This window comes from Ovis canadensis, chromosome 1, assembly GCF_042477335.2.
Source record: "Ovis canadensis isolate MfBH-ARS-UI-01 breed Bighorn chromosome 1, ARS-UI_OviCan_v2, whole genome shotgun sequence".
Classification (NCBI taxonomy): Eukaryota; Metazoa; Chordata; class Mammalia; order Artiodactyla; family Bovidae; genus Ovis; species Ovis canadensis.
Genome location: NC_091245.1, coordinates 104,836,569 through 104,896,920, shown reverse-complemented (window position 1 = coordinate 104,896,920; position 60,352 = coordinate 104,836,569). Strand labels below are relative to the sequence as shown.

General features: G+C 49.4%; 5 protein-coding genes across 16 annotated transcripts; 3 read left to right on the top strand and 2 right to left on the bottom strand.

The window, feature by feature from the left end:
- Positions 1-17,827: 17,827 nt before the first annotated feature.
- Positions 17,828-27,106, bottom strand: CHTOP (chromatin target of PRMT1). Of its 2 annotated transcripts, none has more exons than XM_069542697.1 (6): positions 26,780-27,106; positions 25,566-25,647; positions 23,961-24,114; positions 21,275-21,458; positions 20,315-20,452; positions 17,828-18,668 (listed from the first exon to the last, which is right to left on the bottom strand). In XM_069542697.1, the coding sequence occupies exons 2-6, from the start codon at positions 25,628-25,630 to the stop codon at positions 18,463-18,465; spliced, it is 747 nt and encodes a 248-aa protein (XP_069398798.1). In that variant the 5' UTR covers positions 25,631-25,647; positions 26,780-27,106; the 3' UTR covers positions 17,828-18,462. The 2 variants fall into 2 exon arrangements, with proteins under 2 accessions (XP_069398798.1, XP_069398794.1); XM_069542693.1 differs by having other exon boundaries at positions 21,275-21,461; positions 26,780-27,104.
- A 1,179-nt stretch (positions 27,107-28,285) lies between these two features.
- On the bottom strand, positions 28,286-33,318 carry S100A1 (S100 calcium binding protein A1). Of its 2 annotated transcripts, none has more exons than XM_069574828.1 (4): positions 32,783-33,318; positions 31,809-31,867; positions 29,770-29,922; positions 28,286-28,595 (listed from the first exon to the last, which is right to left on the bottom strand). In XM_069574828.1, the coding sequence occupies exons 3-4, from the start codon at positions 29,908-29,910 to the stop codon at positions 28,452-28,454; spliced, it is 285 nt and encodes a 94-aa protein (XP_069430929.1). In that variant the 5' UTR covers positions 29,911-29,922; positions 31,809-31,867; positions 32,783-33,318; the 3' UTR covers positions 28,286-28,451. The 2 variants fall into 2 exon arrangements, with proteins under 2 accessions (XP_069430929.1, XP_069430940.1); XM_069574839.1 differs by having other exon boundaries at positions 32,211-33,207.
- Positions 32,884-39,877, top strand: S100A13 (S100 calcium binding protein A13). Of its 3 annotated transcripts, XM_069574874.1 has the most exons (4): positions 33,035-33,124; positions 33,702-33,899; positions 34,057-34,250; positions 39,653-39,877. In XM_069574874.1, exons 3-4 carry the CDS (start codon positions 34,098-34,100, stop codon positions 39,794-39,796), a joined length of 297 nt encoding a protein of 98 aa, XP_069430975.1. In that variant the 5' UTR covers positions 33,035-33,124; positions 33,702-33,899; positions 34,057-34,097; the 3' UTR covers positions 39,797-39,877. The 3 variants fall into 3 exon arrangements, with proteins under 3 accessions (XP_069430964.1, XP_069430975.1, XP_069430955.1); XM_069574863.1 differs by lacking the exon at positions 33,702-33,899 and having other exon boundaries at positions 32,884-33,124; XM_069574854.1 differs by lacking the exon at positions 33,035-33,124 and having other exon boundaries at positions 33,220-33,899.
- A 2,294-nt stretch (positions 39,878-42,171) lies between these two features.
- Positions 42,172-44,978, top strand: S100A14 (S100 calcium binding protein A14). Of its 2 annotated transcripts, none has more exons than XM_069574801.1 (4): positions 42,172-42,922; positions 43,295-43,402; positions 43,841-43,987; positions 44,210-44,978. In XM_069574801.1, the coding sequence occupies exons 2-4, from the start codon at positions 43,373-43,375 to the stop codon at positions 44,345-44,347; spliced, it is 315 nt and encodes a 104-aa protein (XP_069430902.1). In that variant the 5' UTR covers positions 42,172-42,922; positions 43,295-43,372; the 3' UTR covers positions 44,348-44,978. The 2 variants fall into 2 exon arrangements, with proteins under 2 accessions (XP_069430902.1, XP_069430913.1); XM_069574812.1 differs by having other exon boundaries at positions 42,714-42,880.
- A 420-nt stretch (positions 44,979-45,398) lies between these two features.
- On the top strand, positions 45,399-52,538 carry S100A16 (S100 calcium binding protein A16). Of its 7 annotated transcripts, none has more exons than XM_069574762.1 (3): positions 45,399-45,814; positions 51,333-51,510; positions 51,800-52,538. In XM_069574762.1, the coding sequence occupies exons 2-3, from the start codon at positions 51,358-51,360 to the stop codon at positions 51,956-51,958; spliced, it is 312 nt and encodes a 103-aa protein (XP_069430863.1). In that variant the 5' UTR covers positions 45,399-45,814; positions 51,333-51,357; the 3' UTR covers positions 51,959-52,538. The 7 variants fall into 7 exon arrangements, with proteins under 7 accessions (XP_069430863.1, XP_069430839.1, XP_069430868.1 ...); XM_069574738.1 differs by having other exon boundaries at positions 45,804-46,186; XM_069574767.1 differs by lacking the exon at positions 45,399-45,814 and adding an exon at positions 45,989-46,182.
- The last annotated feature ends 7,814 nt before the right edge of the window (positions 52,539-60,352 follow it).

The following is a 60,352-nucleotide window of genomic DNA, read 5'->3' as shown; positions in this document are numbered from 1 at the left end:
GGATTCTCCAGGCAAGAACACTGGAGTGGGTTGCCATTTCCTTCTCCAACGCATGAAAGTGAAAAGTGAAAGTGAAGTTGCTCAGTCATGTCCGACTCTTAGCGACCCCATGGACTGCAGCCTACCAGGCTCCTCCGTCCATGGGATTTTCCAGGCAAGAGTGCTGGAGTGGGGTGCCATTGCCTTCTCCGTTACAATTCCTAGATGGGTTTGAATAAAATTTTCCAGTTCTTTCTTAGATTGACTGTTGATTAATTTTTTTCATTGACAACTTCGTCCTCAGGAATAAAGGTGTTTAAATCGTTGTGGGAGAGTGGTGGTCAGCAGGTGGTCAGCAGCTGCAAACCTGAGACGGCAACTTTTAAAACCTAGTACACTTTTTGTTGTTTTCTGTGTTTATTTCTCTGTGTTGTTCCCTCTAGTGATTAGAGGTAAAACTCTCAGGAGAGGCTGGGGTCTTATTTTGGGAGTAAGCAGCAACGAGGTGGGTAGCTAGGGCAACAACAGCCGGCTTTCAGTAAAGGAAGCCCAGGGGAAAAAGCAGCATGAGTGCTGAAGAGGAGAGGAAAAAGGTCAAGTCCTTGGGTCCTGCGCTGGAGACAGAGAACAGGGGCTGGCCTTGGCTGGAAACGAGATGGATGGCCCATGTCTAGACAGGAAGCCCCCAAGTTAGGCCACAGTCCTTTCAGATATGTCTTCAAAGTAATGGCGCCAGATTGAGAAAACAGAACAAAAAACTCTGGGACACTAGGTAAATTAGAATTTCAGATAAACAACAAATAAATTTTGTAATATAACTATCTTATCTAGTAATTCTACTTCAAAGGCTGGTTCTCTGAGGAAAATCACTCTGTGTTTTGTTTTCATGCTTTCTTTTTCACTCCTTATCACCTTGAGTTAGCTTTTTTTTTTTTTTTTTTTTTTAGTTAGCTGTTATATCTCATGAGGACATTGTATCAACCTCCTGACTGACTGATCTTCTTGCTTCTAGTCTCTCTACCTTCCAGGTCAGCCTGCACTCTAAAATATCAGTCAGATCACATAATAACCCTGCTCAGAGAAAACAAATGCTGAAAGGGACTTTAGAATCCATGTTTTCTTGATTCCTTGGACAGCTCTGTGAAGGAGACTGGGCAAGGATCTTCCAGAAACCCTGACGTTTGATAACAGGTTGAAAGCTGGTGCTGGTTCAATTATTCATCCTCTAAACACTTATCAAATTCCAGGGATAGTGGCACTCAGTTCTCACCTCAAACCGCACTCCTCCCCACCTGTGCCCGAGTCACATAGCGGTGATCTCCTAGTCCTCGGCTTTCCCCCAGAGGCTGAAGGAAACGTGAGTCATAAAAACTCCCTGTTTCTTCTGTTCCTGAGCTCCCAGCCCCTTGTTGTTGTTGTTCAGTTGCTTAGTCATGTCTGATTCCTTGTGACCCCATGGACTACAGCACACCAGGCTTCCTGTCCTTCACCATCTCCCGGAGCTTGCTCAGATTGATGTCCATTGAGTCAGTGATGCCATCCAACCATCTTATCCTTTGTTGTCCCCTTCTCCTCCTGCCTTCAATCTTTCCCAGCATCAGGGTCTTTTCCAATGAGTCAGCCCGTTGCATCAGGTGGCCAAAGTATTGGAGCGTCAACCTCAGCATCCATCCTTCCAATGAATATTCAGGGTTGATTTCCTTTAGGATTGACTTGAATCCTAAAGAACTGACTTTCCTTTAGGATTGGTTTGAACTTGCATCTGCGGACAGTGCTTAGGTTGCCTTGTCCCCTTCTTGCTGGATAGCTTCAGATGGTTCTGGGGGTACGTCCATAAGAAATCTCTGCACCAGGCTATGCTGAGTGCTGCTGTGGCTCAGGCAGTACAGCCGTTATCAAATCCAAGTTTGTGTGCCTCATGAACAGTGAGGCTGAAACTTCACAAGTTTGGGAGCAGAGAAAGGTTTATTGCAGGGCCATGCAAGAAGAACGGGATGGCTCATTCTCAAAAGACCTGAACTCCACAAAGGGTCTCAGGGAAGAGTTTTTAAGGAGAAGGTGGGTGAGGGGAGCTGCAGGTTGTGCACAGTTCTCTGCTTGGTTGATCATGAGGCAATAGGGTAGTGTCTCAGGGATTAACATAGCAGTCATCATGCTTTAGTTGGTCTGGCGACTACAGTCTCATAGTCATCAAGTAATTAATTTTTTCCATTTGGTGGGAATCTTGGCATCTGTAAAACAGCTCAGGAAATTTCCATCAGATACTTTTATCTAGGCATTTTAGGGGGAAACTTAAGATTCTGTGATTATCATATGGCTGATTTACTGTTTAAGTTCTTACCAGTTCTCCTGGCCCAGCTCCTGTATTTTGTCCTTACAAGTTCACATCTTTTCACTCAATTCTTCTTCTTTTTTTTAATGTTTAGAGTTGTTGTACTATTTATTTATTTACTTTGGCCATGCTACATGGATTGCAAGATCTTAGTTCCCTCACCAGGGACTGAACTTGTGCCCTTGGCATTAAAAGCACAGAGTCCTAAGGAATTGCCTGCCAGGGAATTCCTTCACTCAATTCTTGAGCCAGGATTTTGGGACCCAGGGGAGGCCTGGGAGACGACAACTTTTACAAGGAAGAGGCAGGCAGAGGAAGTAGGGGGCGGGGTCTGTCAAGAGTAGGTCCTACAGGGTCTTGTTTTATTGTTCATTACAGTGTCCTCTTCCTGGCAAGGTCAGGCTTCAGTAGCTGTGGAATCTGAGCTATAGAACCCAGGACACCTGCATGTAAATCAAATGTTTTTCTATCATAGGCATTGTTGTATGCTAGTTTTAAAAATCAATCCAGTTGTTGGGTGTGTGGTCAGGTACCTTCCCAGGTCATTCACCTTCCCAGGTCATTCAGTAGGTAAAGAGTCCGCCTGCAATGCAGTAGACTTGTGTTCAATCCCTGAGTCAGGAAGATCCCCAGGAGGAGAGCATGGCAACCCATTCCAGCATTCTTGCCTGGAGAATCCCATGGAGAGAGGAGCCTGGCAGGATACAATCCACAGGGATGCAAAGAATCACACGTGACTGAAGCGACTGAGCACAAGCATGGGCTCTAGAGCTCAGGCTCAGCAGCTGTCATCTGCATGGGCTTAGTTGCCCTGCAGCTTGTGGGATCTTCTTGGACCAGGGATCGAACCTGTGTCTCCTGCACTGGCAGGTGGATTCTTTACTGCTGAGCTACCAGGGAAGCCCTAGCAGTTTTCTAGGTATGGGAAGAAGCGAGAGTCTGGGCTTATTGAAATAATTCCTTTGAGGGACTTCCCGGCAGCCCAGTGGTTAAGACTCTGTGCTTCCACTGCAGAGAGCGTGGGTTTCATTTCTGGTTGGGGAACTAAGACACCACAGGGCAGGAGGGCAGTCAAAAAACAGAAGAAGGTGGAAACTATTCCCATGCTCCTTAGTTATCAAAGGATAGGGCCAATATCTTGTTTTTCTCCATCCCGAATCCCCTCACGGTGCATCCTTGGGGCAGCTGCAGTGGCTGAGAGCTCGATGGCTAGCCTCAACATCACTTGCTTACTGAAAAGGCAGGGCATTCTGGGTCCACAGCAGGTTAACTGCTGTCCTACAAATGCCACCAGCAACCCCCACCCAAATCTTTCCACTTTAGACACCAGCCTCTAGGCTAGCTCAGGTTTACCTGTACTTTTGCCAGACTGGTTCTAAGTCAGAGATTCCCATGACCCCCCTCCTGGCAAAACTCAGATTTGGCTGCTTGCCACTCAAAAGCCAACACTGGAGACAAGTGATGGTAGGAATGGAAAGCTTGCTTTATTTTGGTGGCTGGCAACATGGGGAGATGGTGAACTCACATCCAAAAACTAACTCGGAGGATTCTGCTTTGACCATGTTTTTAAAGGGAGAATCATTTGGGGAGGGGTTCGGAGTCTTCATTCTGCTGCATGCGGACTTTCTTCTAATTGCTTGGTGGTGGTGGTGCGGTGTTCCTAGAATCTTGTGCTCAGCTTGAAGTCCCCATTCTCCACTTGAGTGGGGGCCTTAGTTCCTGCTGAAGAACTCAAATGTATTTTGTTGGAAAGAATGTGAAGCTTCCATGTCCTCTCCAGGCATGACATTCTCCTCAAATCTCCATATGCTCATCAGCTGTAAACTCTTAGAACCAAGAGAGCTTTTGGTTTTTAGGAAATTTTCAGTACATACACATGAATCATCGGCCTTTGGTGATTCATAGGCAACCTCCAGCCCTTCTCCCCTCCGTGGAGGCTGGGGAGTGGGACTGAAAGTCCCATCCCTCTAATTACCAGGTTGGTTCTCCTGGTAACCAACCACTATCCTTTCGCTGTTGTTCAGTCGCTCAGTTGTATCTGACTCTCTTCTACCTCATGGACTGCAGCACATCTGGCTTCCCTGTCTGGTCCAAACCACTTCATTAACAAAACTCAGTCTGCAGCCCGTCTCCTGTCCCCAGAGGTCTGGGGAAAGAAATCAAAGTTCCAAGGCTTTAATGATTTGCCTGATTGCCCTGGCAACCAGCCCCAGTCCACTCCCTTGGATTACCTGGAGCTTTCAAAAAGCCACCTTATTAACATAAAAAAAAGACATCTTTATTCGTCTTTGTTGTTGTGTCTCAGTTGTGTCTCAGTCCCTCAGTTGTGTCCAGCTTCCCTGTCCTTCACCATCTCTTGGAGCTTGCTCAAACTCACGTCCATCAAGCCAGTGCTGCCATCCAGGCATCTCATCCTCTGTCCTCCCCTTCTCCTCCTGCCTGCAACCTTTCCCAGCATCAGGATCTCTTCTAATGAGTTGGCTCTTCTCATCAGATGGCCAAAGTATTGGAGCCTCAGCTTCAGCATCAGTCCTTCCAATGAATATTCAGGACTGGTTTGATCTCCTTGCAGTCCAAGGGACCCTCAAGAGTCTTCTCCAACACCACAGTTCAAAAGCACCAATTCTTCAGTGCTCAGCCTTCTTTATGGTCCAACTCTCACATCCATACATGACTACTGGAAAAACCATAGCTTTGACTAGATGGGCCTTTGTCAGCAAAGTGATGTCTCTGCTTTTTAATATGTGGACTAGGTTGGTCATAGCTTTTCTTCCAAGGAATAAGCGTCTTTTAATTTTTCATGGCTGCAATCACCATCTGCAGTGATTTTGGAGCCCAAGAAAATATAGTCTCTCACTGTTTCCATTGTTTCCCCATCTATTGGCCATGAAGTGATGGGACCAGATGCCATGATCTTCGTTTTCTGAATGTTGAGTTTTAAGCCAGCTTTTTCACTCTCCTCTTTCACTTTCATCAAGAGGTTCTTTAGTTCTTCTTTCCTTTCTGCCATAATGGTGGTATCATCTGCATATCTGAGGTTATTGATATTTCTCCTGGCAATTTTGATTCCAGCTTGTGCTTCATCCAGCCCAGCATTTTGTATGATGTACTCTGCATATATAAACAGGGTGACAATATATAGCCTTGATGTACTCCTTTCCCAATTTGGAACCAGTCCATGGTTCCATGTCCAGTTCTAACTGTTGCTTCTTGACCTGCATACAGGTTTCTCAGGAGGCAGGTAAGGTGGTCTGGTATTCCCATCTCTTTAAGAATTTTCCACTATTTGTTGTGATCCACACAGTCAGAAGCTTTAGCATAGTCACAGGAAATTCTAAGGACTTTAGGACCTTGTGGCAGGAGCTGGACTGATGACCAAACATATAATATGTCTTGTGTAAGTCCCATCATAGCACTCTTGTTTAGTTGCTAAGTCATGTCCGACTCTTGCAGGACCAAATGGACAAGAACTGGACATGAAACAATGGACTAGTTCAAAACTGGGAAAGGACTATGACAAAGCTTTTCATACTGTTCATGAGATTCTCGAGAATAGCTATGACAAACCTAGATAGCATATTAAAAAGCAGAGACATCACTTTGCTGACAAAGGTCCATCTAGTCAAAGCTATGGTTTTTTCCAGTGCTCATGTATGGTTGTGAGAGTTGGACCATAAAGAAGGCTGAACACTGAAGAATTGGTGCTTTTGAACTGTGGTGTTGGAGAAGACTCTTGAGAGTCCTTTGGACTGCAAGGAGATCCAACCAATCAATCCTAAAGGAAATCAGTTCTGAATATTCATTGGAAGGACTGATGCTGAAGCTGAGGCTCCAATACTTCGGCTACCTGATGAGAAGAACCAGCTCATTAGAAGAGACCCTGAAAAAAAAAAAAAAAAAAGAAGAGAACCTGATGCTGGGAAAGATTGAAGGAGGGAGGAGAAGGGGAGGACAGAGGATGAGATAGTTGGATGGCATCATTGACTCTTCACTTGCTCATGAGTCTGAGCAAGCTCCAGAAGTTGGTGATGGACATGGAAGCCTGGCATGCTGCAGTCCATGGGGTCGAAATGAGTAGGACAGGACTGAGTGGCCTAATCTTACCCCCACTACCTGCATCCAAGCTTGCTCTGCTTGCTGGTAAATCTGAGAGACTAGGGGTTAAGACAAGGAAGGGACTTTATCTGGGGAACTGACTGAGAAGATGGGAGGCTAGCGCCTCAAAATAACCATCTTGTCGAGGTCTGGATGCCAGGATCTTTTGTAGACTTAGAGGGAAAGAAGCAAAGAGGAAGGAAAGTCAAAGGCAGAAGAGAGAGGGAGAGGCAAGTAAACATCTCCAAGGGCATGACCAGTTTTTGGAAGGGGTGTGTTAATCTCTTCTATTCATAGGTGGGCAAGGTCAGATTAAGAAGAGGTGGCAAGAATACACAGAAGAACTATATAAAAAAGATCATGACCCAGATAACCACGATCACTCTAGGTGATCACTCACCTAGAGCCAGACATCCTGGAATGTGAAGTCAAGTGGGCCTTAGGAAGCATCACTATGAGCAAAGCTAGTGGAGGTGATGGAATTCCAATTGAGCTATTTCAAATCCTAAAAGAGGATGCTGTTAAAGTGCTGCACTCAATATGTCAGCAAATTTGGAAAACTCAGCAGTGTCCACAGGACTGGAAAAGGTGTTTTCTTTCCAATCCCAAAGAAAGGCAATGCCAAAGAATGTTCAAGCTACCACACAATTGTACTCATCTCACACGCTAGGAAAGTAATGCTCAAAATTCTCCAAGCCAGGCTTCAATGGTACACGAACCGTGAACATCCAGATGTTCAAGCTGGTTTTAGAAAAGGCAGAGGAACCAGAGATCAAATTGCCAACATTGGTTGGATCATTGAAAAACAAGAGTTCCAGAAAAACATCCACTTCTGCTTTACTGGCTATGCCAAAGTCTTTGGTGGATCACAACAAACTGTGAGAAATTCTTCAAGAGATGGGAATACCGAAGGAGGGAACAGACAGAGCTGGACTCCGTCTTAGGCCAGGCTGCGAACATTAGGCTACACACATGGCCACCCTCCCAGTGGACTCTGAACTTTGTGCCCAGTGTCTATAGAAATGGCATGCCAATGGAAAACCAGACCCCTGGACAAAAGAGCCTCAGGACTTGGACTTGGACTCTCTGTTGCCTAAGAGAATATGCTAGTTGTTTCTGTAACAGAACAAAGGGGTAAATTCCATTATGTTTAAGACCACAGGCCTATTGATAAATACCCATTGTTTATCTAGTCTTGTGACACATGAATCATGAGTTAACTTTGATCATATCTCTCTTTTACCTTGTCCAGACTAGTTTCAATGAATTTGGGGAGGTGGGTTTGAACAAGTACACTTAGGCTGTATAAGGTTTTCCCAAAAACTGGTCGGGGTCCTTGGCTAAGAGGAGACTCTGCCTTGGGCCCGGAAGGTGTAATAAACTGCACTCCACAATCTGCATTGTCCTTCTGAGTGAGTTTGTTTCCCAGAACGTGTGGCTACAACATTTGGTGCATTGGCCGGGAAACTCCTCACTTTGAGGAGACAAGTCCCATTTGGGATTACTCCGAGGCCTTGCCAGTTGAATCTTCTAGAGGGGGGAAGGCGCCTCGCCCTTCTGGAAGGATTCTGCTTCTCAATGCCTGGGCCTTTCATGTTAGCAGGTAGTGGATGGCAGCAGGGGAACTGAGCGCTCAGGTGAGGAGGAACCCACCCGGCAGGGTGGAAGAGGGGGCCTGATCACCCCCCTGAGAAGGACTAGAAGGGGCACAGACCCACAGGAGCCTGGAATAGGCAGGCGGCGATTGCATGGTACACAGGTCGACACGAGTATGCTAGGGCTTAGGAAGGGAATTTGTGAAGGTCATTTAGGAGGTGTGTCCATGCCATCTCAGGGAAAATTATTACCAGCGATCGCCAGGGGATTTTTAGGATGGGAAACTGGTCCTTGTATGCTCACATTCTGCCCGCCCCCAGGAAGTGTCCTGTCTGCTGTGAAATTCTTGACCCGTTGGAATTGTCAGGCTAGAAGCGGGGATACATAAGTGAGTATGAACTGGCTTTTCCGGAGACAGCCTGGGACGTGGGATATTTAACCCATCTATGTTTTCATCCGCACCGGATCAAGCCCACCAAGGCAGAACGGACTTTAAGGGAGAAACAGTCTTGGACCACGTGGTGTTCTGGTGCGGCCTTGCGGACCAGCGGGCGAAGACATGCGGATCCCCCTTCTCCCTCTGGGATCTGGCAGGATTTGGACAAGGATGACCTGCCCCTCCCCCATACTGGATGACGGTGCGCCCACTGGCCCAGTGCTCCACCAGGACCGGAGGCTGCCTTAATGCCCGATCCAGGACCAAGTGAAGTTCCTGCGCAGCCGCTGCTCCTCCGCCAGCTCTCCCGGAGTTCGTAGAGCCGCCACCTCGGCGGGCTCCGATCCCAGTGGCAGAAGCCTCTGGCCAACACTTCCAGGATCCGGGTCCAGCCGAACTGCCCAAGCTATCCCCGCCTCTCCCGGTGAGTACTGACAGGAAGAGGAGGGAGACCTTGGAATTAAGCAGAGACTGCGCTCTGCCAGAGAGCCGGAGGGAACGAAAGAGAACAGACAGATTTGCAATGCTAGCTGCTGCTCTGGGAAAGTCTATCTCGGGCCCTCTGGAAAACCTCCTATGCCTCAGGGACAGGACAGTCCTTCAGCTGGTCCCAACGGAGGCCCCGGGCCAAACCAGTGTGCCCAGTGCCTGGCCACTGGAAGAATGAATGCCCTAAGGCAAGGAAGGAAGAGGAAGCTCTGGCAGTGGTGGGGCTCGATGACTTGGAAATTAAATAGGGCTGCGGGGGCGGGGGTGGAGTGGCGGTCAGAGATATCAGGTCCCCGAGAGCCCATGGTAACCTTAAAAGTGGAGGACCAAAACATTGACTTCATGGTGGATACAGGAGCAGAACTGTTGGTAGCAACAAAACCTGTGGCACCACTGTCCAAAGAGACTCCTGCTGTAACTGGAGTATCGGGAGAAGAGATGATTAAATTGTTTTGCCAGCCCAGAAAATGTCAGATGGGGGGGCACCAAGTGATTCATGAATTCCTCTACATTCCTGAGTGCCCAGTACCCCTGTTGGGAAGAGACTTGCTCTCCAAACTAGAAGCACAAGTGACTTTCTCCCCTGAGGAGAGGCCCACCTTCCGGATGGGCACTATGACTTATTTGCTCTCTCTCAATACCCCCTCAAGATGAGTGGAGGTTGCATGAGCCTCCCAAGGAAGAACTGGGTGGGCTGGAAGAGCATGAGAGAGAGCTAACTCAATTATTCCCTGAGGTCTGGGCAGAAGACAACCCCCTCTCCCCCAAGGCTGGCTAAACATCAAGCCCCAGAACTCAAGAGAACTCAAGAGAACTCAAACCAGGCACCATCCCGGTTAGAAAGCGCCAGTACCCGCTACCGATAGAGGCCTGGGCCAGCATACTGCCCCACATCAATAGATTGAAACAAGCAGGCATTCTAGTGGAGTGCCAGTCGGCTTGGAATACGCCGATCCTGCCAGTCAAAAAGGAAGAAGGACAGGACTATAGGCCTGTACAGGATCTCAGGCTAGTCACCTAGGCTACTGTGACTTTACACCCCACTGTTCCCAACCCTTATACCTTACTTAGCCTCCTCCCGCCGAGGACTAAAGTTTATACTCGCCTAGGTCTCAAAGATGCCTTCTGCGTACGCCGCCTCGCCCCAGCGTCACAGCCCATCTTTGCCTTTGAATGGGAAGATCCAGTCAGGGGCACCAAGCAACAGCTCATCTGGACTCCCCCTCAGGGGTTTAAGAACTCCCCAGCCATCTTTGGGGAAGCCCTGGCTTCTGACCTGAACTCATTCCATCCGGAAGAGTATGGATGTTGGCTCCTACTTTACGGGGATGACCTGCTGCTGGCCGCCGAGACCAAGGGAAAATGCTGGAAAGGGACAAAAGCACTGCTCCAGCTGCTGATGGAAGCAGGCCACCGGGTGTCGAAGAAGAAGGCACAGACCTGCAAGGAGGAGGCAAGGTAGCTGGGGTTTGTTTTAAAGGACACAAGGCTCCAGATCCTAGTTGGGTCCTATATACTGATGGCACTAGCCTGATAAAACAAAGACAACGGCATTGCCAAGTGGCAAATTATTGGTACCAGAGGAGCTGGCACACACTCTAGTAAGCCAACATGCCGCCTGCTCATAGGTTAATGCTGCCTCTCGGGTATTCAGACAAAAACCTCCGGGTATTCAGCTGAAAGGCACGCTGCCCTTTGAACACCTGGGAGTGGACTTCACTGAAATGAAACCTCACTGACACTACCGTTACCTGCTGGTCATGGTATGTACGTTCTCGGGATGGGTAGAAGCTTTTCCTACTTGGACTGAAAGAGCATCAGAAGCGGCCCAGTGCCTGCTTAGGGAAATAGTTCCCTGATTTGGATTTCCTACCAGCATTGGATCAGACAATGGCCTGGCTTTTGTAGCTGATTTAGTACAACAAGTAAACAAAACTATAAACATCAAATGGAAATTGCACACTGCATATAGGCCCAGAGTTCTGAGATGGTGGAATGAACCAAGTGGACACTTAAAGAGACACTCTCCAAGTGGATCACAGAGACTGACTGCTCCTGGGTGGACTTGATCTGACAGCTCTGCTCAGACTCAGGATGACCCCACAGTCCCAAGGCTATTCTCCATAGGAAATTGTGTATGGGAGGCCCCCTCTCATAATAAAACAGGTGTCAACAAATTTGCCTCAGGTAAGGGGGGATGGGATTTTGCAGCAGATGGAGTTGGGTAAGGTAATAAATCGGGTAACTAAGTTTGTACAAGAAAGGGTTCTGTTCCCCCTCGGGGAACAGATTCGTGAGTTTACGCTTGGTGACCAAGTATGGGTCAAAGATTGGAAACTTGATTTACTAGCCCCTCGGTGGAAAGGCCCTTATACTGTTATTCTAAATACCCCTACTGCAGTTAAAGTTGCAGGTACTGCCCCTTGGATCCATCATATGAGGTTGAAGAGAGCATACCACGCAGACCTAGAAAACGCTGAGTGGACTGCACAGAGGGACCCCGCTGATCCTCGAGAGACTAAGACCATCCTTAAGAAGAAAGAAAAGAAGATCCCAGACGAGCCCCTTGAGGATGAAGCCGCATAATCAACTCCTGCTGCTTGGTCTCATCAACATGCACATTCCTACACACACGGACTTCACAATACCTCCAGCCCTTGGGTATGTGGGGCTCTGCCTCTGTCTGTGACAGATGGACTTCCCTGGTGGCTGCCACTGCTCCACCAAGGAGATTTTAAACCACTCTGCTCCCTTCTGGGACACAATCATAATCTCTCCCTGCTGTCTGGGTGTAAGCCAGACCTACAGTCAACAGACTCGGGTCATAGGGTTACATTTGATATAAATGCCAGTGTAACAAAAGCCTAACCTACAACAAGCCCCGGTAAATCTACCTTATTTACATGCTAGGTGGACAAATCCATGTTTCAGTGGTATGAGTATATTGCTGCCTTATTCCTACCCTCTATAGGGACAACGGGTATTATGATTAAAGTAGAGGCCTTGACTAATTTCACAAAACAGGCCCTCCTAGATAGAACAAAAGCCATCCAAGCCTTAAATGAAGAGCAAATCCAAATGAGAAAAGCGGGAATTCATAATAGAATGGCTTTGGACATACTCACAGCGGCTCAAGGAGAGACCTGTGCTGTAATTAAGGTTGAATGTTGTGTATGCATTCCTGACTTATCTGGAAATGTACCAACTGCTTTAAATGACATGAAAAACCAGGTGAAGCAATGTCAAATGAACACATTCCTTTCTGGACTTCGGTCTTATCTTGGGTGAAAGGCGATCGGTAGAAAACTATATTTACCACTGTTATAGTTGCCTTGATAGTTCTGCTTTGTGGACCCTGAATTTTACAGTGTATTATGAACTTTGTAACCTGAAGGTTGATGTCATTCTCCCAAATCGGCGGTCGGAGAGCCAGGGTGCAATATATCCCTATGAGTGATGCTCATAGTATCAGTTAAGAGAATCAAGAGGGGGGAATGAAGGAGGAAACAGAGCTGGACTCTGTCTTAGGCCAGGCTTCGAACATTAGGCTACACACATGGTCACCCTCCCAGTGGACTCTGAACGTGGTGCCCGGTGTCTGTAGAAATGGCATGCCAATGGAAAACCAGACCCCCGGACAGAAGAGCCTCAGGACTTGGACTTGGACTCTCTGTTGCCTAAAAGAATATGCTAATTATCTCTGTAACAGAACAAAGTGGTAAATTCCATTATGTTTATTGGGATATGACCACAGGCCTATTGATAATACCCACTGTTTATCTAGTCTTGTGACACATGAATCATGAGTTAACTTTGATCATATCTCTCTTTTACCTTGTCTAGACTAGTTTCAAGGAATTTGGTGAGGTGGGTTTGAGCAAATACACTTAGGCTGTATAAGGTTTTCCCAAAAACTGGTCGGGGTCCTTGGCTAAGAGGAGACTCTGCCTTGGGCCTGGAAGGTGTAATAAACTGTACTCCACTATCTGCATTGTCCTTCTGAGTGAGTTTGTTTCCCGGAATGCGTGGCTACAACACAGCCATGAAATTAAAAGACGCTTGCTCCTTGGAAGAAAAGCTATGACCAACCTAGACAGCATATTAAAAAGCAGAGACATCACTTTGCTGACAAAGGTCCATCTAGTCAAAGCTATGGTTTTTCCAGTAGTCATGTATGGATGTGAGATTGGGACTATACTTGAGAGTCCCTTGGACAGCAAGGAGATCCAATCAGTCAATCCTAAAGGAAATCAGTGCTGAATATCCATTGGAAGGACTGATGCTGAACCTGAAACTCCAATACTTTGGACACTTGTTGTGAAGAACTGACTCATTGGAAAAGACCTTGATGATGGGACAAGGTTGAAGGCAGGAGAAGGGGATGACAGAGGATGAGATGGTTAGATGGCATCACTGACTCAATGGACATGAGTTTGAGCAAGCTCTGGGAGTTGGTGATGGACAGGGAGAACTGTCATGCTCCAGTCCACGGAGTCGCAAGGAATTGGACATGACTGAGTGACTGAACTGAAGGTCAAATTCTCTCTCTAGGAGCTGAACAAAGGCCCTTTAGTACACTCAGGCAGAGGGGCAGGGTCCTTTGAGGCAAGATATTACGTATGATTGTAACAGCAAAAGCAATGAAAAGCAGGTCAAAAAGCACTTCCCAGCTTGGAGTCAGAATTGGCTTTCTCTCTGCAGCAACCCCCATCACACCACGTTTCAAAGAATCAATTCTGACTCTCTGTTGGAACTATTTCTTTGACTTGCTTTTTGTTTCTGTTGTTGTAGTCATATACAGTGTCATGCCTCAGAGGATCCTGCTCCTCTGCCTGTTAAAAGTGCCTTTGTTCAGCTCATAGAGAGAGAATCTGACCCTGCTTACCTGTGAATGGCTAAAGAAAGAAAAGATTAACACACGCTTCTAAAGCCTGGGCCCTTCTAGATGTTTTGCAAGGTTGAAGACCTGTCTTACTTTACTTCCTCAGTGCTTCTGCCTCTCTGTTCTGCCTTTTGACTTTAGCTCCTCACAACCTCCATCTTTGGTTCTATAAAAGCCTGGCATCCAGACCCTGACAAGACGGTCATTTTGAGACATTAATCTACCGCTTTCTTGGTCAGCCGACTTTCTGACTGAAGTAATAATATTCCTTGCCTCAACACCTTGTCTCTTGGATTCGTTGGCCTGTTGTGTGGCAAGCAGAGTGAGTTTGGACTTGGTAACACATAGATGTGTTTAAATCTTAAACTGATAATCACCTTACACTGAAAGGTAAAGAAATCAAACCAAGACTAACGGGAATCAAGAGAATCCTTTAAAGAGGTTTCATGGTGCCATAGATACCCCAGGTCTACTGGTCTGCTCACACAGTAAGAGGCCCTGTCTCGTGGTTGGTGGTAGATTGCTGCCACCGTCACAGGTCCCAGAGCCATCCTGGGCCTCAGACTCTACCCTTGGTGGGTGGGTGGGCATCATCCTGCCTGGGTGAGTCACTAGAATGGATATGGTGAGGTCAGAAAGCCCACTTAGGCAAGAGTGTAGGGCATCCAGCGGCCCCTGGAACTCCTCTCCCCTTGGTGCTACCAGCTAAAATTTAGAAGCAGAACATGAGTTTGGAGATTTGGAGATTTCTTAATTAAGAGGTTGGAGGTGTTGCCTGGAGAAGGTCCAGGATTAGAAAGATGATATACCCCTACTGTGACATCTGTGTCTATATGTGAGTGTTGGGGGGTGGGGAAGGAGAGGGAGCAGGAGGTGAGCTCTTAAAGGTCTCTAGGGAACTGGAAGATTGGATGCCCTTGGCCTTCTCCACATTGCCTGGGGAATCAGTGGGAGAGGTAGTGGGAGGCCTGGGGTTGCAGTGGGATGGACAGGAGAGGGGACACAGAGGCCAGGCCAGGCCAGACAAGGTCTCCTCCCAGGTCCCAGCCTCTCTGGGCCCGTTGCCTCCTTCTAGGAGCCTCCCACCAGGCCTGCCCCACTTACAGTGCTGGTCTGGGTGCTGTTCACTGCTGATGGGTGAGTATTGTTGCCAAAAGCTCAGCCTCTCTGTACACTGGTGCCAGTGAATCAAATCAGTGTCTCGGGTGAAGGGGAAAAGGATAGCTTTATTGCTTTGTGGGGCCAAGGGGGCCAGTGTCTTCTGTGTGTCTCCCCTCCAGAGAACTTGATGAGGGGTTTAATAACTGGGTCAAAGGTAAGGTCTCTGACAAGATCAGAGTGTGGGTAGGGCTTGTATTCCTAGGTGACTGGTCTACTAATCTTGAGCTTTTCTGGTCCCTTTAATCTTGTGTGTGCTCGGTCAGGCTGTCTCTTTTGTGACCCCATGGACTGTAGCCTGCTAGGCTCTATCCATTGGATTATCCTGGCAAGGATACTGGAGCGGGTTACCCTGTCCTCCTCCAGATCTTCCCGACCCAGGGATTGAACTCGCGTCTCCTGCATTGGCAGGTGGATCCTTTACCACTGAGCCACCTGGGAAGCCCCTCTCCCCTCAACTTTAATTATGACTCAGGTATTTCTTGGCTGTTCCTCCCTTCATTAACAACTGTTCGAATATGCCCTCTGGAACGCAAGGGAGGTCATGGAGTCTTGCCTATGAAATGGGCAGAAATGCCTCCATGCCTGGGAGCCCCACAGGCTGCTGCTCAGTTTCAGTACACCCGATGAGGCTCCAAGGGGCCTGGGGATGGGAGAAAGGGGCTGCCACTTGGGCTCATGGGGGCTGGAGCCCTGTCCTCTGCCAGCCCCTCTTGCCTGGACGCTTAGTTCTTTCCCGGGTGTGAGGCCAAGGGGAGTGGGTACCTGTTGTGAAGGTTGGCTTGGGCAGCAGCGCTTCCACTGGCTTTAGATCAGGCATGGGGTCACACGAGGGAACTAGGGAGACGGCAAGAGCACTCCAGGGAGAGGAGTATGTCTCATTCCTTCTCCTCTTGAGGTTGCTCAGGTCACCCCTGACTCCTCTTTTGTGACAGAACCCCAGACATCAGATGGCTAGATAACTGCTGAGGATGTGGCTTGTCCAGGTTCAGGGCAGCTTTCTTTTTTTTGACTAACTCATCAGTTTCCTAGACTCCGTGGTCTTCCTCCCTTTAGCCTATTTCCATATTCCACCATTCTGTGTAAATCACCCCATGGCACTCTCCTGCCTAAATTCAATGACTTCCCATCACCCAAATCACAAAGCCAAAGGTATTTAGCAAGGCAATTAGGCTCCAGGCTACTCAGTCTGGTCAGTTGTGTCTCCCTTCCTACAGTGAAGGACTGCTGAATGCCTTCCCCGGCATACATCTGAGACCTCTGCACCTTTTTTATTGTTCTCTCCTTCAAGTATTCTTCCCCCTTCTCTGTAAAACTTTCTGACTTTAATGATCCATCCTCAGTCTCTTCTCTGTACTCCCAATGCCTAACAAACGATGTGGTCGTGTCTGTAAGTCCTTGGCAGATGGTGGGTGAATGAGTTAAAAGGCTGACCCAGGAGCTAGGCTGACTCTTTATCACTCTCTACTCCACCTGCTGCTAAGTCGCTTCAGTCGTGTACACCTCTGTGCGACCCCATAGACTAGGCACTCATTAAGACCGAGTTTGGCAGAAGCAGGAATAGGTCTCAAGATTTGGAACTGCAGTGAGCACAGGAGGGATTGCAGGGCCCATGATTGGGAGGGCAGTCCCTTTACTCACACTGGGAATTCTTTCAAGGGGTAGGAGAAAAAAGGGGGAGTGGTTAGAGGAATATAGAGGAAGGAGAGGGAAGGGCTTAAGCTCCAGGGGTCACCTCATTGCCCAGCTTCACTGGGACCCACAAAGCAACCCCTTACCGCCAGGATGCCTCAGTGCCTCTTTCACCCCTTTTCTTACAGATCTCAGTGGCTTAGAGGATGGTCCCAGATACCAACTTAAAAATATCCGGAAGAACACATTCATGTTAGTCATCTTCTGCTAAGTTCAAAGTATTTGGGAAGGACAGTGGTGAGGGATCTGAGACTGGATCACATCAAACTGTGTGCTTGAAGAGGGTAAAGGGACCCACTCACCCTACAGCTCCCGCCCTTTCTCCCAAACATGTCCAGCAAGCCCTGGATGTGAAGATCTTAAGGGGTAGCCTGCCCACTGCCAATCAGTACCTCTGCAACAAAACAGTCTTGGGGGTCTACTGGAATCAGAGTTCTAAATAGCTCAATGGTAACTGGTTTGATTGGAGGTGGTTAGGTTCTTCTTTTCCCTTAAACAGCACTGGGGAAAAGGGAAACCAGTCCTGGGAGTACGTAATGCCTCTGAGCTTGCTGTGCACCAAATGAGTTAGTACTTTACTAAGTACGGTTAATCTTGCCTTGGGGATTATTCAAAAGAGGGAAAATTGTTCACTTTCTGTCCCAAACTCTCACCCTCCCCACCCTGAATTTTAATACAACTATGAAGGACTCACAACTCTACAGGTGTATCTTAAAATACTGTTATAGTGGCCATAGCATTTGAAATAGCCCAACAAATAAAGAGAAAGTCCTGGATGGGTTTGAGAGAACAATTTCTTGTTGTAACGAACCCGAAACAAAAGATTCTACTGAAACTGAACAGTTGACAGACTATGGCTGAACTTTAACCTTTATGGGGAGTAAGAAGAGGGTCAACAAATGGAGAAGCCCAAGATTGGTCTGGGGTAAACAGAAGGATAACAGCACTTTAGCAAGGTTATCTTCTGACCCCTCCCACCAGGTATCTGTCATCAATTTTCAGCCCTTTCCATTCTGAGGCATCTGGCAAACCAAAAGGCTTTCTCCTCTTTTGTAGGATGTTAAGCCAACCCCGAAACATCCCTTAGAGCATGATGCAAAACCAAGAGGGAAAGTTTATAAATCTCATTCCCAGGTAGAAAGCGCACATATCCAAACCAGCACGATGGTTAAGTGGTACAAGTGTACACGGTAATAACTTTAATTAAATCAGAGCTGCTAGCACGTGTAACGTGTTTGGTAGCCCTGTAGCTATGTCAGTGTTCCCAATTTACTAAAACATCAATGTGGCAGAATGCATTTATGAGCTCCAGATTTTCTGAACACTTTAAAGAGGCTATTAAAAATGTTAAACAGAATTCTATCTCAGAAACTTAGACATTAAGGTGGAACACTGGTGGGCTCTTTCTGGGACTTTTTCACGGGGGCACCAAAATGAACAGAGGAAATGTTAGACTGTCAAAGCATATGACAGATGAGGGGAGGCAGATGGGGGAAGAGGGTGTACTAGCCACAAGGCCAACACATTCATGTTCAAAGAAAAGCCTGGGTGAAGGAAACCCCTCCCCCCACCAAGTAACAAAACCAAAGCAAACCCCAGTCAGAGGGGAAAAAAAGGTTTCATACAACATAGTATCAAAAAGTAAAAGGAACACAACTAAATGCACAAACTGGTGGCAAGTCAGTCCAGAGCCTATTATGATAGGTCCTTTCAATATCAGTCAGCTTTCTTCTCATCTGTTATCTTAAGGTTATTTACAGATGTGTGACTTGAACAAGAGTCTTCCAGGAGGGTGGGCAGGCTTCAATCATTGGTTTCGGGATCTGTCTGAGCCATGTAAGCATCCAACTCAGCATCCAGGTGTCCTTTTGTTTTCGACATGTACGCGTCCAACTGGTTGTCCAGCTGCTCCTTGGTCAGTACAGGGCGAGCAAGGGCACCTCTCCCTCGTCCACGGCCTCGGCCTCTGCCTCCAAAGCCCCCTCTTCCCCGACCTATCATACCCCGACCTGGCCCAAGGGAAAAAGAAGAAAACAGTTACAAGTATGTTTAATGGGTACTATGGTAAATGCCCCTCAGAGCAGCGGGGCCTAGCTGAGAAAGGCTGAAGGGCAGGGCAAAGAGGAGAAATCTGGAAAAACAGGAAACACACTGGGTAGAAAGCAACACATGGAAAGCACACATAATGAATCCCTTATTACATGCTCATCTCTAAATGCTAATTTTAAAAATTCTATCAAAGGGAAAATAACTGATAATTAAAATTTCTTAATCTCTCTCAAAATGGAGAAACTAAAAAAATTTGAGACTCACTATAAGCTTATAATTAAAATGCAAATACATTATAGATAACTCCATTTAGTAAGATAGGGAGAAGTAACAAGGGCACAGAGAAACAGGGATGTGAAGCTAGACAGTTTTCAAATTAAACTTTATTGGCGATCCTTCAGAAAAATTAGCTCATCTCTCCTCAAATTTATCAAACCTAAGGAGCTGGCTGATCCTATGTCAGGAGACTGAGGAGTTATTCTGACATAGGAACAATTAAGGGAGTTGGGAAAAAACACTTGGAGAAGTTCCAGCCATTTCTATCTCCTGATTCTATTCACATTGTAACAATTACGGTTATCTGAGAGGTGGTTTCAATTCACTTAACAAAACATACCCAGCTTTCTGAAAAGCTACTCTAGACTCCTCCCCACAAAATCCTTGTGATGTCTCTCAGAAACCAAGTCAAGATAGTTTGAACAAGCTATTTCATCCTGAAACCCAAACTAGCTTGCACTTCACTCAATCAGCCAAGCAACATATAATGCGAGAGAAGAAAATAAACTCTCAAGTTATCAAATGTCCTTTCTCAACAGTTATTATCCGCTGGCTACTTCAAGGTTATAAATTATGGAAGACCCACCACACACTTTAAAAAAAGGACCAAAGCAAATACGTACAGGGGCTACAAGAATGTATGTATTTTTTTCCTGGATAGGTGTTGATGGGAGTTTTCCACTAAGCTCTAAGCCAGAAAACTCCCATGAGATTTGGTATTAACAGCAGCAACACCATTAAAAATTCTTTTCCAATCTGGGCCATGAAGTCACAAGACAAGTATCACTAAGTCTGAAGGTAAGATTATCAACAAGAGTCAGTTAATTAACTGACACAATACCATCTTGCTTTTTCTACTTTGATGGAAAAATCTCTGGTTTTGCATAGACACAAACCGAGTCAATACCTAGCTCCAAGCCTACCATCTTAACTCTGCTTTACTTTTGTTCACCCCCCTCTTCTCTATTATTAGACTCAAAGCAGGGTTTTGAGCTACGAGGTGGATTGTGTGGTGGTGGGATAGGGACAAAAAAAGATAAAACCCTTAACTGACCATCTTGTCATTTTAATAATACACTTTAAATTTGCAAGAGCCTGAAAGACTGCATATAATCTGGCTCTGTAACACATACCTCACTGTTCTTGGAAAACCCATGACAGACTTTCACACTACCAGCATGTGTATTTAGAAAATAAGCCAGTTTCATAAAACAAACAAGACAAACAAATAAGCCTGCCTATGACTTGAAGCTGTGCAGAAAGGTGGCTCTGAGTTTTGAAGGGAGAGAAATAAGGGGAAGCTAGTCTCTGAAGTTGGTAGCTGACTAACCTCTACTACCGATTCCGCCACGACCCATAGCTCCACGCCCTAGGCCCCCTCTCCCAGGACCTCCACGACCTCGAACACCACCTCTTCTTAAGCCCATTCGGGGAGCTACGGCTCGTCCACCTCGGAGCAGGTTTTGACCTTGGAGAGGAGGCATACAATGTATATGCAGGTAAATCCAAGAGAGACAAAGTAGATGCTAACCAAAGGCAGGCGGTGAGGGTTAAATGAGAGTTAATTCAGTTAATTTTTAGGTTGGGTGGGGCAAGCTGCACACTGAGTATGAACAGATTAAGCTGCTCTTTATTCAATCAATTCAACAAGTCTGACCACAAATCCATTTTTGGAAGAAGTTGGCAGTTAAATCAATTAGTAAGTATATACATTAATAAGTATATATTGAATAATCATAGATAGGTACCTAGCACCATGATAGATTTAAAAATAAATGATATGATTCCTGCTCTTAGTACATTTTTGCAGGGGACAAGAACTATACAGGGAACAGTATAACAGTGCCCAAAATGTTACATATAATTAAGAGCTATGGGTCAACTTGTGCTTTTTTTCCAGGTGTAACAGTGTTTCACTAGAACAGAACCACGAACAGATGATTAGTTAAGATATAGGCCAAAAGACCCATAAATTTCTTAATTTGACTTATTTCTAGAACTTGAATGTGCTCTGAATCAAGCAGCAGCAGGGTGTTTTAAGATGGAATGGAGATGACATGAATTACCTGTTGTTACGCAGGTCATAGCCTCTCACCATTGCACATTATCAGAAAAGGAATGGTATCGATAAAAGACATGCAGCACTATTAAAAATACGTGATTTCAAAAGTTATTAATTTATATTAATACAAATTCAGGCTTAAAGATGTTAAACAAATGTGTCCATAGCAGCCCAAGAGAAAAGGGAAGGGGGTGGGTCCCGAACAATTGTCAGGTACACAGCACTGACCTCGGAGCGACATCCCGCCCCTAAGCAGGGTTCTTGTGGCACGTCCCCCACGAAGTCCTCCTCTGGGCAAGCCTCTCTGGATAATGGGCAGGCCTCTTCCTCCGATTGCTCCCCTGGCCAAGGTCCCTATGGGTCGGCCTAACCGTGCCTGGATGTTACTCTTACCCAGGCGCTGCTTTAAGCTCTTCTGGAAGAAAAGGTGTTAGGGAATTGAGATCAAAAAAGCAATCCAATGGGATTCAGCAACTAAAAGTGCAGAGAAAAAGAAGCGAGATGTCTGTGTGGTGGGAAATAAACCTGCACTTGCTGTCAAGGATCCCAAACCAGAAGCAAGCCTTTGCCTCAGAACACAGTGTAAGAGAAGCAGAGTTTTGATCCGGAGCTTCTAAGAAGCTTGAGTATGGTTCCATGAAATTGGCATCACCACAAATTATCTCACTAGTTTGGCTACAGAAGTCATATACCACTATTTGGAATGTAAGTTTTAATAAGAACACTGTATTTCAAATCGTGGATTCTGCTGATTTTGAACCACCAGTTGACAATGATATGACTTGATTCATACCTGCCCAAGGACTACCACTCTCTTCAAAGGCTTACTCAAACACCATAGGAAGTTCATCACACTCTGGGCAAAATTTAAATTATAAGTTCATTTGAATTCTTGGGACATAAGAACAAGTTTGATTTCTCAGTCAAAGAGGCCAGTGTGTCCATTTTTCCTCTGAGTATCTATCTCCAGACGGTCCACTTTTTACCTTAAGATGTAAATAAACACAAAAAAGTCAAATCTCCTTTCCTTACATATCTTAAACAGTGATAATTCCATGTCTACCTTTGCAAACAGCTCCATTAAGTCAGTATAATGACCTTTAATTTATAATAAACATATAACTCAAATACATCTCCAGAGAAAACCAGCCGAACCTGCATTAGAATTGAGTTGAGCTATAACCATAAAACTGAGGGTCACATGTGAGAACAAGGATATACCATATAGATTTTTCAATAATCTGTCCCTCAAAGAGAAACCATGAAAATGAGATCTCAGACAATTAAATTCCTTCAAAGGAATGGATGACTGTGTTGCCTTGAACACCAAAGCCCTAGCAAGCCTGCTCTTCTAAAAAGACTAAGTCAATATGAATGAAAATACATTAAGTATCCTCAGGCTTCACACACAAGTTACTACAAATGATTGTCTCTGCAACCATATGCTGTGAATTATTATTATTAGCCTAAGATTACAAACTGCTTATCAGAGGGATAGGCTCTGAATGACACGAGGTCAGGACTTCATTCTACAAGTCTGTTGTGTTCGGTCATTCCAAGTATATCCTCTCAAGATCTGTGCTTTAAGGGGAGACTATAGTACTTCAAAGTTCTTCTCTCTTCCCAGTCCTGCCTTGCCACCAAACCCTGTTCTCTAACTTAACAAGAAGCTCAAGTATGTCAGCTGTACCATCCAGTCTCCACTCTAGAGCTGTGCTTGCTATAGGCTAAGGTATCCACTAGCCACACGTGGCTATTAAATTACAAGCAAAAAAAGTAAAATAAAGTAAAAAATTTAAGCCCCCAATCACTCTAGTTATATTTTCAGTGCTCAACAGTCACGTGGCTAATGGCTACTGGAGAGCACAGCTATAGATAGAGCATTTCCATCATCACAGAAAGTTCTACGGGACACCACTGCTCTAGAGGCTACTTTCTGCACAGATTATATTTAAAGCTTGTTAAAATGGTCCTTTGGAATAATATGTCAGACTTGTCTTCAGCAATTTTTAATATTTACTCTTAGAAAACAGTGGTGCTTTTTACTGCTTTCCTGAGTCAGGGATGAATGCAGCCACTCCAAGGCTTATGGTAGCTGAAGCAGAAGGCCTTGTTTATTTTTGGTCAATGAGCCCAATGGTTCAGGGTGGGGGTGGAAGGGTGTTATATTTAACTGCTGATTTTATGCACAGCCATGCAGTGCTTCCAGTTAAAGTCCTTACAGTTGCATGGCACCGCCCTCCAGACGCCCAGCCACAGCTTGGACATATCCTTCCACCGCCACTGTCCGGACTTGCATAAAAAGTCTATGAATAATAAAGAGCAGGTTTTATTTCAGATCTGAATAGGATTATTTCTTAACGGAAATTTGAAAGCGAACCCACTAACTCTTAAATTACTCAGTGCTGTTGTTCTATTTTACTGACAAGACTTTAGGTGCTGTGGAGATGAGGGTCACCCTACTTTTTCCACTGTTTAGCACTGAAAACCTTTGACTGAGAGCCCTTTCAGATTCCCTGTACTAGGGAAGCAAGAATAAAGTCATTTCCCTAATTTGTAAATAATTTAATGGGGAATATAGGACTTAAAGATCATCTAAAACAGAAACTAAAAATTCTTTGTGGAAAAGCCAGTCAATCTATTCTTAAGGGCAAAGGATCAGAAAACAAGAGATTAATACTCATTGGTAACATAGAAACAGGCCACATTGATGGCAAACTCCCTAAAAGAGAAAGACAACAAAAAGTTACTTATTGTTACCTGCCCAAATGGGAATCCTCTGAGCTTCTCTCTACTCCAGAGAAGTTCAGCTTTTGCCCTGAGCCACCTCATAATTACCCATCATGTCCTGACAGCCTCAGAGGACTGCCTGACAGATCAGCTGCTTCTGGAGCATTACGACCCATGCTCTCACCTGCTTAAGTTTTAATGCTGCCTGGACAGAGGGTCTATTCTCCATCTGCTGGGCCAGTCTTCTGTTTCTGGCACTGGCTAGCTGCTGCTGTTGCTGCATCGAAGCCCGAATATTCACTGGCATCGGCTGTTTGTTCTTCAGCATATTAGTAAAGCTTCAAGGTCGAACAAAATGGATGTTTAAATAAAAGCTTTATTACAAAACATTTATTGGCATTTTCATGGCTTGCTAGACCAGGAGCTCCAGATCCCACGAACTTAAAGTGGTACACTTAGATCAGTGCTGATGTGGGTTCAAGACTCCTCTGCTTCCACAAACTTGCAAGAATCAGAAACTCAGAAATGCAGCTAAGTGTAGCACATTCAATCAAAAGTGATAACAAGGGCTCAGGTAACGGCTTTTAGAGGTGGAAAGCATGAAAAACACGCAATAAGCAGATATGATGACAAGAGACAGAAGATGTAGTTTCAAAGACGGACAATGCAAGCCAAAACCTCAGGAGGCCTGAGGGTGCTATTTTACGGGCAAATACACGGAAGGACAAGAGCACCTTCAAAGCCCATGGAAATGATATACCCACATAAATTGTAAGAGCATATCACATTTTCTCATGTATTTGGTCACTTGCTGCTGCTGCTGCTACTAAGTCGCTTCAGTCGTGTCCGACTCTGTGCGACCCCATAGACGGCAGCCCACCAGGCTCCCCTGTCCCTGGGATTCTCCAGGCAAGAACACTGGAGTGGGTTGCCATTTCCACTTAGTAATATGCAAATATGGAGAATCAGAGTAACACACCCTAAGAGATAGAGAGAAGTAAATATGCTTCAGAAAAGACAAACAAACATAAGTAAATCATTCAGTGGTCTAATATCAGCTTAATAAAGTCACTAGTCAAAGGCACTCAATGAACAAAGCTCTCAGACAGAAAGTGCCTTTAAATACTGTAACTTTCTTTTAGTATCAAATGATTCTTTTTTCTGACTCCAAACGATAACTTCTGAAAAGGTTAGTTCAATCATCTAAGAGCTTGTGAAGACACTCTTCTATTACTCCTGTCAAGTTAAGTTTAATGGGATGAAAGAGAACACTCAACTGTAAAAGAATTGAAAACAAAAACAAACTAAAGCAGAGTGGAGAGAAAGTGAAATGGAGCAAAGCAAGTGCCTCTTACAAGGCCCAAGAATGACATTCAAGGGCCTTTGGACATATTCTTAGCTTGCTACCTGCCTCTTACAGGCCAGACACAACACTGCTGGCCTTGGACTGGGCAGCAAGCCTACTGCAGCCAGGGTCATGCTACTGAGCTGCACCACCCCTGTATCAACGTAAAAATATGTGAAGAAAAGGGAGGGTGTGAGGAGTCTTTTTAAAATACATCCCACCAGATAAATATTTCAGATAGCATAATATAAAAATCTAATGATAAGGGGTTTTGAAACAACCGCCCAATTTGTTTTGTGTACCACATACGATGCAACTAAGAACAGAGGTCTGTAGCCTTCTGTTGGTATTTAGTTTAAAACAGACTTTTGTGCATTGGACCCCAGCGCCAATTTAAGTAATGTTTTCTTATGAACGAGCTGAAGTTGCTGTTGGCTGCCTCACCGCTCATTTAGAGACATCTTGGTGGTGCTTTTTAGCACAACTTTCGGCGCAGACTGTGCAGCCATCTTCAAATCCCGAGAATCTACAAAGGACAATGGGCAGAATGAGCAAACCAGAATGGCGACTATCTCCTTTCAACAAGACCCAAAGACCCCAAAATGAATGAAAAGGTTTGTATCGATGACTATCAACAATCACACCAAAACTCATTTCAGGCACTTAAACAGAAGTTAGTTACTTCAAACTAATAAACTCCTGGGGCTTCCCAGATGGTGCAGTAGTACAGAATTCGCCTACCAATGCAGGAGACTCGGGTTCTATCCCAAGGTATGGAAAATCTCCTGGAGTAGAAAAATGGCAACCCTCTCCAGTATTCATGGCTGAAAAATTCCATGGACAGAGGAGCCTGGAGGGCTAGTTTATGGGGTCGCCAAGAGTAGGACACGACTGAACACACACACCGTATGTTTCAAGGCCGCAGGACACAAAATATCTGCCCAAGCCTCCAAAATGGCAGACCCAAAGCAAGTGTTGTTAAGAGTCTGGTTTTTCATCAACAGCGGTCCTTCTCAACCTTGGCGGCAAGGAGCTTTAAAAAAACAAAACAGAAAGCACTCAGAAGCCTGGGCCCACACCATTTCAAGCACAATCTCTGATGGTGAAGTCTGGGGATGAGCCATTTATATAGCAAGGGAAAATACGTCTACCTCGCTGCTTCGCACGTGCAGCTAAAACTGAGAACTACTGAACTAGAGAGATGACACAGGTATACCAATTTCGCAATCAAGTTAGGGGCATCAGCAAGGGCCTGGCGACCTGGGGGAGGGAGGGAATAGGAAAGATTTCCTCCACGAGCATTCCCCTGGGAGTGCGCTCCCAGAGAGCGCGCCACAAAATTTAACCCTAAAGCCGCCATTACTTTCCAACGCTCCTTGAAGTCGAGTAATCCTCCTTTCATCTCAAACCTCTGTCAGAACCGCCAACGTAACTCAACTCGCCAACGTTCCTTTCTCATCCCTATCAAATTCCACCCTTTCCGTCAATCCCGCGACGATTTTCCAGTGCGGGGTCTCCCCCGCCTCCCTCTCACGGGCTCCGCCCCCTTCGGGGCCTCCGACTCCCTATTTGCTTCCACATCCCCCCAGCTCCTGCTCCGCGTCTGCCGGGCCCCTCGGCTCCCCCAAACTCTCGCCCTCCTCACCACAGACACGTACCGAAGGAAACGGACGCCAGTGCTCCTCCCGGGGCTGCCACCACGGCTGCGGCAGGCGGGCCGGGGGCCGGCCGAACCTGAGTTGACGGTGGAGGGGCTCGGGTTAACTTGGTGGGCGGTTGGTTAGATGTGTTAAGCGGTAGATTGTTAAGTTAGTTCGTTGCTGCTGGCTGGTTGTCCGGTCGGCCGGTCCGCCTGCTCACCCGGCCTGCTCTTTCCTTCCTTTCACTACAGCCGCTGCCGTCAACTCCCGCTCGGTGTGGAAAACAAAATGGCCGCCACGCCCAGGGCGGAATGGGACCGGCTAAAATGGCGTCGACGCAGTTACGTCAGACGTCAGATCCGCCGCATCCCTAGAGGGGCGGGGAAACTTGTGCCACGCCTGGGCGGGGATTAGGGCGGAGCCCTAGGAAGAAGGCGGGACTTTAGCGAAGGCCTCGTCTGTATTACACGCAGCGCCCCGCCCGGGGAAGGGCGTGGCCAAATGGTTTCGCTCTTGAGTTTTAAGGGGCTGAGGATGATTAAGTGATTCGCGTCTCTTGGGCTGATTTGGTCTCCGTGAAAGAATTGTCCGTATTTTCTCGCGCGTCCTTCTGCCCCTGAACTAAGACAGAACAACTAAAATTCTTCAGGCGGATGTGCCTCGATCTCTCTTGCGGACCACTGGGCTCGGGTAGTTTGCACTCGGGTAGTTGCACTCCCCTTATTCACCCCGGGCCCGGGTCAGAGAATTGTAGGCTATAGCAAAAGCCCCAGCGGAGGCAGGGGAGCCAGTGATCAGAGCACACCTCTGCTGGGTTTAGCGCCACTCACCACCGTCCGTCCATAATTTCCTCTTCACTTCCCTCCCCAGCTTGGCCTGAATATTGTTAAATCCTTATTTTGTGGGGCCTTTGCGTCTCCCCTCCCGTTTCCGTGTCCACTCTCGCCGTTTTCCATTCATGTGGATTTTGATGCAGACCTATACGGGATTTTTATTATACTTTGACACACAATAAAGGGCTCGAATGTTTGAAGAATGAGCGAATGAACACATCTTCACCCCTGCCCCCAGTATAGGCGCCTCAGATCCTTTCATTTTCCTTCTTAGCATATATTTGTGAGTTTAATGTTTTGGTATCCTTACTGGGCTTTACCTATGTGACGTTGAGGGTTGTGTGTTGTTAGGCTCACTGCTGTGTCCCCAGCTCCCATACGATGTCTAGCACGTGGTAGGTCTTCAGTAAATATTCTTTGAAGATTGAAGGGAAATTCTGCCTTTATAGCTGAGACCCTGGTGCACGTATTAGCTTCATACATCCTCCACTTCTGGCTGGAACCTTGAATCCCAGCCTTCCTGGGCCTTCAGCATTCCTTAAATAGGAAGATGCAAGGGTCCCTTGACCTATCTCCAAAAAGATCTCTCCTCAAATAAGGCAAGTTGTGAGTGAGCAGCCTTCATTTCCCCACCTACTCTATACTGTCCACCTACTCTGTGCTGTTAGCAAAGGAGACAGACAGCAACTGGTGGCTGGTGAGACAGAAGCCTTTAATGAAAGAGGAATTGCAGGCCTGGCCCACTATTCTTGCGCCCTTGTTGGTGGGGAGGGAAAAGTAAGGTGAGGAGGAAGCAGGTTGAAGGAGCAGGCATGGCTGGGTAGAGGGGGAGGGTGCTGCCTGCTGGGGCCGGCTCCTCAACTGTTCTCCCAGAAGAAGTTGTTGCATGCCACTGTGAGGGCAGCCACCAGCACCACATACTCCTGGAAGTCCACCTCCCCGTCTCCATTCTCATCGAGCTCCTTCATCACCTTGTCCACAGCATCTGCATCCTTCTGGGCCTGCGGAGGGAGGAGATGGAGAGAGAGGTATATAGGGAGACAACAGCACTGGATCAGGGGCATGGGGGGAGGGGTGATTGACTGGGGAGAAAAAGGCAGAGATGAGCAAGAGGAAAACTACTTATAATTACAGGACTCTTGTTTCCCTCCTCAAAACCAAGAAAACATTTGTGGCTTCCGGTTGCCTGCAGAATTAGCTCCCTAACAAGGCAGAATAATAAAAACAGTTACCGTATGTTGAGTGCCTACAATGTGACAAGTTCTGCACTAGGAGCTTTACAAGCATTCTCATTTAATTCTAGCACAACTAGTATGAAGTGGGTTTCATTATTCCCATTCTAGAGAAGAAACAAATTGACATTTAGTGGTTAAAGAACATGCCCAAACTCACACAACTAGAAAGTAGTAGCATCAGAATGTGAACCCAGGTCTCATAAAATCTAAAAGCTGGTACACTTTCTACTGGCTTCTTTTCTGCATCCTTCAGTTCGATCAAAACTACTGAACATATTCCATCTTCTCTCTCCCATCCTCCTGTTCAGATATTGTGCGTGTGAAGTTGCTTCAGTCGTGTCCAACTTTTTGTGACCCTATGGACTGTAGCCTGTCAGGCTGCTCTGTCCATGGGATTCTCCAGGCAAGAATACTAGAGTGGGTTGCCGTGCCCTCCTCCAGGGGATCTTCCTGACCCAGAGATGTTTCCTGCAGCTTCTGCATTGGAGCGAATTCTGAGGCTGAGCCACCTGGGAAACCTTCAGATACTGTACCTCCTCCTAAAATGTCTTTACTTACTCTAATAACCTCCCAGGGGCTTGAGTGCCACCTCTTTGGACAGGCTCTCCCACTTCAGTTAGGTTAACATTCTCCCATGGTCCTTTCTGATGCCTCTGTTAAGGCCCTGGGTGCTTCCTGGTGTTCAAGCTTTGCTTGCAAGTGTCAGTCTTTTCCTTCTAGACTGTGTGTTTCGTTATTGATGTGTCTACACGTTGCCTAGCCCTTAACAGGTGATCAGTAAATCAGGGCATTTTGACTTGAACCCAGAGGAGTGTGGGGCGGGGAGAGGGGGAGGAGACGGATGGTTGAGCTGAACTGGGGTGGGGAGATGGCAGAGAGGAGCCTACTCTGTTCCCCCATCCCTCCCCCACACCACCCTGTACCCCGACCCTGTGCTCACATCCAGGAAGCCGGAGAGCTCCGTCTGCAGCAGCTCTTTCAGCTCCTTCTTGCTCAGCTTGTACTTGTCTCCCTCTTTGCCCGAGTGGGCATGGAACACATTGATGAGAGTCTCCATCGCCGTCTCCAGCTCAGAGCCCATCTCGAAGCTCACCTACCCACGTCCCATCATGGAAGTGAGCTTGGACCATGCTTAGGGTACCTGGGGTTGGGGTAGGGTCCCACAGCTCAAAGAGCCATGAGGTCGGATCCGCACCACTATTCATCCTTCCTGAGATTTTACACAAACAGAACTTCTAGACTCATTCTCTGAGCCCTTCAATCCATACCCTAGCCAGAGGGAGTCAGGGCTTTGGGCATGGAGGTGGAGCAGCTGGAGCTGGGCTCACTTTAGAGGCCTGGAGTGGACTCTGCTTGGCTCCTGGCTGCCTGGACAGACACTGAGGTGGGTGGGGCAGGCAGGCGGGGGTGGTCACAGGACCCAGTCTGGCTTCCTCTGGCTCTATTTTTACCCTTGGATTGCCTGCCTAGCACAGCCGAGCTCTGCTCTTGGGGATGGTGGGCTGGGCTCCCCTCTATAACCTTGACTCTGTGGCCCACCGTAAACAGCCTGGAGCCCTTGGTCAGCTTGGTGGAGAGGGTGGCAGTCCGAGTGGGTGGTTCAAGATTCATAGGGAGGGAGCCTGAACATGTCCCTTTGGCTTCCCTCCGTTACCTGGAGTTTGCTTCCTCTTACTTCTCTGCAGAACCAGCCCTTCTACTGGGCAGTAGTGGGAAGGGAAAGGGCAATGTCTGAGTCTTTTCCCTGGAGCCAGGGCTCCCAAGGAAGAGGAGGAGATACCTGTGGGATCTTGTCTCTGCTCTTGGCCACTCCTGTCCCTAGGCCAACTTGGGTGATGTTGGGACAGTGGCAGCAGGGAGGATGGGGCTGGTATGTGTTTGGGGAGATAAAGGCTGAATGCATGAGGTCTTCTGAATCCAAGGGGCTGGGAGAGAGGAGGGGAAAAATGGAGGGGTCTGTTGAAGAGGGGACTACCAAGCCAGGGGGCCTCTTTCCCTTGGCCTTGGGACAGTTGGCCCCTCCACAGCCTCCGGGGGCAGCTCAGGTATCTCAGATCAGGTATCCCCATCCTTCCCCAGGCCTGAGGGGTCAGACAATGGGCCCTGATCAGATGACATCCTAGCTCTTCAATGGAGCCCTTGTATGTGTCACCTGAACTCCGGACATGAGAAGCGGTTGTCACAGAGACCTAGGGGAGATGGAACCCAAGCCGGGGCTGATAGAGGGGATAAGGAGGAAGAAGGAGGGGGTGCTCTTGGCTCAGTTACCAGCCCCATCCAGGAAGGGCACCTAGAGGTTGCCTGGACCTCGAGCAGCCTGGGATTTTGCGTAGGGGCCATTCTGAAAGGATCTTGGCAGGGAGGGGGTAGACAGAAAAACAAAGGGAAAGAATGAGAGGAAAGAGGAGCTGAGGCATGGGACAAGGAGGAGGAGGAGGAGAAAGGGAGGTCATATGAAGGGAGGGTGGGAGTGGGGAGAGTTCCCCAGTGCCCCCTCTTCCTGGTATCACATGGTCCGTGCTCTGGGAGGGAACCTGGGCAAGGCTGGGTGGGGTGGCAGATAGACCAAGGCTGCCGGTGGGTGGGCATGCAGAAGGAGCGGTTCCATCTGCCTCCTTATTCTTATGCCACTGGATGCGAGGCAAGACCTGGGTCTCCTCCCCAGGAGATGGAGGGAGCTTTGTGGGGGCTCTTGAGGGCTCTGTGGTAGGAGGCCCGGGTCTCCTGGAAGCTCAGTGGCTGGAGTTCCCACTGGCTTCCTCACCCCCTGCCCTGCCCCGAGCTCCCAGATTTCCCTCTGACCTTCACTTGCCTCCCCCCAGCACCTTCCAAACAATGTCTCCCCCAAATCCCAAACTCCTCTCAGACCCTCAGGGCACTGCAGTGCCATCATCCTCTGTCTCCTGGAGCCTTGCTGAAGCCCCCTCTTCCCCAGGCTGGCCAGGGCAGGGAGCAGGGCAGATGGGGCAGGATACTCACTGTCAGCCTGGGAGCAGGTTCTGGACAGGCAGACGAGGCTGCAAATGTGGCTCCTGGAGCTGTGCGGGAAGACCTGTCTTCAGTTGTCCTTCCCCCGCGACGCCCCCTCCACACCGGCTCCACCCCTTCACAGACAGACACCCAGTGGGGCGAGGGGCCAGGAGTGGACAGAGGCGCCCTCTGTCTCCTGGGCTGCAACAGGCTGCCCTGTGTCCTCTTCTCCAGCCTAGGATGCCACCCCCACGCGGGGGCCCCAAATGGCAGGGCCCAGGAGGAAGGGAGGTGGGAAAGGTCCTGGGAAGAAGGAACACTGAGAGGCCTTCTGGGCTCTTCCTCCCACGCTCCACCCTCCCCACCCAGTAATAATGGGTGTGCAGCCGGGCAGAGAGGAGGTGCATGCACCTGACTGAGGGGGCTCATCTTGGAGGGGACTCCTCGGTGAATAATTTTGTCTTGGGAGTCTCCCTGAGGGGTTTCAGCTTGACAATCCCACTGAGGGATTTCAATCCAGGGTCTCCTCTGTGCGGGGCACTCAGCCTGGGTCCCCCTCTGTTTGTCGGGTCTCAGTCTGGATCCTCTGTGGAGGTCTTGGGCTGCAGGGTCCTTAGTGGGCTCTCATTTTGAGAGGCCCTGTGTGGTGTTTCTTAGATGGGACCTCTCAGTGCTGAGCTCCCCCAGTTGGTTTTTTCAATCTGCAGTGGTTTCTGCTGCTGCTGCTAAGTCACTTCAGTCGTGTCTGACTCTATTCGACCCCATAGATGGCAGCCCACGAGGCTCCCCTGTCCCTGGCATTCTCCAGGCAAGAACACTGGAGTGGGTTGCTGTTTCTTTCTCCAATGCATGAAAGTGAAAAGTGAAAGGAAAGCCGCTCAGTCATGTCCGACTCCCAGCGACCCCATGGACTGCAGCCCACCAGGCTCCTCTGTCCATGGGATTTTCCAGGCAAGAACACTGGAGTGGGGAAATATACATACACCTGGTTAGAGGAGGGGGTATGGTGGGCCAGCAGGCTCCCTGTATTGGGAGGGGTGGGGTCCCAGGATGCCTGCTGAGTGGGATCTGGCCAGGCAGCTCCAGGCGAGTCCCCTCCTCACCAAGTGGAGGCAGGGAGGCTGGGTTGTGGGGATCAGGATTCCTGGCCTGATTGCTGGGGCCGGGGTGGGATGCGGTAGGCGTGATTGGGCAGGTCCCCTCTCCACAATCTACGACGGAAACTTGACACCTCCGGGCTTGGGAGGGGCTCTCTCCTCCTTCCTGGACGTTTATAAACCACAGCCCCGGGGCTCCTGCTTGCTGCACCCCATCTCCTTGCCCCGGTGAGTCTTTCCCTTTAACCCCGGAGGGAGCCTGGGGAGCATTTTTTTTCCGCCCTGGTCTCCCAAGTCCCTCCCCTGGACCTGGCTTAGACTGAGATTCAGGAAATGGCTTTGGGAAATCCAGCAACAGTCCTCGCAGAGAGGAGGGGGTGGGCTGGAAAAGAGAGGATGAGTGGGCATGGCCCCAGCCGTTACCCCTTCTCATCCCCCTCTACCGCTGCCTCCACTGTGAGTGCCAGTACCCAGCCCAGACTGCCGTTTCTGGGAGACGAGGGCGGGGAGGGCTGTGGGGTCTTGAGCTCCACAGTCTGCCCAGCTGCCCCCCGAGGGGAGATGCGAGTGGGGCGACAGAGAGGCGGGTTCTGTCCAGACTGAGCCAGCCCTGACCACAGCTGGGCATCTGCCAGACCCTGGCTTCTCTGCTGGGAAGAGCGGCCAGTGTGTGTGTGGGGGCGGGTGCAGTGCGGGCGGGTGGAGACCCAGGTCCTTGCACAAACAAGCTTTGGAGACAAACAACCCCGTGACCCTTTGAGGCTGGTGAGACTCCAAGAAAGGGTCTTGGGACTAAACCCCACAGAAGGGCCACCCGAGACTGAGGGGAGTCCAGAGAAAGACCCCAGACCGAAAGCCTCCTCCCAGACGGAGGCGTCTCCAGACTGGGGGACCAACGCACAGGGGTCCCTGAGACGTGGACACAGCAAAAGGATCCCCAGACTGCGAGACCTAGAGAGGAAGGGGTTTCTGGAAGTGCACACTCCTGCCTCCTTACGCTGAGGTACCGATGCCTGGTCCTTTGCCCCAAGCTCCATCCCCTCATCCCTGTCCCTTCCCTTCTTCCCTGTGAGGCTTCCTCAGGCACAGGCTTGAGGTGGCAGCGCCAGGGCAGGGGGCGCTGTCCTGACTCTCCCTTCCTCTCCTTCCCCCTCCTGCAGGCCAGCCCTGTGAGGACACCAGCTCCAGCTGCAAGGTCCCGATGGCAGCCGAGCCACTCACTGAGCTGGAGGCGGCCATTGAGACAGTGGTCAACACCTTCTTCACCTTCGCAGGGCGTGAAGGCCGGAAAGGCAGCCTCAGCGTCAATGAGTTTAAGGAACTGGTCACTCAGCAGTTGCCTCACCTGCTCAAGGTGGGTGGGGCTCTCTGGGCATGCGTTTTTGGGAGCCAGGGACTGTGGGTCTGTGAGGAGATATTGCTGAGCATAAGGTGACCACAGGTGTACTGAGGAGAAAGGTGTGGCAACTGCGTGTGTAAATGGTCTGAGTGTTCTTGCCTGGCGTGTGTGTGTGTGTGTGTGTGTGTGTGTGTGACTAGGTAATACTGTGAGTGCGTGTGTGTTGCTGCAGAGGGCTTTGTGCTCCTCGCAGACGATGCTGTTGGGTTCTTGTTGGGTCTCTCTGCGCCTCCCTGGTTTCATTTTCCCAGCACAGGACTGGACCCAGAGCTGCTTTCTGGAAGATTCATAGGCCATCAGAGCTGAAAGGAGGCCAAGAGAAAATATGGTCCAAAGTCCTCACTTCACATGTATAGAAGCTGGGGCCCAGCTATGGGAAAGGGTTTGTTAAAAATAAAAACACAGCCAAACTCATAGAGTCGCAGAATCTCAAAGCAGGAGGCTCCTGTAAGTGGTTTGTGGTTATTGCCCACACTCTCTGGGAATCCCCTCGGTAATGCAACTGGCAGCATCATTCTTTCTCTCCTACTTAGAGGATGGGGTAGGGATTTACGTTTCATCCGCACTGGGTTGGCACAGCATCCCAGGCTGTTCACAGTTTCACTTACATCCTTTCTGAAAATTCACAGGCACACAAAAGTGTGTGAATATGGATTAAAAAAACAAAAACACCACCACCCCTGCTCCCCACCCCCTACAAACTAGTCTCTGAAATTCATCGCCTATCATTTGCAATATCTCCTACAGCCTTAAACTTCTCCCTTCCTCTTCTCACAGGAAACATCAGGCTCTCCCCTGGAAATACAGCATTCCCTGTAGCCCTGGCAAATAATGACTGGTTTTTCTTCCAGATCTAATTCCTTCTGGGCCTGGAAATGCAGGTCGTGACCTCTTTGCTTTTCATTGCAACTTGCAAATGATAGTTTCTTCTCCTTCTCCTCCCCCACGCTCCCTCTCCCATCCCCGCTCCCCCCATCCCTTCTTCTTCTTTTTGGCTGCACCCGTGCATCTTGTGGGATTTTTTTTTTAGTTCCCGGACCAGGGGTCAAACCCAGGCCCTAGGCAGTGAGAGCACAGAGTCCTAAGCACTGCACTGCCAGTAAATTCCATCTTCATCGTGAGACACTCAGCTCCTTGGAAGCTCATACAGATGCCTGCCATTCTTGGACAGCTTATAGCTCTTCAGCTTCTGGCTTACTGTTTTTCTTCTCATCAGTGCCACTGTCAGCATCCACACAGACAACTCATTCAACACCTGGGCCTTTCGATCTCTTGAATTCCTCCCTTTCAAAGATTCTGTCTTCCTGCATCTCAGCATTCTTGGCTCTCTGCCCCACTGCCCTGTTCAAGATTTTTGGATCCTGTCATTACCAGTGCGTCATCTCCACAATCTTAGTTCCAGGCCTCTCTTCATCTGCCACCTCCTGTCATTCCAGTTCTATTCCTCTATCTCATTCCTCCACTCCACCATGCTGACTCCACTGGGACCTTCAGTCTCTTGACCTTAATTAACACTTTTCCATCTTCCGTCACCATCCCTTGAGACCTCATTTCCCTTCTTACTCTGCTGGGTTCTAAGGCTCACCACTATAATCACTTGCTCAACCTCCCTTGATTCTCTTTCTTTCTGTCCTGCTTATTTGGCAAAATTTCAACCCAGGTTAAATCCAACATTTCAGCTCCATTAGCTTGCTGGTGAAACCCACCATTCTGCGTCCACACGGCTGAATTTGGCTGGAGAAAAATATACTTACATGTTGACTTGTCTCACTTTAAATCTATGACTGTTGGCAATGCCTGGCCATTCTCCATTTCCCTACAGGATTCATTTACCAGCCCTTTCAGATGATTATTTCACAACTTTTCCTTTCTCCTCAACTCCAGGACCCCTTCTCATAGTCTCCTTGTCACTGAGAACTTTTCTCACTGAGAAAATAAAAGCCATCAGGAAACTTCCATGTGCTTCCTCGCCCAAATTTACTAACTGATCAACACAGTTCCTGCCTTCCTTCATGTTACGGGAATGATCTATCTCTACTTTTAAGGCCGGTGCCTCTGCTGGTGCGCTCAGTCCCATCCCTTCTCACCTTCTGAAAGACGTTACTCTCCCAATTCTTCCTCTCTTCTCTTGCATCATCAAAACTACCCTCTGTAGGGACTTCCCTGGTGGTCCAGTGGTTAAGACTTCCCCTTTCAATGCAGGGGACACGGCTTCGATCCCTAGTCAGGGAGCTAAGATCCCATACCTTGTGGCCAAAAAATCAAAATGTAAAGCAGAAGCAATACTGTAACGAATTTAATAAAGCCTTTTAAAATGGCCCACATAAAAAAAATCTTAACACTTCCCTCTCTACTAGATTGTTCTGATCGGGTTTGCAAACGCACTGTGCTACCTCCCGTCTTAAAAGAAAACCGCCCTTGACCCTGTAATTCCCTCCAGCTATGCCTTACACCTCTGCTCCTCTTTGTAGTAAAACTCCTCAAAAGCAGGGAGAGTTATTTATACTTGCCGTCCCTGCTTTTCCTCTCCTGGTTCAGAATGCACATCCCCTAGGGGTCTGCTAGGCTTACTCCTCATTTGACTCAGGTGGCACGTCCTCAGAGTGGCCCTCCTGTGCCACTGCGCACAGAAATCACGTCCTGTGCCCTGTCTCTTTGTCGTTGTTGAGTTGCTCAGTCGTGTTGACTCTTTTGTGACCTCATGGACTGTAGCCTGCCAGGTTCCTTTGTCCATGGGATTTTCTAGGCAAGAACACTGGAGTGGGTTGCCATTTCCTTCTCCAGGGGAGTCTTCCCGACCCCGGGATTGAACTCTCATCTCCACATCTTGTGCAATGCAGGTGGACTCTTTACTGCTGAGATACCAGGGAAGCCTAAGACGTCAGGACTGGTGTGTGCTTAGTTGCTCAGTCGTGTCTCTTTGCTCGCCCATGGACTCTAGCCCGCCAGGCTCCTCTGTCCATGGGATTTCCCAGGCAAGAATACTGGAGTGGGTTGCCATTGCCTGCTCCGGGGGATCTTCCCAACCCAGAGATCCAACCTGTGTCTCTTGCCTCTCCTACATTGGCAGGTGGATTCTTTACCACTGTGCCACCTGGATAGCCCTCTGTCCCCTTTACCCTAGAGCTGTTTTCATTCAGGACAGTTTCTTCACAACAGCCTCCATTACATAATTGAATTTTATTTATTTTTAAGATATTTATTTACTTATTTGACTGCGCCAAGTCTGAGTTGCAGCATGTGGGATCTAGTTCTCTGACCAGGGATTGAATCCAGGCCTCCTGCATCGCGAGCGTGGAGTCTTAGCTGTTGGACCACCGGGGAAGTTCCTCCGTTATATAATTTTCTGTTACCAAGAAGTAACATGTAATTTCCTTCCTTCCCATTGTAGGAAACATTCTTATTTTCCTAAAGGTGAGGGATCTGCTCACTGTTCTATTTTCAGCACTTAGCGTAGTGTCTGACTCTTAGGTGGCAGTGTTTAGTCGATCAGTCTTGTCTGACTCTTTGTGACGCTACAGACTGCAGCACGCCAGGCTTCCCTGCCCTTCAGTGTCTCCTGGAGCTTGCTCAAACTCCTGTCCATTGAGTCAGTGATGCCATCCAACCATCTCATCCTCTGTCGCCCCCTTCTCCTCCTGCCCCCAATCTTATCCATGTTTCCCTTCATATCCATCAGTGTAGTTTTCTTCACAAAAGCTTAATATAGTTCTACATTTTCCATTTATTTTTTACTATTTTAAGGGGAATCTTTCATTATATTTCCAAAGTGGTATTTGTTTTTGAGTATTAATATTGTCACCAGATACTTTATCATTTCTAATAGTTTCTTTTTTGGGGAAAGAAATACAGAATTGCAGCTAAGAGCATAAGCTCTGAGTTAGACAACCTAGGTTCAAATACAGGGTCTAGTTTGTCATCTGTGATGAGTCCTTTAATCCTTCTGAGCCTTAATGTCTCATCTGTGAACTGGACTCATAGTAATACCGTTCTTGTTGGACTGGTCTTGCATTTATTCAGTCAGTGTTTATTGAGTGCCTACTATGTCCTATTCTGACACTGTCCTAGGCTTTGGGTTATAGTAGTGAACAAGCCCCCACTATATGCCAAACACTTTCCCAGGCATTGGTATCATGGTGGTGGATGAGATGGACAAGGCCCCTGTGCTCCTTGAGCCTTTCATTCTAGCAGATTATGAAGACTGAATGATGGAAAGCATGTAATATGTTCAGCATAATGCTTGGAACAGTCAGCACTATTAAATGCTTACACTTGTTGAAATGCTGGCTTTTATCGCTCTTTTTGGTTTTTCCTAGGTATACAATTATATAATTGCTAATATAACAAGGGGTGAGTTGACATCTTCTTTCTTAACAATTTTACCTTTTGTTTCTTTCTCTTGACTAATTGTATGTCTCCCCTCTCCCTCCCCGCGTTACACTGGCAATTGCTTTCCACTGGCAGTGCTTATAGTATTTTGCAGTTAAGTGTGATTGCGGCCTTTAAAAAAGCCTGTTGAGCTCTTCTGTGAATTAGTTTCGTGCTGTCTATAGATCTGGAAAGCCTTCTTAGCCGTCATCCAAACGTTGATTCAGATGTTGGGCATGCGCTGTGCCTGAGGCATCCTTGTCTGGTTCGACATGGGTCCGCCATTCAACAGTCAACTTTTCTGTTGTGGTTATCCATCTGGCAACAAATCCTTTGATCACGGTGGTCCGACTTAGAATAGCCTTAGATTTCACAGGTCTGCTGGGAGAGACTTGGCCAAGGACCCCCTAGAAAACCAGATACCTTGTGTCCTTGCCGTTCTCCTGATCTACCAGGCTAGTGACCCGGCTGGAAGAATGAGAAGGGATTAGGGTTATGCAAGCAGGCAGCAAAGTGCTGTGAACTCCTCCAACTTTCTGTGAAGGAGGAGGGTGCCCTGAGAAGACTCTGAGGGTGGTCAGAGGGAGTCCCTGCCTACAAGGGCTCCCCAAGTGTCCTTGGGCTTATCCCAGGGCTGGTGCAGTGATGTGCTGAAGCCTCCTGGCACCTGCAGTTGAAGGCCCATTTGTGCGTCTCTTCCCCACTCTGCGTTCAGGGACATCACATTTATGGTTCACAATCCCCCATGGTGGGTGTATTTAGATCACAGCACACACTATAACGAGGTTCCCCACTTCCATCCTTTGCTTCTGCCTGGTGGAGTTGGGCACCTGGGCAGTGCCATGTTGGGGCTGCAGCTTCATCCAGAAGGTGTGGGGGTAGCCCTAGTGCTCTTTGAGGGACAGGAACAGTGCCTGGCAATTCTTCCCTGTCTCCCTGTGTCAAAACAGTCATTTCTAACTCCACTGTTTGCTGTGGTGTCTCCTCAGGATGTGGGATCCTTAGATGAGAAGATGAAGAGCTTGGATGTGAATCAGGACTCAGAGCTCAAGTTCAGCGAGTACTGGAGGCTGATTGGGGAGCTGGCAAAGGAGATGAGGAAAGAGAAGGCCCTGGAGATCCGGAAGAAGTGAAGCCAGCTGGTTGGGATGGGGGCCGGCATGGCATGGCTGGGTTGAACCCCACTCCCTTCAAATAAAGCTTTCTCCTTGAAACACAGATGTTGCTTATTCACACCCATCCTGATTTCTTCTCTTGAGACCAGGGGGGTGGGAAAGCTCTGCCCCCACCTGAGGGCAAGTCCAAAAATTATGAGCACCAACATAATTCGTCTTCAAATACTCTGCACCATCAGGTCTTGAACGGGTAGGTGCTCAGTAATACATGGTTGATGAGTGAATATGTGAAAGGGAGAATGAGATCTCTGGGACGTGTGAGGGGACTTATATCCCACCAGCTGCTCTGGGGCTTGGCCCTGGCTTTCACTTTCTTATTCCCAGGGTTTGTGTCCTTGGGTGGTAGTGATAGCAGTGAACATGTGTTGAGGGCTTGGTCTGTGCCGGGAATGGTGCTGAGCATTTTCTTGTATTAGTTAATTCTCACAGGCTGTTGAGGTAAGTACTATTTTTAAGTCCTGTATCAAAGATGCGGAAACAGACTTTGGAGAGGTTAAGTCACAAAGACAAGAATAGATGGAACAGGAACTTCCCTGGTGGAGTGGCCAAGACTCCGCGTTTCCAATGTGGAGAAATTGGGTTTCATCTCTGGTCGGGGGACTAGATCCCATATGCTGTTAACTAAAGATCCTGCACAGTGAAGGTCGAAGAGCCCGTGTACCACAACTAAGACCCGGTGCAGCCAAATAAATAATAATAATAAAAAAAGAATAGATGAAACTGGGTTGAAATTCCAGAGCCTCTGTGATGAACTGGGATCCTCTCAGTGGGTCCACTGGACCCTGTTCTCATCTTTCTTGGCTGGAGAGGCATGCGGTTTACACTATCCGCCACCAGAGGGAGCAGGGGTGGGGCAACTCAGCAGGTGCTGCCTTCTGGGGCCTGGCACCGCCTTACTGTCAGGCGGCTACCATTTGAGGCCGCTGAGTCCAGAGGAACGTTTAGTCTAAGACAGTCTCCTCATCACACATCAGAAAAGGGACCTAGATTGAGATTTGCCCTGTAAGTACCCCTGGACAGAGAAACCTCAGAGGCAACCCCAGGCTGGGACTCTGAGGGTCCATTTGAGACATTCCAGAGTGGTTCCTCCAAGACAGATACCCGAAGAGGGACGCCCAGGCTGAGCTATTAGAGACCTCGGCTGAGGCGCTCTTGGAGAAACACTGCGATTGAAATACCCTCAGAGGGGTCCCCAGACTGAGACCCCTTCAGAAGAATTCTCAGAATAAGACACTTTGGGGATTTCCCTGGTGGTCCAGTGGCTAAGACTCTACCTTCCAATGCAGGGGATGTGGGTTCAACCCCTGGTTGGGGAACTAAGGTCCCACATACCTCGGAGTGCGGCCACAAAAAAAGAATAAGACACTTCCAGAAGGGTCCTCTCATTGAGACACAGACACCCCTGTGTGCTTAGTCACTCAGTCACGTCCAGCTCTTTGCTACCCCATGGACTGTAGCCCGCCAAGGCTCCTCTGTCCGTGAGAATCTGCAGGCAAGGATACTGGAGTGGGTTGATCCTCCAGGGGATCTTCCCAACCCAGGGACTGAACCCAGGTCTCCCGCATCGCAGTCAGATTCTTTACTGTCTGAGCCACCAAGTGAAAGTGACATCGCTCAGTCGAGTCCGACTCTGTGTGACCCCATGGACGGCAGCCCACCAGGCTCCCCTGTCCCTGGGATTCTCCAGGCAAGAGTACTGGAGTGGGTTGCCGTTTCCTTCTCCAATGCATGAAAGTGAAAAGTGCAAGTGACGTCGCTCAGTCGTGTCTGACTCTTAGTGACCCCATGGACTGCAGGCCACCAGGCTCCTCCGACCATGGGATTTTCCAGGCAAGAGTGCTGGAGTGGGGTGCCGTTGCCTTCTCCGCGAGCCACCAGGGAAGCCCGTAAACACTGGAGTGGGTAGCCTATCCCTTCTCCAGGGGATCTTCCTAACCCAGGAATTGAACCAGGGTCTCCTGTATTGTAGGCAGATTCTTTACCAGCTGAGCTACCAGGGAAGCCCAACTGAGGGCAAAAGTACAGAGGAACGCTGGAAGGAGACCAGGGAGGGACACTGAGAGGTATGCCTGGATCTCAGAGGCCACCCTGACTCCCCTGCCTTCTTCCTTCCCGTCGGCTGAGGAGGGCCCTTGGGGTTGGGCTGAGTCCCCCCACCTCAAACTCCTGTCCAGGCTCCCTGGATGTTGTCGTGGGTGCTGGATTGTGTGTTTAGGGGAAGGGGGTTGCAATGCAGTGTCTGGTCAGGGAAGACATGGAATTCTGAGGGAGGGAGGAGTAGCTAGCCCAACCAGTTTGGAGAGGTTGTTAGCTGACAGATAGCCTGCGTGCTCGCTGCTCCGGGAACTGAAAGGAAGTCCCGGACAACCCTCAGTCGGCTCCCTCCTCCAGGCTGTGCTTCTTTGGCTCCTTCCTCCCGGCCCAAGTCTCTTCCCTCAGGACTGGGGAAGGCTGGGGTCTGGGACCTCGGCAGGCTTGAGTGTCACTATCTAAATTGGCCTTGAGGGGAAAGGAGTGTGTGTGTGTGTGTGTGTGTGTGTGTGTGTGAGACACATTAAAGAACAGAGAGATCCCCTGGGGACATCTTTCAAGCCACGTGTCTTTCATTCCCTCTAGGCCACAAAACCCGCCCTGACCAGCCTCTGCTTCTCCTTTCCTGGTGGTTGACTCAGAGCCTCTCAGAGCCCCTCTGCCTCTCTGTCTTACTTTTCCTCCAGGCCTTTCCTCCCAGGCTTCATGCCACTGTGTTTCCAAGTCTTCTCTCTCTCCCTCAGCAGCCTCTCCTCCCCTTTCTTCCCTGGACTCTGCCTGCTGGTCTGGGGCCAGGGGGATCCCAGACCCAGCTTCTACGCGATTCCCTCCTCTTGGCCAGGACGGGGCGGGCTCCCGGAACTGTGGCCAATGGAGGTGGGGCCCTAGGGGGTGGAGCCCCTGGTGCAGGCTCGGTCCAGGCGGCGGCTAGAGCTGGGTGGCCCAGCTAGAGCTGGGAGGCCCAGCCCCCTGCCTCCCCTCCCTCCGCCCAGGTATAAGAGCTGAGCTCAGGTGAGCTGGCTCCTTCAGTCCTGTCTCAGCCGCTGCCAGCGGGTAAGGAGACCCAGGGCTTTTCACCCAAACGGACTGAACCAGGTTCAGAGGGCATGCTTAGCTTATCCTAGCTTAGTCTGGTTTGGGAAGGTCTGGGGGACCAGGCCCTGGAGGCTGGGCTGGGCTGTGTGTGTGTGTGTGTGTGTGTGTGTGTGTACAGAGCAGGGGTGGGGGGCTAAGGAGAGGCCTCTAGATAGTAGGCCTAGGGGCTGTGACCTTCGCTCCTGGAGCCTGGGCAGGGAAGGGCTTATGCGGTGTTGGCTCTGACCCCCTGGGTGAGGCACAGAATATCTAGGGTGCAGCCAAAGGGGATAGTTGAGCAAGAAATGCTGAGTTTTCCCCTTAGCTCAGCCGCCCCTCTCCTCTGAGCAGATCATGAGCCATCAGCTCCTCTGGGGCCAGCTGTAGGACAACAAAACTCTCACCACAGGACCAAGCGCATCGAGCATCATGGGACAGTGTCGGTCAGCCAACGCAGAGGTGGGCCCATTCATTCCTGACCTTTCTGTTCCCGCTCCTCTTCTTCACCCTGAGGGTCTGTGTCCCCCGCTGACTTCTGTCCCCTCGCCTTGGCCTTGCTCTGCACTCCAGACACTGCCTGTGAGACCTGAACCTCCTCTCTGGTGCCCACACAGGGTGATGAAGATGGGCCCCCCTGAAGAGGATGCTTGGGCCTCATGCTAGGACCTGCCCTGCCTGGAGGCTGGGGAGGAGGTGGGGAGGAAGCCTTGCCCAACCCATGGCTCAGGGCAGAGGACAGTGGGGGCAAAGGGTGCTGGATGCTGGGCTTTGGGGTGGGCGAGGGCCTGTGGGCCCGTCAGCTGTCTCGCTCTGTGGGCTCTGTCCGGCTCCTGGGGCAGCAGGCTGTCGTAGGGTGGGGGAGGCCTCCCTAACATGGGTGATGTCCCTTGGCCCCAGGATGCCCAGGAACTCAGTGATGTGGAGAAGGCCATTGAGACCCTGATCAAGAATTTCCACCAGTATTCGGTGGAGGGTGGGAAGGAGACGCTGACTCCCTCCGAGCTCCGGGACCTGGTCACCCAGCAGCTGCCCCACCTCATGCCGGTACTGAGAGAGTGAACCCTGCCCCAGGCAGTACCCTGACTTCCCAAGCAAGTGCTCCAAGACCCCACCCACGCTGCCACAGCCCCTGGCACTGGCAACCCCTAGCCCTTCCCCTGTCAGTGCCAGGCAGGCTCAGGTCCTGCTTCCTGCCCCTGGGCAGGGTGGGGTGGGAAGATCGGAAGGTACTGCCTGTCTGAGCTGTGGTGTCTTCCCTCCTTGCAGAACAACTGTGGGCTGGAAGAGAAAATCTCCAACTTGGGCAACTGTAACGACTCTAAACTGGAGTTCGGGAGCTTCTGGGAGCTGATTGGAGAAGCAGCCAAGAGTGTGAAGCTGGAGAACACTGTCCAGGGGAGCTGAAAGCCTTCCCCTGGAATTCTGGATGGGTCGGGTGGGATGCTGGGGAAAGGGCACCTTAAGCACCTCTCTCCACCACCCTCACACTATCCCCCAGCCCCACCTGCCCCACCTCTGAGGGTTCAGGTTCATAATGGCCCTTCTGGGACCTCTGTGTACTTCATCCCTGTGGGGCTTGTGGGTCCAGGGGTCCCCACCAAGGGGAGGCTCGGGGAGCCGTTGGGGCCAGGGACATATGTGGAAGGCTGCTGGAGGGTTGAGGATGGTGCAAGGGCCACGTCATTTAGTAGTGGGGAAGGGCAGAGAGGAGCCGAGCTGTGGGAAATGATTTGGAGGGTGTGGCAATAGGGATGGACATTTGGTACTAAGAAGGGTCTCTATGAAACTACCCCTCCTAATCTCTTCCCCAACCCAAACTGTCCAGTGCTTTCCCTCCCTGTCCTCAGTTCTGCCTCAGCCTCTTCTCAAGACCCTGTCTCCCTGGCTTAGGGCAGGGGAAGAGAGAGCAGGCTCAGGGAGAGGCTGAGGATGGTGACTTTGGGGGGTGAGAGAACCAGCTGGGCGCTTGGGCATTTACAGGATGATGGTTGTTTTGTATCATTTGATTAATAAAAAAAAATGGAAAAAAATGAAAGACGTTGTCTTGATTGGTCTGCCTCCCATCCCAAGGGTCCATGGGTAAGAAGGAGTTGGGGTGAGTGGGGGTGAATGGCAGAGTCGTTGGTGGCGCGGAGGTGCAGTGGTCGGCAGCGGAAGTGACTGGGGGCCTCACACTCTCCCGTGGATTGGGGTTGAGGGCACCAGGCCTGAAAGGTGGGAGACCTGGTCCTTTCTGAGGGACAAGCTGTCCTTTGCCAGCGGCCTGGCCCTCTGGCAGGAGAGCGGGGCATGTCTGCACACGTGGGGCAAAGGATGTGAACCCCGGTGTGCTGGGGCCTGCATGACTAGCAGCAAGGGAGCCGTGAGGCTGAGAAACAGGCTGACCGACCTGGGGTTGAATCTCAGCTTTGCTGCTTACTATCTTTGGAACTTGGGGGCATCATCTCAGAGTATCAGTTTCCTCATCTGTGAAATGAGACCGGACATGTGACGTAGCTACTCGCCAGCGAGGCTGACGCACAGTGAGCGTGCAGGGAGCTGAAGTCGCTGGACGGGGAAGGGGCCCTCGGGGAGTCAGCTTTTGCCTCTGGGACATCCACGGCCAGTTTCCTATGGCATTTCAGGGAAAGGGACGGGGGTCCTTTTCAGAAGAATTCTCTGTTGCACTTGAGGTCCTAGGGATGTGTGCATTGAATGGGGAAGATGAGGAGCCACACTCTGGGTCCTTCTGACTGGAGCTGACAGAAATGGGCATTACTCTTGAAATCCCAAACAGTCATAAATACTTTCTGTGGCCAGCCAGGCTGGCCTGGAATGCTAACTGAACTTGTCTGTTAGGGGCCGCTGAAACTGGACTCCCAGTGACCCCAGGTGAGTAGCGCAGGTGACTGTCCTTCCCTTCCTTTCTCAAAGTTGTAAATTCTGCTCGGAGCCTGTGGGACGAGGAGGGTGGGGTGGGGGAGCGCCACCTCTACCACTCCCTCTGGGCTGGGGGCGGAAGGGTGTTAAAAAAGGTGTGTATCCCTTTAACAAGGGCCCAACCCCAGGGCCCAGTTGAGAGGGAGTTCAGTGACTACCTCCCCACCGAGCCAGCTCCGCCGGGCAGGGCCGGGAGGGAGTGGGACAGAATCTGGGAGTGCAGCGGGGAGGAGTCCTGGCTGGGCTGAGCGCGGGGAGCTGCTTGGCAGTGCCAGAGCCCAGGCCCCAGAGCCCCGCAGGAGAGGAAGTGGACTGAGAAGGCAGGTGAGCACCTCAGGCCCGTCCTGGGAGGTCTGGGGCTGCCGGAGGGGCCCCTGCAGGCTTGGGAGGCCAGGACAAGGGGCGGTGAAGGGGGCCTGAGGAGGGGGGCCCTGCAAAGACTGAGCAGGAAGGTTTCGTTAATTGTTAACCTTCCCCCAAAGCCAGTTTGGGAATGGAGCTTTCTAGTGGGGTCGGGGGCTGGAGAGGCCTTCAGAGGAGTGGATGCCGTGGTGAGACCCCCTTCCCCAGCCCAGCAGCTGCCTGGGGTCCTCTCCCTGGGTTGGGCCGCCGGGTAAAGCGTTGAGGAGCTTCACTCCGATTTTCTCTTCACAGTTCAGGGCAGATGTGTGTTGGTGGGGGTTGGGGAGTAGCCAGACCCTGGACACAGACAGGCCTCGCTGGGCTCTGAGGCCTGTGCCCTGGAACAGGTGATGAAGTCCAGGAGGAGCCAGGAAGGGCCCAGGGGGTCTGAGAGCAGCCTGAGGAGGGGGGGCAGCACCTGGGTGGCCTCTCTGTACCTCTGACTCCAGCAGGTCCCAGACGCTGGCCCCATGTTCTCTGGGAGCTCTTCCTTGGGAGGGGCCTGTGAGACCAGGAGAAACCTGGGTGAGGCCCCCTGGAGCCCGAGTTGTAGGAGAGGAACTGGGAAACTGGGCAGCTTCTCCCCTACCTCAGGACCCAGGCAGGTTCTGGCTTGACTTGCTTTGCTCGGTGGAGCCACCGGCCCTATGGAGCATTCCCCTGCCCTGCCCTGCCCAGGAGGGTGGCGGTGAGGGCAGGGATGCCGGGAGATGGAGCCCTGGAGTGCTGGGGAGCAGGGCTCGCACTTTCCCCTTCAACTAGAGAGGCGCCGCCGGCTGGGTGTTGGTGAGGCCAAGTGCAGCAGTGTGCGTGTGTCCACAGCAAGCTCCTCCAGTGTAACTTGTCTGGAAAAAAAATTCAGATGAACAGGTTTCTTCCTCCAGCTACACACTCTGAAAGGTTTGGAAGGTAGATGGGTCACCCAAGCAGAGAGGATCAGAAATGGCAGAATTCCTTGCTTATTATGATTGTGTATATTTGTGTATTAGATGCTGTGAGTTCTGTGAGGGTGAGGAGGGGTGAGGCAGGGACACTTGTTTGAGACATTAGCTTCTGGGACCGGGAAAAGAGCTAGAGGAGGGGGCGCAGAGAGTGGAGTTGTAGAGGCTGGAGAAGTCGTTCGGAACAGCCTTGCGTACAGAGCAAAGCATTACCAGCCTGGTGTTAGAGTTTGCCTTCCCGTGCTTTGCAGACAGCTGGGGCAAATGAGTGAATTAAGAAAGAACTGAAGAAGTGAATGAATGAGTAAGCAAATGAATGGTGGGTGCAGGAGTGAGGTCAATGGAAGGGCTGCAGAGAATGCCAAATTTAGGCTTGAGGGTGGACTAGGCTCCAGAGGGGAGATGACCAGGAGGGATAGGAGTCTAGGGACATATCCCAATACTTGGGAACAATTTAAGACTCAAGAAGCATGTGTGGAGTAGGGAAGAAAAGGTGAGTTTTAGAGGGTGTGCGGTCCATGTGGAAAGGGACTGGGGAGTTAAAGAGATGAGGGGGTGAAGAAGAGGCCCTTGGAGGGGTGGGGCCCAGCACCTGGGGGTGAGAGGGTGGGGCTGGAGTGACTGAGACCCAGGAAGGTGGTGTCAGGGCAATTTGAGCTTTTGGAGAAGTCAGCAAGCTGGGCTGAGGTGGGCGGGGTGGGGGTGGGGGCCTCTCGGTTGCTCAATGATGAATCAGCCAAGGTGCAGACAGTGAGAACTTTGCCGGCAGGTCGGGGGCTCCAGCTGAGAGAGTCCTTCGGAGGATGAGTCCTTCTATTCCTGCTCTTTTGGAAGGCTGTAGAGTACTGTCCACCTCCTCCATCACTCTCAGGACAGGATCTGCTTAGAGGAAAGTCAATGCAGGAGTTACCTCCTGCCCCGCCCTTCCCAGGGAGGGGATGAGGAGAAGGCCCACCACCTCCCTTCCCCCCAGCCCCTTGTCTGGGGACCCTCTGGCCTGGCTGGGTGGAGGACTGGGTAGGCAGGAGGGGCAGGTGACCTTGGCATGGGTGTAGTGAGGAAGCCTGTCTCCTGGCCCCCAGGGGAGGGAGGTGTGATGACACCTGACTATTAGCCTCTGATATCTTTCCTTCAGAAAAACTTCAGAAGAGCATTTTTTAACTTGGGAGTTGCCCGGTTGACTAGAAGGTGGGGTGGGGAGTTTTGGGAAGCCTGGAATCTGAAGCCCACCTCTCTGGGTGACTGTGTGCTTGACAGTAGGTGCTGAGATGTCTCCTGGGAGCTCACCAATGCCTTGCCAGGTACAGGCTGAGACATGGTAAAAAGGAAGGGCAGGACTGGGCTCCAAGAAGGCAGGTGGTGGGAGGGGAGTGGGTGACCAGTGGGGAGAAGGACAGAGGCACATTGCCCCTAAACCCATCTCTTTCCCTTTGCTCTCCTTGTTTTTTTAAAATTGTTTCTTTAGTTACTTATGGTTGCACTGGGTCTTTGTCGATGTGCATGGGCTTTCTCTAGCTGGGGTGAGTGCAACGACTCTCTAGTCGCGCCGTTCAGGTTTCCCCTTGTGGGGGCTTCTCTTGCTACAGAGCACAGGCTGTAGGCAGGAGAGCTTTAGCAGTTGTGGCTCTCAGGCTCTGGAGCATGCAGGCTCAGGAGTTGTGTTCCCTGGGCTTAGTTGTTCTGCTCCAGGTGGAATCTTCTTGGAACAGTGATCGAACCCATGTCACTGGTGGGCAGATTCTCATCCATCCTCCCACCAGGGGAGTCCCTCCCTTTCCTATTCTTATTTCCCACAGGATTCCTCATTTGGGGAACAAGGTCTGGGATGGGTAAAGTCGAGGGTTCTCTGAACTTTCTCCCACTCCCAAGGTTAGTTGGGAGTAGTTGATAAAATTCTTGCTGACATGAGTGCAGCTTCAAGAATCCTCAGGAATACTGGTCGGAGGCCTGGGCCATTCCCCATCCAGGGGCAGGAAGGCAGACGGTTCATGGACTGAAATACTTTTGTCTTCATTTGTGAATGTTAGAGCATTTGTATGAAAGTCTCACAAAGGTGTAAACATTGAACCACACAATAAAACACAATAAATAAAGAGGACTTCCCTGGTGGCTCAGATAGAAAAGAATCTGCCTGCAGTGCAGGAGACCTGGGTCAGGAAGATCCCCTGGAGAAGGGAATGTCAACCCACTCCAGTATTCTTACCTGGAGAATTCCATGGACAGAGGAGCCTGGCAGGCTATATATAGTCTATGGGGGTTGCAAAGAGTCGCACACAATTGAGCCACTAACACTTTCACTTTTCACTTTCACTGGAAAAAGAGTGTGGTTTCCTGTAGTTCTGGTTCCATATTTCATCCTTCTGGCCACAGGCCAGATGGTCAGATGGATGAGGCAGGGGAGAGAAGGGGAGAATTCCTGGTTAGAGTCACCTCAGCCTGACCCCTCTCCCTCTCAACTCTCCTTCCTTCCTGCATCCTGGCTTTGTCCTGCTGAATCTCACCCTTCCTTTAGAAGAAGTTTCATAGAAGAGACATCTTAGAAGGGTGGTCAGGGACCTTGGCTACCTGGTATCAGGGCTGGAAGGAGGTGGAATATTTATAGAACCTCTACCTTGAGCAAGGCATTGACCAGGTCATGTGGGCGAGGGGAGATGCAGAGATGGTTGTATATCTTGGATATTTAAAAGTGGTCCCAAAGTCTCCGTGTCCTACTGTTTGGTTCTGGAAACGCAATGGCTGCATATAAGAAACACCATCCTTGCTTCAAGGAATGTCTGGTGTCTGAGGAGAGAAGATCCTGGAAGAGATTGCAGCCACACTAGCTAGTGGGCCCAGCCGACAGACAGCGGCTGAGAGTCTGTGGGAGTCAGGGGAGGAGGGTACTGATGGCAAGGGCCAGGGCAACCTCCCCCAGGAGGCGTGGTTTGGGCAGGCTTCAGCTAGGTGGAGAGGTCAGGGTAAAGGGCCCAGGAAGAGGGATGGAGGGCCAAGAGGGGTTAGAGAGCAGGTGGCAGGGGTGGGAGCTGTGGTGGGCCGGGGAAGCAGACCTCCCTTCCAAAGCGAACCACGGGATGCCCCCGATAACGGTGTCCGCCGTCCAGAGCCAGGACCAACGGGCAAGGCGGCTGCAACTCATCCTTGGGCTTGGGGGTGGGAGGGAAGGCTCATTTGCCAGGGTTCACTTGGGGGGGCTCCGGGCATGGGTGGTGACTCACAGAGTAGATCCGCCTGCTCCCCTCATATCCTGTTATTCTGTTGGCTGTATCCGCTTGGAATGTGAGTGCCTTTTGTCCTGGGGCGAGGGGGTGACGTGTGTAGCCTCTGGCTGGCTGCAGAGGCTCCATCTCCAGCTGTCTCCAGCTGGGGCAGGACCAGGCCTGGCTCCTCCTTAGGTAATAGTGAGGGCGGGGGGCGGGGGCGGGGTGGTCCTTGGATCCTACTGTATATTTCGAGGTGGGTATGAGGGACGTTAGGCTAGCCGGGGGTGGCTGCGGTCCTGCACAAAGCCTGACCTGGTGGATCAGGATATTGTTTAACCAGAGAAGGACAGCTGCGGCCTGAGACCCTGAACGTACTGTCCTGGAGCCCAGGTGAAGGGTTAGGGAGATCCTAGGTCCAAGTCTCCTGCTTTGAGGCCTGGGGCCAGGACTCAGGCCACCTGGGGGATGGGGGACATGGCTCCTGCCCCTCCCCAGCCCCCATGGCCCATCCTATCAGTTTCTAGCTGCTACTTGCTCCCGGGACAGGGACCCTGGATAGGCCGGGTATGGAGAGGGAGGAGGGATGGGTGCTGGCACTCTCTGTCTTCCCACGGATCCTCTCTTCTCTCTGGGGCTCTGACAAGCCCAGTGCCTGGGGCTGGGGAGGAGCCTGGAAGACCTGCTGAGGCGGTTGAGCTGGAGATCACCTGGATGAGAGGAGACACATAGTTCTCATTCCAGGCCCACCTCCACCCTGGGTTCTTGGGTTCTCCTTTCCCTGCCTCCTCCCAAGGTCTGGGGTCTGGCTGGCCAGCATGGGGGTCCAGGCGCCCAGGGGGTGGGACCAGCGGGAGGACAGGGGCTGGAAGACCTAGGCAGAGATGTGGTCTGTGAGCTGTCCTCTCTTCCCCTCATCCTGACGACCAGGCCCTGTGAGGCGTGAGGCAGTGAGATGGCGGACTCCTACACGGAGCTAGAGAAGGCGGTGGTCGTCCTGGTGGAAAACTTCTACAAATACGTCTCCAAGCACAGCCTGGTCAAGAACAAGATCAGCAAGAGCAGCTTCCGGAAGATGCTTCAGAAAGAGCTCAACCATATGCTGACGGTGAGGTTCCTCCCACCCAAGGGCCAGGCCCTCCTCAGCCACCAAAGCCCTGTCCCCTCTGGGTGACCTTCCCGACTGCTTTCTCTGTCCTTTCGGAGTTCCCCCCAAAACCAGGGTCTCAACCCCACGCAGACCTCTGTCTTCAGTGTGCCCAGGCCTGAGCCAGTGAGGGCTCTGTTCCCATTTCCCAAAGGCAGCAGCAGCCCAGGCCTGGGGTCCTGCCTGGGGTCCTGCCTGGGGCCGCTGTAGAGCTGCCAGTCAACACTGCTGATCCTTGACTCTCCTCCAGGACACGGGGAACCGGAAGGCTGCTGACAAGCTCATCCAGGACCTGGATGCCAACCACGACGGACGCATCAGCTTTGACGAGTACTGGACCTTGATAGGCGGCATCACTAGTCCTATCGCCAACCTTATTCGCCAGCAGGAGCAGCAGAACAGCAGCTAGAGGCCCTCCCGCCGTCCCTTCCCCCCATGCCCGTCCTAGGCTCCCTCCTCTGCCCACCCAGGCAGGCCCCGTCCTCCCCTCTCCCTCTAGACCCTCTTCGGACCACAGCTGAACAGGGTAAGGGGAAACGTCAGGGCCCCTTCGTGAGTGTCTCAGGCTGGGGGTGCCTCCCTGTGGGTCTCAGTCCCTGGAGCCAGCGGACCCTGGGGCCCCTCTGTGACAATGCTGTATGGGGACCCAAGAGTCTCCCTTCCTGTTCAGTCCATCTACCCTTCTGACTTCCTCTGTTCCTGCCTGATTCCGGGCCTCTCCTGACCTCAGAGGTCAGCTTGCTGCTTCAGGTCTCCGGGGTTCCTGGCAGCACCAGCAAGGACTTCTCTCTCCCTCTCCCCTCAGCCCCTCTGCTGGGTACAGGAGACTTCCAGGGATTGTCCTCCAGCTGCCTCTGCATCTGGGAACAGGGTCAAGCCCCCTCCCTCCTCTGCAGCCGCTGAAATGGGAAAAAGGCTGGATCTAGAGTTTTCCTCCCCCTCACCCAGTCCCTTGGTCATGTTTATTAAAGCCTTTCCACGCCTTGGAACCTCCTTGTGCTTTGGTGATCTTTGCCACGGGCCCTAAGGCAAGGGAGCAACTAGGGGGAGTCTCCTGAGAAACCCCAAGGGCAGAGGAAGAAAGAAGGACTCTGGGACCTTGCAGGCGCTGTCAGCAATAGGCCAGCAACTTCTTCCCTCCTCCTTGAAGGGCCAAGGTCACATGTCAATACCTCTGGGCCCTCTTAGCCCAAACTCAACTCACATTCAACTTCTGGGCCCACAGTGCATCCCGTTTGGCTCTCAGTGCAGTTCCAGGAGAGGGGGCCACAGCTCTCATGTTGAATCATGAGTAGGACTGAGATACTGAAGTCTCACCAATAGATGATTCTCGTACACAGAGAAGTCTACGGGATGAGGAAGTGGGGTGCAAAGAAAGAGGGCTGTTGGAGGCCAGAGTTAGGTGTTGCACCTGATGTGGGGGACAATGACAGCTTCTGTGTTTCTTCCCTGCCATGGAAAGACGGCACATGCCCCCAGGAGAAATAGGGCAGGAGGGCCAGCCTGTAGGGCTCTGGATCAGTGGTTTTCAACTCCAGGAAGTGTACCCCAAGGTTTAAGGTTTTTCAAAAGATGCACCGTCATAAACAGTTTCATAGTTTTATTGGAATCCATTATAGATCCTCAACCTTCTAAAAGTGACCTGCCTCAGTATGAGCTTGCGGTCAAACTATATGTTTAATATGGTGCCATTTGTCTATTTGTTTACTTGGTTTCTTCTTTTTTTTGCTTTTTGTTACTTTTTTTTGGTGTCATCAGTTCAGTTCAATTTAGTCACTCGGTTGTGTGTGACTGACTCCTTGTGACCCCACGGACTGCAGCACGCCAGGCCTCTCTGTCCATCACCAGCTCCCGGAGCTTGCTCAAACTCACGTCTATTGAGTCGGCGTTGCCATCCAACCATCTCATCTTCTGTCGTCCCTTTCTCCTCCTGCCTTCAGTCTTTCCCAGCATCAGGGTCTTTTTTTTCAATGAGTCAGTTTTTTTGCATCAGGTGGCCAAAGTATTTGATGTCAAGGAATATTTACTTGTTACAATGTCCTGAGGATGTCTCCCTAAGTTTTCTTCTATGAGTTTTATAGTTTCAGGTCTATGTTTAGGTTCCCATTTGAGTTAATTTTTGTATATGGTGTAAGGTAAGGGTCCAGATTCATTCCTTTGTATATGAATATCCAGTTTTCCTAACACCATTTGTTGAAGAGACTATCACTTTCCCATTGTGTGGTGTTGATATCCTTATTGAAAATCATTCAGTCAAATATATGAGGGTGTAGTTTTGGGCTCTCCATTCTGGCCCATTGGCCTGTATGTCTGTCTTTTTGCCTGTTCATACTGTTTGGATTACTGTAGCTTTGTAATGTGTTTTGAAATCAGGACGTGTGAGGCCTCCAGCTTTATTCTTCTTTCTCAAGATTGTTTTGATTACTTGGGGTCTTTTGAGATTCCATATGAAGTTTAGGATAGTTTTTTTCTATTTCTGAAAAAAATGCCATTGGGATTTTGATAGGGATTTCATTTAATCTCTAGGTCACTTTGGATAGTATGAACATTAAACTATGCTAAGTCTTCCAATGCATGAATTTGGGATGTCTTTCCCTTTATTTGTGACTTCCTTAATTTCTTTTAGCAATCTTTTATAGTTTTCTGTGTTCAAGGCTTTTGCCAAAGACTTGATGTGGCAGTTCCTTAAAGCCTAAGGTGTGCAGATGCCATGAAAGATCCGGGGGCAACTCAGAATCGAGCTCCCTTCACTGTCCCTGGTCTGTGCCTGGAGACCAGCACTTTACCCATCAAGCGCTTAGAACAGCAGGTGGGAAATGAGCAGGTGTGTGACCCCAGTTAGCAGCTTATTTTTAGAGGGTTCTAAGTGTAACCCTAGAGCACTGGAGATGACGCTGAGTTCAGTGGAGGTCAGAGAAACTTACCAACAGTCACTGCTTGGGCTCCAGGGCCTGGAGCCAGAGAGGCCCCAAAGGAACAAAAGCAGCCACTTCGAGGTCAGGCAGCTCGGCTGGAGGCCTCCCTGGGGAGTGCTGGGGCCAGCAAAGGGCCAGGCTTTCTCTCTCACCCAGGAGGCAGGGACCAGATGGCCTGAGCAGGGCCTGAGCAGAGCAGGGGGATGGGGCCCAGAAACAGGCTCCTGTGGGGGTCCCACAGTGGAGCTGAGAAGGGTCCCTCTGTCTGGGGTCTCACACTGGCCTGGCCTAGTGTCTTGGATCTTGGTTCCTGGATCAGGGATCAAACCTGGGTCATGATAATGAAAGCACCGAGTCCTAAACACTGGACCATAGGGAATTCCAAACACTAGACCATAGAGAATTCCAAACACTGGACCATAGGGAATTCCAAACACTGGACCATAGGGAATTCCAAACACTGGACCACTAGGGAATTCCCTATAGTATTTTTAAACAAAGAAACCTGATTTAGTCTGGGAGTGGGGGGTGTCCTTGTGGAAGTGACCCTTGAGATTTAAAAGATAAGCAAAAGTTATTCAGGCAAGGGGAAGATTGTGAAAGTAAAGTTGAGGGGAAGAAGTGCTACCCAAATAGAAAGACCATCATATGCAAAGTTTCTGTGACAGGAAGCTCCTTTTTACTGAGGGAAAGTGAGTGTGGCTAAAGCCCAATAACAAGATGAGGCTGGAGAGGTCCCTAAGGGGCATGTTAAGGATTGACAGACATGGAATGGTTTTTTTCAGCAATGTGAGCATGTGTGTGTGTGTGTGTGCACGCGTGGGTGCGCGTGTGTTCAAACTTGGATGTGTGATGTGCTCAGATTTGCATTTTGAAAATGTTCACTTATTTTGCCACATGGAAAAGATTAAGAGAGGGGGTAAAGTAGGGGCAGGGAGACCAGTGAAGAGATATTTGAACAAATAATAGTTAATTGTTACTGAGTACTTACTCTATACGAGGTTTCTCTGGTGGCTCTCTGGTTTTCTCCAGTGAAGGACAAGGAAGCCTGGCATGCTGCAGTCCATGGGGTCACAAAGTGTCAGACACAACTGAATGACTGAACAACAAGGGGTGACTGGGTGGTTAAGAATCCATCTGCCTAATGCAGGAGATGTGGGTTTGATCCCTGGGTCAGAAAGATCCCCTGGAGAATGAAACAGCAGCTAATTCCCCTGCTTTTGCTGGGAAATCCCATGGACAAAGGAACCTGGTGGGCTGCAGTCCATAGCATTGCAAAGAGTTGGATCAGACACGACTTAGCAACTAAACAAACAAACGTACTCTATACAGGCACTGTTCTGAGTGTTTCACACATATTAAAACCCTAATCCTCAATTCCCAGAACCCAGTGAAGTAAGTACTTCTGTTATCCCCGTTTGATAGGTGAGGAAACTGAGGCACAGAGAAGTTGCATAACTTACCAGAGATCATACAACTGATAAGCGGTGGGACCCAGGCAGTCCGATTTGGGAGCTTCAGCTCTCCATCTCCTGAACTCCGGTGGAGAGAGTGAGCATGCAGGCTCAATTACCCCAGTCAGCATGTACTTGTTTAGTGCTCACTACCTGCTGGCCCGTATTCTATCTCTGGGGAGCTTGGAGTCTAGTCAGGTGGAGATACATGAGCAGCAAGCAAACAAGGAAATCATATGGTGTGTAAAGAAGAATAAAACAGAGATAAAGAACAGTGAGTTGTGGGGAGATGGGTGGTGGGGAGATGTGAGAAGCAGATGCATTTGTGAGAGATTTAGGGGGTAAAATCATCAGGTCTTGATGGACTGGACATAATGGACCAGGAAGAGGCAGGTGTCCAGGAGACCGATATTTCTGACTTGCGAAACCAGATGGATGGTGGTGCCATTTATTGCCATAGGGAAAACTGGAGGAGGCCTAGATTTGGGGGAGTAGGTGTGTGGATATAGCAGGTTTAGTTTTACGTAGTAATGTCAAAGGAGTCGTTGGATATACATATCCAGAGTTCAGAGGACAGGGCTGGATTGGCAGGTTGAGAAGGTGAAACATATAGATGGAAACCGAAGCATTGGGCATGGATGAGCTTGCAAGGGATAGAGAGTGAAATGAGAAGAGAAGAGGTTCTGTCTAAAGAGCATCTGCAATTCTGACACCAATTCCAATTTTAGAGTGTGAGTTTTCCCCCCACGTCACCAAGCAGGGTGTCCTAAACTCAGCTCAGTTCTGACATTTTTATCTACCAGGAGACAGCATCAGACCCACCAGTTAAGGGTTCAGTCCTACAAAACGCGCCCCCAAACCCCCCCACTTCAGTTACCAATCGAAAGTCTGCCTATAAAGAGAGGTTTTCACAACCCCTTCTTTCAGTACTAGAGCACAGTTGTCTTCCCCAGATAGTCCCGTGGCATCTCCGTCCTCTACTTAAGGTCTTTGGTCAAATGTCACTCTCTCAGTAGAGCCTTCCTGATCACTTTAGCTAAAACTGAACCCCCCCACAGGCTGGTATACCCTATCCGCACTTCCTGCTTTGTCTTTCCTCATGGCACTCACGACCTCTAAAATTCCACGTGTTTTCACTTTTTCTTCATTGTGTATTGCAAGCACCACAAGGAAAGATTTCATTGTCTCACTTGTTCACTTCAGTGTCCCCCAGTGCCTAGCACATAGTAAGTACTTAATATTTGTTGGGTTTTCCCAGGTGGCTCAGTGGTAAAGAACCTGCCTGCCAATGCAGGAGACGCAAGAGACTGGATTCAATTCCTGGGTTGGGAAGATCTCCTGGAGAAGGAAATGGCAACCCACTCCAGTATTCTTTTTTTTTTTACTTTACAATATTGTGTTGGTTTTGCCATACATCAACATGAATCTGCCACAGGTATACACGTGTTCCCCCTCCTGAACCCCCCTCCCTCCTCTCTCCCCGTACCATCCCTCTGGGTCATCCCAGTGCACCAGCCCCGAGCATCCTGTCTCATGCATCGAACCTGGACTGGCGATTCGCTTCACATATGATATACATGTTTCAATGCCATTCTCCCAAATCATCCTACCCTCTCCCTTTTCCACAGAGTCCAAAAAATTGTTCTATACATCTGTGTCTCTTTTGCTGTATCTCATATACAGGGTTATCATTATCACCTTTCTAAATTCCATATATATGTGTTAGTATACTGCATTGGTGTTTTTCTTTCTGGCTTGCTTCACTCTGTATAATAGGCTCCAGTTTCATCCACCTCATTAGAACTGATTTGAATGTATTCTTTTTAATGGCGAGTAATACTCCACTGTGTATATGTACCATCGCTTTCTTATCCACTCGTCTGCTGATGGACATCTAAGTTGCTTCCATGTCCCACTCTCCAGTATTCTTGCTTGGGAAATCCCATGGACAGAGGAGCCTGGCGGGCTATAGTCCACGGGGTCACAAGGAGTCGGATACAACTGAGCACGTGCGCGCACACACACACACACACACAGAATATTTGTTGAACAAGTGAACTTCCATGTGGATGACTCACAGTACATGAAACTGACCAAGTCCAACAAGAAACTCTTGGTTCTCCTTGGTGATGCATGTCCTCAACCCCACCTCCCATGTTAATGGTGCTATCATCTGCACATGCTCAAGTCAAATCCAGAAGTCTTCCTGGGTTCTTCCTTACATCTTACTCACCATACCTAATTGATAGTCAAGTTCTTCTATTTAAAAATAAATCTCAAAATATTTACTTCTTTCTCTTTATAATGCCCTTCCCATCACCTCATTAATTTTTTAATTAAAAATTTAAAAAAAAATTCTTTTGGCCATGTGACATGCAGGATCTTAGTTCCTTGACCAGGGATCGAAGCCGTGCCCCATGCAATAAAAGCACAGAGTCTTAACCACTGAACCACCACCCTTCCCATCATTTCAAAGCCATCACTATCTCCCTGTTACGGCAAGGGCCAGTCTTCTCTGCTTCCCACAAATCCTGCTTCAATTCATTCTTGAAATAACTGCCAAGGTCATCTTTTTTCCTTCTAAAGGAATGCCCATGACCCATATCCATCAGTAGCAGCAACAAGAACAATAAATTAAGCAGCAAGTTACAGAGAAGAAAGAAAAAAATTAATCACTATCCCACTGTCCAGAAATAAGCATTAACCATTTGTTGAATACCATTTGGCACTCTCTCCATCAGTACAGACAGCTAGAAAGACTGATAGATAGATTACAGAATAAAAAGTTACAAAAATGGGAACACAGTACATGTTATTTATAATAAAAGAAGCTATTTTAAGTTTTGCTTGTAGATAAAAGGGACAAGTAGCAGAGGGAAAATGAACAAATTACTGAATTTCAGGTAAGTTATTTTTCATCATAAGAAGTATTAATGTGTAAAAGAGTCAGAGATAAAAAACCAATTGCTCAGCACCTACCAGAAGGATGAGGAAAACAGTATATTTATGCTTCCTTCCATTTCCCCTCTCCCAATCTACCGATTGCTGAGAGTTATATTAGCTAATTTTAAAATGTTGACATATACAATATTTACATTCTGTTTTTGTAACCACGATTTCCAAGGCAAGTTTAGTTTTAGTTCTATGAATTCAGCACTCACAAACAGACCTTTTAGCCTGGCTTCATTTCAGCATCCTTTATGTGAGTAATTATTTGGTTGATTGGATTTCAAAAGGCTCTTGGCTTCTGTATTTCCTGAGTTCTTTCAGCTTGAGACTTGCTGCTTGGCAGGGCATAAAATTCTCAGTCCTACATTCTTTTTCTCTGTACCCTATAGACATGGCTCCTCCATTTGCTGCCGATGCGAGTTCCAAGGGAAAATCTCAGGCTAAACAACTTTTTTTACCTTGTCTGTGGCTTATTTTCCCTTCATGGATGCTCTCTCCTTTCATTTTCTTTTTCTACTCTTTAAATGATGAAATATTTCATATATATAGAAAAGTACAGAAAATAGCACAGCATCCAATCATAATCTTTTCTGAATTCAAACATTAAAAAATATTTGCTTCGGGTCCCTTAAAACAATCAAAACTTACAGATCTAGGTGAAGGCCTCCACGTGCAATCCTTTATTGCACCGACCTTCTCCACAGCTGTAGCCAGTGTTGAGGAAGAAATTTTCCTCTGCCCTCCTAGGTTCTTCTGGCTGGTCTAAGAATTGAATTGACATGAGACCAATTCACAGGAGAAAATCAAACAAAAATTTAATAATACGTATATGTGGGAGAGACCCAGGAAAACCGCATATTAGTATCTCACCAGAATGGGCAAAACCCTCACTTTGAGTAACATCTTCAACCAAAGACAAAAGAGGAATTTGGGGGGCAGTGGTTTGGATCTTCAGAGGGAAGGAAGATAATTCAGAGATAGAAAAGCAAATATTTGGTAAATAAATGTTTGCTGGGCCATGAGGAGACAATGGGACACTAGTGGACTCTGATCTTGCCCTACCACACCTAGTCTAGATTCTCTGCAGATAACTTTGGTGATAGCTTTGTTTTGGCTTTTATCTAAATTCTTTAGGTGGGGCACTGGATAGGAATCCACCTGCCAGTGCAGGGGGACATGGATTTGATCCTTGGTTCCGAAAGATTCCACATGCTGTGGAGCAACTAAGCCCACGCGCCACAACTGCTGAGTCTCTGTGCCGAAACCACTGAAGCCCAGGCGCCTAAAGCCTGTTCTCTGCAACAGGAAAAGCCACTCAATGTGAAGCCAGGGCGCTGCAAGGAGGAGTAGCACCCCTCCCTCCTCGCTCCCCCACGGCTGCTGGCTGCAGCCAGAGAAAACCCACGCAAGGCTACAGATATCCAGCTCAACCAAAAAATAAACACATACAGTTTCGGCAGCTAAGGGGGAGGTAAAAAGGTGCAC

Bases quoted from the DNA above. Each gene is read 5' to 3' on its own strand.
- CHTOP (XM_069542693.1), bottom strand. From the start codon at position 25,630: ATGGCTGCACAGTCTGCGCCGAAAGTTGTGCTAAAAAGCACCACCAAG. The intron at 20,453-21,274 runs GTCAGTGCTGTG...CTCCTCTCCAAG, and splicing joins GGGCGGGATGTCGCTCCGAG to GTCAAAACCTGCTCCGAGGT. The intron at 18,669-20,314 runs GTTAGTCAGCTA...CCCTTGGGCCAG, and splicing joins TGGCGGAATCGGTAGTAGAG to GTCGGGGTATGATAGGTCGG.
- S100A1 (XM_069574828.1), bottom strand. From the start codon at position 29,910: ATGGGCTCTGAGCTGGAGACGGCGATGGAGACTCTCATCAATGTGTTC. The intron at 28,596-29,769 runs GTGAGCACAGGG...CTCCCTCCGCAG, and splicing joins AGCTCTCCGGCTTCCTGGAT to GCCCAGAAGGATGCAGATGC.
- S100A13 (XM_069574863.1), top strand. From the start codon at position 34,098: ATGGCAGCCGAGCCACTCACTGAGCTGGAGGCGGCCATTGAGACAGTG. The intron at 34,251-39,652 runs GTGGGTGGGGCT...GTGTCTCCTCAG, and splicing joins AGTTGCCTCACCTGCTCAAG to GATGTGGGATCCTTAGATGA.
- S100A14 (XM_069574801.1), top strand. From the start codon at position 43,373: ATGGGACAGTGTCGGTCAGCCAACGCAGAG. The intron at 43,403-43,840 runs GTGGGCCCATTC...CCTTGGCCCCAG, and splicing joins GTCGGTCAGCCAACGCAGAG to GATGCCCAGGAACTCAGTGA. The intron at 43,988-44,209 runs GTACTGAGAGAG...CCCTCCTTGCAG, and splicing joins AGCTGCCCCACCTCATGCCG to AACAACTGTGGGCTGGAAGA.
- S100A16 (XM_069574762.1), top strand. From the start codon at position 51,358: ATGGCGGACTCCTACACGGAGCTAGAGAAGGCGGTGGTCGTCCTGGTG. The intron at 51,511-51,799 runs GTGAGGTTCCTC...ACTCTCCTCCAG, and splicing joins AGCTCAACCATATGCTGACG to GACACGGGGAACCGGAAGGC.